Source organism: Apodemus sylvaticus, chromosome 1 (genome assembly GCF_947179515.1).
Source record: "Apodemus sylvaticus chromosome 1, mApoSyl1.1, whole genome shotgun sequence".
NCBI classification, from domain to species: Eukaryota; Metazoa; Chordata; class Mammalia; order Rodentia; family Muridae; genus Apodemus; species Apodemus sylvaticus.
In genome coordinates this window covers 74,736,838-74,807,964 of record NC_067472.1, presented here as the reverse complement: position 1 = coordinate 74,807,964, position 71,127 = coordinate 74,736,838, and the positions used below count along the sequence as shown (strand labels likewise).

At 47.9% G+C, this 71,127-nt stretch overlaps 1 protein-coding gene across 2 annotated transcripts; it reads left to right on the top strand.

Moving 5' to 3' along the window:
- Positions 1–19,503: 19,503 nt before the first annotated feature.
- Positions 19,504–68,284, top strand: Htra1 (HtrA serine peptidase 1). Of its 2 annotated transcripts, none has more exons than XM_052197057.1 (9): positions 19,504–20,123; positions 43,911–44,010; positions 44,367–44,571; positions 61,947–62,141; positions 62,601–62,633; positions 64,306–64,420; positions 64,817–64,874; positions 66,277–66,375; positions 67,588–68,284. In XM_052197057.1, exons 1-9 carry the CDS (start codon positions 19,538–19,540, stop codon positions 67,754–67,756), a joined length of 1,560 nt encoding a protein of 519 aa, XP_052053017.1. In that variant the 5' UTR covers positions 19,504–19,537; the 3' UTR covers positions 67,757–68,284. The 2 variants fall into 2 exon arrangements, with proteins under 2 accessions (XP_052053017.1, XP_052053024.1); XM_052197064.1 differs by having other exon boundaries at positions 19,507–20,123; positions 66,280–66,375.
- Positions 68,285–71,127: the final 2,843 nt, after the last annotated feature.

The following is a 71,127-nucleotide window of genomic DNA, read 5'->3' as shown; positions in this document are numbered from 1 at the left end:
GAAAGAATATGCTAGGCTATATTACAGGAACTGGCCTTGGAGGGTGGTAACAGAGCTTTTGTATTAGTTACTGTAAGAGATGTATTATCAGCTCAGGACCCCCAAGACCAAATTCTCAGTACAAAGGACATTTGTACCAGAGGGACAAAAGGTAGGGAATAAGAGACAAAGACCGAAGATAGAGGACGAGGGAGTAGGGGAAGAGGACAAGGGAGAGGGATATTTGTCCTGGGGGTTGGAGACAACACTGAAGGACTATTTCTAGATAAAGAGGAGACAGACACAGTTCATAGTTAAATGGCAGTTTATGAAAGGTTTGGGGTAGGGGTGGGGGAAAAGTGGGGAAGCCCCATGTTAGGATGAAACATTTAACTTTAATTTGATATGTTAATTAGGTGGGCCAAAGGGAGCTTTTGATTACTGGACCAGTAGTTTGATAGCTGGTTCTTGGTAGTCAGCTTTAGGAGGAAGAAGTGGCCAAATAAGGGAATAGGCCAATTTTAGGAATGTAATCTAACAGTTCTTAGCAAGGCAGAGGGAATGGGGGAGAAAGGGCACACAGCCTGCCAAAGCCATGCTCACACACTCCAGATGGCCAGAGTCTTCAGTTACTTTTCTATTGCTGTGCTAAAACACTATGGCCAAGGCAAATGATAAAAGGGGTTTATTTGAGTTAGTGGTTTGGGAGGGACAGATCTTCATGACAGGAAGACACGGCAGTGACAGACAGGCATGACAGCAGGAAGGAGCAAGTCACTAAAGACACATCTTGAACTACAATCAAGAAGCAGAAAGGAGGACTGAGAATGGGAGTGGCTTTGAAACCCAACCCCCCACGCCCATATTTCCTCTGGCAAGGCTAGCTCCAGATCCCTCTGCTGTGTGACAGTTTCCTCCAAGATTGAAACATTCCAACCTGAAAAACCAGTTCCTTACACAAGAAGGTAAGCAACTCAAAACAGCTTCAGGAAGTCCCTGAAACTGAATAGATTGCCCTTTCTGACAAAGTAAACAAAGTTACAGCAACTGTCGGACATGCTGAGATGCAAAGACTCTGAGACTAGATTAGCTGCCTTAAGCAGAAACTCTCTGCTCTGGGTGGAGGAGGTTTAACCAACTGAGGCTCCTGGGAAGGACACATTCAAACCTCTTGAGCCACCTGCCTGTGTAGTGTGCTCCAGATTCCCAGTTTTCTGAGCTCTCTGACTTATGCTGGGGTGGGCTTTGATGATACAGCTGTGTTTGAAATAATGTCTGCTCCTGCTGTGTAACCCCTTACCCATATTTGTATAAGTAACCTCAATAAAACTCACCAAGTTGGATTTTGGTGGTGCCCATACTTTGGTTTGTCTTGAGCCCCGTTGCTGGGATGAGTAGACATGTACTGAGTCTTCTAGGAAAAGTTTGGTCACACAACACCTCCCCAAATATGTCATCAACGGGACGCCAGTATTGAAACATCTGAACCTGTGGGAAACAGTGTCATTCAAACCCTGACAGTTTCATTGACTGTTAGATGTCCATTATGAGTTACTGATGCCTATGTGGTCAGGTTCATCCTGGGACCCAAGAAAATTCTAGAAATGTCTAGAAGTCATGGGAGAAGGAAAGGTGTTCCAGTCAACTTCAAAACTGCTCAGAAGAGACACATGTCACCAAGTTCATGCTTCATTGGCCCGAAAAATAAGTCAAGCTAGACATGACCCGGGAAGTTTTAGGTTGAGCCTTATGAGATTGGCATTTTATTATGTTAAAAATGATAAAATAATCTCAATTGTGTGTGGCTTAATATAATACAACCCTACAGTGAGTACAATGAAATCTTGAATTAGTCTATCTCATTTAGTAAGAATATAAATTTTCAATAGTAAGAATATTAATTTTTTATCATTGTCTGTGTATGATGTGTGTGTTGTGCACTTATGAGGTCAGTTGATAATAATAAGTTACCTTAAACTATTCTGAGTTCTTGTAATGGGCAAGGTGTTAGAACCAGTGACCCAGACTGACAGGCAAGGTGGCTATCCCTAAAGGCAGCCTACTCCACTATTGGGCATAGGTGATTGACAGACGAGGTCATAGGTGCTAAGCAGTGTGCCTAACAGGTGTACAGAAGTGTGGCTAAATTCATTTCCTTGGTCATGAGAAAAGATATATTGCTCAGAGTGATATATGCCTGCTTCTTCAGGGCCAGCAGGAAAATCTGTGTAAGCTCAAGGCATCGTGTGTGTCTGTGTCTCTCTGTGTATGTGTCTCTGTCAGTCTGTGTGTCTGTGTGTCTGTCTCTGTGTATGTGTCTCTGTCTGTCTATCCCTGTGTGTTATCTGTCTGTCTGTGTGCCTATGCCTGTGTCTTGTGTTTGCTGTTGATGGAATCCAGGGCTTAGCAAATGTTCTATCACTGAATTATATGCTCAGCTCAGCCCTTCTGTTTCAAAGGGCTCTCCTGATCAGAGCAGGGCAGACCAGAATACTCTCCTTTTTGATGGACTCGACAGGGACATGGCCACCAAGGGGGCAGAGGCTTCGGAGGCAGCCTCGGGGCTCTGCCCATCGTGGTACTTAGCCTTTACATTTGCACACTTGTGCGTGTGCCCATTATGTTCACTAGAGTTTCTGTGTGTGTGCCCATCATGTTCACTAGAGTTCCTGTGCGTGTGCCCATCATGTTCACTAGAGTTCCTGTGTGTTCATCATGTTCACTAGAGTTCCTGTTGGCACTGGATGCTTTGTGAACCCTTTATCCAAGATTTTCCCCCTTAGTTTTGCCTGTTTATGTGTATGAATGTTTGCCTGCTTGTTTGTATGTGTGCCACACACATGTCTAGTGCCCGTGGGAGCCAGAAGAGGGCATGTTATCCCCTGGAGCTAGAGTTATAGATGGTTGTGAGCCACTATGTGGATGCTAGAAATAGAAACTGGATGCTGTAGAAAAGCAGCCAGTGCTCTTAACTACTGTATCATCTCTCCAGTCCTGCGCTTTTATTTTAGAGTTGTATGTTCTGGTTACAGTTGCTCTAAAGCTGTTTGCAGTTCTTTTTCTGCGGTAGTTTGTCTTCATTTGTGATGAGCAGAAATAATTCCTTCTCCTCCTCCTCCTCCTCTTCTTCATTAGGTCACATAAGGGTCTTTCTTATTTATCCGAGGTTCTGGTTTTGTGCCCTGTTCACACAATCTCCTGTCCTCAGCTCCCACTGTTTCTTGTACAGACCCCATCCCACCCGAATCCTTCCCTTGTTTCGTCTTTTCATATTAAACCTCTGATCCACTTAGGATGAGTGTGTGCGTGGAACTAACTCCTCTTTTGCCCACCAAGCAGCAGTTGGTGCAGCAGCACCCTTTCTTCAGAAGACCGTGCTATGGAATAGCAGCAAGGCCTTTGGTAAACCAGATGGCTATAGGCTTATGTGAGCCTGGGCCCCCTTTTATACTGTTGGCTTATTTATCTGTGTGTCAGCTTATGTTGTGAGACCTAGGCACCACCTTCAAAGGAGCTGTCACAATAGTGGAGACAGTTTGCAAGGCTGTTTCCTTATGTTAGGAAACAAACACAGCTTGGAGGCACGGGGAAGGTGGGCCAGGGAAGAGAGGAAGCCACAACTCCATGCAGAAAGAGTTGTTCTGCAGACCTAAAGATTGTGTGCTGTGTGTCAGGTGCATGTCTCTGTGAGGTGTGTATGTGTTGTATGTGCAGGTACATGTGTGTGTGCATGTATGTGCAGGGTGCATATATGTGTGGGTCTGTGTATGTGTGTCTACATGTGCGGGTATATGTGTGTGTTGTATATGCAGGTACATGGGTGTGTAGATGGGTGTGTGTGGGGTACATATATGTGTGAGTCTGTGCATGTGTGTCTGTATGCAGGTGTGTGTGTGTACTTGGGCGTGCATGGGTGTGGTGGGTGCATGTATGTATGGGTCTGTCTGTGTGCATGTGTGCACATGAGAAAGCCTGAGGTAAAACTTTGGGTGTGGCTCCTCAGATATCAGCCAACTTTGATTTTTTTGGAGTTATTTTTGTTTTGAGATAGGGTCTCTCACTAGACCAGGGCTCCCCCACTTAAGCCAGACTGTCAGGCCAGTGAGCTCCAGGTATTCAGCTGTCACTGTCTCCCTAGCCCTGGGATTATATATGCATTCCATCATGCCTGGCCTTTTTTGAATGCATTCTTGGGGTTTGAACTCGGATCCTTGTTATCACTTCAAGCCACATTTTACCAACAAAGCTATCTACCCAGCCCCATACTATCTAAGGATGATTAGATGGGTGAGATTATCACAAGGACGGTGAAAACACATTCATTGGAAAATGCTGGAAAGCACCCTCCTCCCCCCCCCCCCTCGATCTGAGGATTAGTAGTGAGAATAACAGATTCAGAAGGAGCCTGGGTGTTTTGTTTTGTTTTTGTTTGTTTTTTGTTTTTTGGTTTTTTGAGACAGGGTTTCTCTGTGTAGCCCTGGGTGTCTTGGAACTCACTCTGTAGACCAGACTGGCCTGGAACTCAGAAATCCACCTGCCTCTGCCTTCCAAGTGTTGGGATTAAAGGTGCGCACCACCACTGCCTAGCAAGCCTGTTGTTATTTTCTGAGTTGAGCGACCAATTCAGAGAGCTGAGGAAGGTGGAGAGAACAGGAAGGTGGAGAGAACAGGAAGGTGGAGGAGGAAGTCCAGGGGCAGAGCTCAGAGCTGGACAGGCCAGGTCTGAAGTGCCTGGGAAGAAGCAGGAAGGCGGGTAAGAGCTGAGCCCTGTGCCAGGTGGGGCCTCCAAAGGGCGTGTGTGCTGCCCTGAGGAGGGGCTTTCTACGGCCAGCTTGTGTGGGCTTGGAGGGCAAAACTGGCTTTCTTTACCTTTCCTTCCTGGTGGTCTTATCCACAGTCTCCGCCAGCATTAATGGTTAGGGAAGAAAATTAAATGCAGAAAACAACATCCCTTGCTTGTCCCATGCAGAAAGGACAGTCCTGCCGGCATAAAGCCTTCCAGATTTGGGTCTGAGAGCAATTTTGTCAAACAGTCAGGACACAGGCTTCTCATCTCACATCTTTCTTAGCGGATCAATGAATCTCGCCCTAGGCGTGCGACGCGCTTTAGAACCTCAAACCAGGAAAGTCAAGCCATTAGGGAGGGGTTCCTGAGTGCCCCAAGTATCTGGGCTGGGCCTTCCTGAAGCTGAGGGTGTATGCCTTCTCCCTCTTTCTTTCTGAGCTGTGGGTCTTCCTGAAAGGAAGGGGCTGTGACTTCCAGGGTCCTGGTTTCGCAAGCTGATAACTATTCCTTTTCAAGGAACGGAGAGTGAATTTCCTTACTGGTGCCAGGTGCAGGGACATCCAGACATGGCGGCCAGGCAGGGAAGAACATGAGTACCACCAGACAAAGTGTCAGGCTTTCTGGGAGGATGGAGAGGCTGGGCGACAGCTGGCCGAATGGAAAAGTACCTCAGCCATGATTCACTGGGGACAATGCTGCGCTGGTGCCTTGCCGTCAGCCATCTGGCATGCAGACAGCTTACGACTGGGAGTCACGTCAGAAATGAAGGCCAAGGAGAGAAACTACAGGAAAGCCAAGATGAGAATGTGTTGAACCTGGTTGGGGCCACGGGCATCCTTTTGCCCAGTCACCTCAGACTGCTGTATGACCAGCTGTGTGGGCACAATGGACAAGTCTGAGTGCCCCGCTGGGGGAGGATGCTGCAGTCACCATTTGGACACAGATTGGCTGAGTAAAGACCAGTGGTAAGTTAAAACACCAAGCATCACTGAGTTTTAGAATTCTTTTGCCCAGTTTGTACTGGATAAGGCTCTGTGGGTAAGAGTGGTTGGTCTGTAAGCTTGAGGACCTGAGTTCAAATCAACAGCATGCATATTAAAAAAAAATAAAAGCTAGGTGTGGCTGAGCGCTTCCTATACCCCTAGCAATATGGAGCAGAGATGGGCCAGCCTGGTCCAAATGAGAGAGAGCATCTAGTTCATGAGAGAGACTGCTGTCACAAGGCCCTAAAGGAGGACACGTGCCTTCCTGCTCTGGCCTCCACATACACATGGGCCAGTATGGGCTTATGTGCTCATCCATACACGTGTGCATATCACACATGTACACACACACACACACACACACACACACACACACTAGGTGACTGGCTGCACTACAATGCATGTTACCTACATGGTAACAGTACATAGGATGGCCTGCCCGTGGCTCCCAGCACTGCTGCTTAGAGTCGGTGGGTCTTCAGATGAGAGAGAGGTGCAGGGTGCTCAGTCCCCACTGCAAGGGTTTCACAGAGCTTCCCTGACATGTGATTTAAACGGCTTGCCCGTAGCCCGTTGAAGTTGTACAGTTGCTGTGTTCAGTAGACTCAGGCATGTACGACCATCACCGGAACTTTTTTTATAGTTTATTCTTAAGTTTTTAAGACAGAGGCTCCTATACCCTTGACGGACTCTAAATTTGACATGGAACAGAGGATGACTTTTGAACTCTTTTTTTAAAAAAATGGTAATTTTATTTATTTACATTTCAAATGTTATCCTCTTTCCTGGTCCTCCCTATCCCATTTCCCCTCCCCCTGCTTCTCTAAGGTGTTCCCCCACCCACCTACCCACTCCCGCCTCCTTGCTCTTGCATTCCCCTACTGGGGCATTGAGCCTTCACAGGACCAAGGGCCTCTCCTCCCACTGTTGCTGGACGACAAGGCCATTCTCTGCTACATAAGCGGCTGGAGCCCTGGGTCCCTCTTTGGTTGGTGGTTTAGTCCCTGGAAGCTCTGGGGGTGTCTGGTTGGTTGATATTGTTGTTCTTCCTATGGGATGCAAACCCCCTCAGCTCCTTCACTCCTTTCTCTAGCTCCTCCATTGGGGTCCCCATGCTCAGTCCAATGGTTGGCTGAGAGTATCCACCTCTGTATTTGTCAGGTTCTGGCAGAGCCTCTCAGGAGACAGCTATATCAGGCTCCTGTCAGCACGCACTTGTTGGCATCCACAATAGTGTCTGCATTTTGGTGACTGTGTATAGGATGGATCCCCAGGTGGGGCGGTCTCTGGATGGCCTTTCCTTCAGTATCTGCTCTATATTTTGTCTCTGTATTTGCTCCATGAGTATTTTGTTCCCCCTTCTAAGAAGGACTGAAGCATCCACACTTCATGTGGTCTGTGAATTGTATCTTGGGTATTCTGAGCTCTGGGCTAATATCTACTTATCAGTGAGTGCATACCATCTGTGCTCTTTTGTGACTGGGTTATCTCACTCAGGATGATATTTTCTAGTTACAGTCATTTGCCTAAGAATTTCATGAAGTTATTGTTTTTAATAGCTGAGTAGTATTCCATTGTGTAAATGTACCACATTTTCTGTATCTATTCCTCTGCTGAGGGACAGCTGGGTTCTTTCTATCTTCTGGCTATTATAAATAAGGCTGCTATGAGCATAGTGGAGCATGTGTCCTTGTTATATGTTGGAGCATATTTTGGGTATATGCCCAGGAGTGGTATAGCTGGGTCCTCAGGTAGTACTATGTCCAATTTTCTGAGGAACCGCCAGACTGATTTCCAGAGTGGTTGTACCAGCTTGCAATTCCAACCAGCAATGAAGGAGTGTTCCTCTTTCTCTACATCCTCACCAGCATCTGCTGTCTCCTGAGTTTTTTTATCTTAGCCATTCTGATTAGTGTGAGGTAGAATCTCAGGGTAGTTTTGATTTGCTTTTCTCTGATGACTAAGGATGTTGAACATTTCTTTAGGTGCTTCCTGGCCATTCAATATTCTTCAATTGAAAATTCTCCTCTCCCCACCCAAGACAGGGTTTCTCTGTGTAGCTCTGGCTGTCCTGGAACTCACTTTGTAGATCAGGCTGGCCTCAAACTCAGAAATCTGCCTGCCTCTGCATCCAACATGCTGGGATTAAAGGTGTGCACCACCACTGCCCAGCTGAGAATTTTTGTTTAGCTTTTTAACCCCATTTTTTAATAGGGTTATTTGATTCTCTGGAGTCTAACTTCTTGAGTTCCTTGTATATATTGGATATTAGCCCTCTATTGGATGTAGGATTGGTAAAGATCTTTTCACAGTCTGTTGGTTGCTGTTTTGTCCTATTGACAGTGTCCTTTGCCTTACAGAAGCTTTGCAATTTTATAAGGTCCCATTTGTCTATTGTTGATCTTAGAGCATAACTCATTGGTGTTCTGTTCATAAAAATTTCCCCTGTGCCTATGTGTTCAAGGCTCTTTCCCACTTTCTCTTCTATTATTTTTAGTGTATCTGGTTTTATGTGGAGGTCCTTAATCCACTTGGACTTGAGCTTTGTACAAGGAGATAAGAATGGATTGATTTGCATTCTTCTACCTGAGGACTGCCAATTGAGCCATTTCTTGAACTCAGCACCATTTGTTGAAAATGTTGTTTTTTTCCACTCGATGGTTCTTTGCCAAAGATCAAGTGTTTGATCCATAGGTTTGTGGGTTCATTTCTGGGTCTTCAATTTTATTTCACTGATCTTCTTGCCTGTCTCTGTACCAATACCATACAGTTTTTTCACTATTGCTCTGTAATACAGCTTGAGGTCAGGGATGGTGATTCACCCAGTTCTTTTATTGTTGAGATGGGGAAACCAAGATATTCCATGACAAAAATAAATTTACACAATATCTTTCCACAAATCAGCCCTCCAAAGGATGGAAAACTCCAACATAAGGAGGGAAACTACATCCTAGAAAAAGCAAGAAAGTACTCTTCTTTTAACAAATCCAAAAGAAGATTACCACACAAACATAAAAATAACATCAAAAACAACAGGAAGAAACAATCACTATTCCTTAATATCTCTTAACATCAATGGACTCAATTCTCCAATAAAAAGACATAGACCAACAGACTGAATACGTAAACAGGACCCACAGCATTTTGCTGCATACAGGAAATGCATCTCAGTGACAAAGACAAACACTACCTCAGAGTAAAAGGCTGGAAAACAATTTTCCAAGCAAATAGTCCCAGGAAACAGTCTGGAGAAGCCATTCTAATATCCAACCAAATAGATTCTCAACAAAGGTTATAGAAAAAGACAAGGAAGGACACTTCATATTCATCAAAGGAAAAAAATCTACCAAGATAAACTCTCAGTTCTGAACATCTATGCTCCAAATGCAAGGGCACACAGATTCATAAAAGAAACCTTATTAAAGCTCAAAGCACACATTGTACCTCACACATTAATTGTGGGAGACTTCAACACCCCACTGTCAGCAATGGGCAGATGATGGAAACAGAAACTAAACAGAGACACAGTGAAACTTATGGAAGTTATAAACCAAATGGATTTAACAGATATCTATAGAATATTTTATCTTAAAACAAAAGAATATATCTTCTCAGCACCTCATGGTACCTTCTCCATAATTGACCATATAATTGTTCACAAAACAAGCCTCAATAGATATAAGAAGATTGAAATAATCCCATGCATACTATTAGATCACCACAACTAAGGCTGGTGGTCTTCAATAACAACGAAAACAACAGAAAGCCCACATACACATGGAAGCTGGACAATGCTCTACTCAAAGGAAGGAATAAGGTTGGTTAAGGAAGAAATAAAGAAATTAGAGTTTAATGAAAATGAAAACACATCATACCAAAATTTACGAGACACAATGAAAGCAGTGCTAAGATCTACTCATAACTCAAAGTCTCTCCAAAAAGAAAACTGGAGAGAGCTTGCACTAGCAGCTTGACAGCACACCTGAAAGCTCTAGAACAAAAATAAGCAAATATACCCAAGAGGAGTAGATGGCAGGAAATAATCAAACTCAGGGCTGAAAATCAACCAAGTAGAAACAAAAAGAACTATACGAAGAATCAACAAAACCAGGAGCTGGTTCTTTGAGAAAATCAACATGATAGACAAACCCTTAGCCAGACTAACCAGAGGACACAGAGACAGTATCCAAATAACAAATTCAGAAATGAAAATGGAGACATAACAGCAGAAACCCTGTACTCTTGATACTTCTGTGTATCTGCCAATACTGAGATTACAGCCTGCCTTGCCAGGCAACCATTATCATTTTAAAACCCTTCTTTCTTGCCTGCCTCTGTTTTCTCTTTCTTTCTCTTTCTCTCTTCCTTTTTCTTCCTTCCTTTCCCTCCCTCCCCCCTCGTTCCCTCCCTTTCTTTGTTTCTTTCTTTGTTTCTTTCTTTGTTTCTTTCTTTGTTTCTTTCTTTGTTTCTTTCTTTGTTTCTTTCTTTGTTTGTTTCTTTCTTTCTTTCTTTCTTTTTCTTCCTTCCTTCTTCCCTCCTCCTTCCCTTCCTTTCCTTCCTTCCTTCCTCCCTCCTTTCTCTCTCCCTCTCCCTCACTCCCTCCTCTTCCCTCCCTCCCTTTCCCTGTCTCCCCCCTCCCCCTCCCTCTCTCCCTTCCCCTCTCTTCCCCTCCTTTCCCTCTCCCTCCCTCCCTTCCTACCTCCCTCCAACTCTAGCTTAGCAAGTGAAGTCTCTGCTTTAAGCTCTTGTTCCCTGCCAACAGCATTCTTCCCTTCTAGGACCAAGTAGGCTGTGAGAAAGTGAGAGCCTGCTCAAGGACTCTGTTGGAGCCCTGGGGTGTTGGGGGAGTTGCAGTCCTTTCTATCCTGGGAGGGGCTGTGCCCACCAGTGAGCAGGAGGACAGTACGGGGACAGGCGGGGAGCCCCACCAGTGAGCAGGAGGACAGTACGGGGACAGGCGGGGAGCACATGAGCCTTCCTTGCAGTCTTACCCAGCTGCACCTGGTGCAGTCTGCACCTTCTCTGGCAGGAGTGACTTTGTGCACTGTTGGGATCTGGCTAAGCCACTTAAGGAAGGATTTATTTTGGCTCCTGGTTTGAGAAGATGTTCTCCACAATGGTGGAGGAGGCTGAGCTTGTGGCTCTGTGGTAGTGAGAATGTGTGGCTGGGCTCCTCACCTCCTGAAAAGGGGCTGTTTTGGAAAAGGTGTGTAAGCTTCATTGGAGGAAGTGGGCCACTAAGAGTCTCCTGCCTTTGCCAGCATGCTGTGTCCGCCTCGGTGAATTCTATCCCTCTGGAAGTAAAAGCCAAAATATATCCCTTATCCCTTAAGGTGCTCTGATCAGAGCATTTTCTCATAGCAACAAAAATGAAACCAAGACTGGACTAATTGACCACTGCCATCTGCATATGATCCGACAGCCATTGCACTGACAAACCCACAGCCACTGGGGGTTACCAGCTACCTGCCTGAGAGTCACCTACCAACCTCTGGGATAGATAGGGAGGTGTAAGGTACAGGGGAAGTCCTCATTCTTCGGGGTGTGGCCACTGATGCTTTGCCCATGCTCCTGTAGACAGCCCCACACTCATGCACGTGGGCAGTACTAACTGGGATTCAGTGGGTTATTTAAGAGAGCCCAGAGTGGTAGCACATGCCTTTCGTTCCAGCACTCAGGAGGCAGAAACAGGTGAGTCTCTGAGTTTGAGGCCAGCCTGGTCTACAGAGCATGTTCTGGGACAGCTAGGACTACACAGAGAAACCCTGCCTTAAAAAACCAAACTAATAAAAATATAAGAGAAGAGATAAAGATGGGAGGGGGATGTATTGTGGAGGACCCAGGGAGATGGCAGACTAAGGGTATGATCAAGATACATTGAATACTTTTATGAAATTGTCAATCAACAAAAATACTACTTAATATTTCATTTTAATGGGTTGGAGAGATGGTGCAGTGGTTAAGAACACTAACTGTTCTTGCACAGGTCCTGAGTTCAATTCCCAGCTACCATGTGGTAGCTCACAGCCATCTGTAATGGGATCTAGCACCCTCTTCTGGTGTATCTAAAGAGGGCAACAGTGTACTCATATACATATCCATCTTTAAAACAATTCTTTTAAAAAACGTAGGTTGGGGGTCTCCAAGCAGGGCCTGAATAATTTTCTCTGAAGGCACTGTGTTCCCTAAACATGACCTTGGCTCATGCTTTGCCTTCTGCCCACAATACTGACAATTGGCCATCCGTTATCCTTGGGCATCTGCCGGTGGTTCTGTGTCAATTCATGGTCTTCTGAGCTTCATCTCCTAGTGAGGAACTTGATCACGTGCCAGGCACATTAAACTTTTCTAAAGCTCGAGTGTTGGAAGCAGCCTATCAGTGCAATCATGTGGACTGCTAGTCTTATGGAGTTGATTTACTTTGAGAATCCATTTAAATTAGAGACCTTCAGATGAAATCAGATGCATCAGTTTGAAGGGCAGTGGGGCAGCAACCAGCATGGGGACTGGTGTTGAGGGGCCCACCTTCTGTCATGAATAGCCACTGGTGTTTATGATTTGCTAGTAAAAGTGGCAGTACATCTCAAGGGCATTAAAAGCCCCCCAAAATATCCTAAACAGTCTTGCCTTTGTACTGACTCTGTGGAAGCCGTTTTTGCACACAGTCACCCAGGAATGAAATGATCCAAATCACTCAACAGAATAATGTATAGAATAACATGTCTTAGTCAGGGCTTCTAGTCCTCCACAAACATCATGACCAAGAAGCAAATCGGGGAGGAAAGGGTTTATTCAGCTTACATTTTCACATTGCTGTTCATCACTAAAAGAAGTCAGGACTGGAACTCAAGCAGGCCAGGAAGCAGGAGCTGACGCAGAGGACATGGAGGGATGTTTCTTACTGGCTTGCTTCCCCTGGCTTGCTCAGCCTGCTCTCTTATAGAAGCCAAGAGCACCAGCCCAAAGGTGGTACCACCCACAAGGGGGCCTCCCCACTTGATCACTAATTGAGAAAATGCCCCACAGCTGGATCTCATGGAGGCACTTCCCCAACTGAAGCCAGCCTGTGTCAAGTTGACACACAAAACCAGTCAGTACACATATCTTTATTTTCAAATCATGTTATTAAATCAATTGGGTTTTTTTTTTCAATCTACTATATATTGTCCAGCAAAGTGATTCTATAAAAACACACCTTGACAGCTGACTGGAATGTGTCCTAGAATCTGTATGACGTCCCAGTTTTTTAGGAGGGCACTGAGAGTCCTAACCCAGGAGGTCCCTCCTTCTTAGCTGCCAATCCTGCCCACAATTGTACCTACCACTCAGTTTGGACTCTCCGCACCTAGGGGGATCCATCACAATGACCCCAGGAGCATCCTCCTACCTGGACAAACCCTCCCTGTCCTTGGAGATGTAGCCCAATCTCTCATTTTTTAAAGTTTTAAAGTATTTTAGTAGATATAATATTTGTACATATTATAGGGTCTAAGAGGATCATTCCATATGTGCACACGATGTGGCACTGTAAACAGTCTTTTTGCTACTTCAGATGCTTGTTATTTCTACATGTTGGGAACTTTTGGATTCTTCTAGCTGTCTTTTTTTTTTTCTTTAGATTCTCACTTTTAGCCCTGTGGTGGTGGCACATGCATTTAATCTCAGCACTCTGGATGCAGAAGAAGACTGATCTCAGAGTTTGAAGCCAGCCTGATCCACAGAGTGAGTTCCAGACTGTCCTGGGCTACAACATGAAACCCTGTCTCAAACAATAAATAAACAAAAAAAGGTTCCCACTCTTTAAAATTTTAAAAAAAACATATCATTTTATTTGTATGGGTCCCCCCTCCCCCGCCCCCGCATATGTGTATGTGTACCATGTGTCTGCAGTACGAGGCATTGGGTTCCTTAGAGCTGGAGTTACAAATGGTTTTGAGCCAATCCTGTGGTACTAGAACTGAACTCGAGTCCTCTGAGAAAGCAGCCAGTGCTCTAACCACTGAACCATCTCCTCAGCTCTCTTCTTATCTTCAACTGTATCACTCATTGTACTAGTCACTCTTCTTATTGTTGTGACATATTTGACAAAAGCAGTTTTAGGAAGGACAGGTTCATTTTTGGCTCCCTGTTTGAGGGCACGGTCAGTCTGTCATGGTGGGAAGTGGCTTGAAGCATGACAAGAAGATGGTGGGTGGTGGCTCTCCGTGTGCCACTCTCAGGAGGCAGAGAGACAAATGCTGGTTCTCAGCTCATTCCTTTTACTAGCCTCGAACCTCAGACCAAGGGTGGCATTCCACCCCCACCCCCACCCCCACCCCTCACTCCAGCTTCCTCCCTCGCCCCACCACTGTATCTTCTCATTTCTCTTGAGCCTCTTTGCAAATGTCCTCATAGACACTCCCAGAAGTTTGTCTTGTAACCCAGGCTGGCCTTGAACTCCTGATCCTCCTGCCTCCTCCTTGTTCAGCAAATCCTACCAACACGTACCAACACAACTGGCCAGAGGTTTGTCTTATAAATGATGGGTCAAGTTGAAAATCAAGATTAACCGTCAAAGTCACCGTCTTTGTTAGGTTTTTACTGCTGTGAAGAGACACCATGATCAAGGCAACGCTCATAAGGACAACATTTAATTGGGACTGGCTTACATGTTCAGAGATTCAGCCTATTGCCACCAAAGCTGGAACATGGCAGCACCCAGACAGGCATAGTGCCTCCAGTGACCACTACTGTATTGTCTTTTGTGAGATGTATTTGTGGTTTACACACATAAGTGACAACGGGTGCTGTCTGCCTGGCTCAGTGAACTTAGCCAATCTCTTAATGCCGCGATCTCCCTGGCTCCCATCAAACCCCCTCCGGTCACCCTGCATTGACTTTTTATGTTCCCCTCTTTGCAGTGCAACAGGCGCTGGCTTCGAGGGCCCAAACATGCGGCAGCTTTAAGTTAATTTAAACTTTGATAATAATAAAGATCCATTTTCTTGCTTGTCACACTTGGGCTGCAAACGCTGAGAATATTTCCATTGTTTCCGGGAATGTTACTGAGCTCCTGGGAGAGTGGGGCTGACCTCGGTCACTGAACATGCTGCAGAAGTGTCCCTCAGAGTGAACAAAACTGAACTGATACCGTATTGCCACAGGGAAGGTGGCCAGAGTGCATCTTGTAGCTTCTGACCTGGAGTGAGGGGAATGAGGGACACGGCCCTGGTACTCAGGAGAATAGACACTAAACTGTCTCAGAAGTGCTGTCATCTGGGGGCAGGCTTCTGATATCAAAGGGGAATGGCTGTGTCAGAAAGCCTGCTGCCCTGGGGTTAGTGGGCAGCCTGATTCAAGGGCAGTTTGGTGAGAGCCAGAGGACCTAGGAAAGCAATGGAGAAGTCTGGCCTTCACCTTGCTGGAGCTGACAGAGGAGTGGAGTGTACCCACTGCAGGGCGAGTCAACATCACCAACACAACGTCAACGTCAACCTGGGCCTTATGAAGCACAGGGCGCGCGCGCACGCACACACACACACACACACACACACACACACACACACACACACACGCACCCCTGCCCCAGATCCTGCTGTTCACCACCACTCTGAAGCCATTTTTGCTGAGGAAGGCTTAGGCAGCTATGGTGTCTCACCATTCATTCTTCATGCCTAGATCAACTGTTCGGAACTGAAGCTTAAATGTGAGAAACTGGGGTTGAGGAAGAATGGCAGGGAACGGGCCTGTTCGGAGCCCAAGCTTCCCTCTTCCCTCTGGAAAAAAAAAAAAAAAAACAACTTCTCTAGGTGCCGAGACCTGATGAATGAGAAGTGAGTTTTCATGATGTACTGAAAGTGCAGAGAGAGAGAGAGAGAGAGAGAGGGAAATGGTCTTTATAAGAGGCTACAGATGGGGAGGCTGTAGAAAGAAAGCAAAGAGGTTTCCTGATGAAGCACATAAAGTATTAGCCGTGGGTAAGAAGGGCTTAGGATGGGGACATCCACAAGGGGCCCTGCCACCAAACTTCTTCCTTGTTCCCTCCCATGGGTGCACTCACACGAAGGGATATGCATACACAGGTGTGCAGACAGGCATGCGTGCACTTGGATAGGTAGCATATTCTCTCTCACTGCCCCACCCTGTGAACAAACTCAGGCTCCCATGATCCTCTAGCGAGAGGGAGGCTTTTTGGAGGATCTGTTGGGACCTGCTCTGGTTTGGGTATGGCTGGAGTGCAGGGTAGAAATTTGGTTCATTGTGGTAAAGACGGAGGCCTAAGGCAGGAGGTCACAGGTCACAGGTCACAGGTCACAGGTTACAGGACTGCAGGTCTCAGGGAGACTTGTGTTCACTGCTGTTTTTCTGGTGAGATTCCCCGGGTCTTCAGTGTGCAGAGAGGTATGGAATTAAGAACCAGAAATGTCTGGCACTCCTCTGAATCTCTTGGAGGCGGAGACACCCCCAGCCACCCTGTTCACATGGCTCCATCCCACCAGCCTGTTGCAAACATGCACTCTCCTCAGGCCTACCAGACTATTGCGCCCCTTCCGGCCCTCCTCTCCCACCTCCACGTTGGAGCTGCCTGTAAATCCCATAGCTCCTCTAGGTCCTCGTGGCTTTTACAACTCTGTTCCTCAACCCTTTCCTGTGGCTGAAACTCTACTACTAGAGCTCCATTTTCTCCTGGCCTCTGGGCCTCTACAAAAGCCCTGGTAAGGTTGCTTCTGGCTTAGCCAGGTGAGGCCTCTGACCCCCACTGTGTGTGGTGATGACCCGCTGAATGGCTTGGTCCTCCATTCATCTCCAGGGATGCCCACAACTACAAGCTACAATGACATTTTCCTCCTGTGCTCTCATCCACGACAACGACAACCATGCTTCCCACATCCTCTCAGTGCCCCTTGGGATCTTAGCAAACCTCCAGCCTTTACACCTGAGACCTGACCTGAAAAGGCTTTACATTTATTTACCTTTCCCACCTGATTTGGCCTTAATAGCCCTTATATAATCAATCCAAATGGCCAGCCCACAGCACCCCTGATCCTAATTTTATTCAGGACCTTTACAAATACTTCGAGCTATGAGGGAAGCGGAAAGAGATTCCCTAGTTTTCTTTTCTCCAAGCCCTGTTTCTTTCTGCCTGGCATCCCTCCCCATACTGCTTAACTGTCTTGCCTGTAAGTTTGCAACAGGTTAGGGCCAGATGGGACCAGAGACTACAGCATATGAACATGCTTGTCTTGTATGCGCAAACACACACACACACACACACACACACACACACACACACACACACACACAGAGGCATGCACACTCCTGAGGTATGTACGGATCATTTGCCTGTAAATTTGATTCCAAAATCTAGACTCCAATACCTCCACATGACTCTGGCTTTTGCAGCCTGTCCACATAGAACCACATATCCCTCCCCTAAGATACATACATACACACACACACACACACACACACACACACACACACACACACACTCCTGAGGTATGTACGGATCATTTGCCTGTAAATTTGATTCCAAATTCTAGACTCCAATTCCTCCACATGGCTCTGGCTTTTGCAGTCTGTCCTCATAGAACCACGTGTCCCACCCCTAAGTTGAGTCCAAGATGACCCAAGGTGACCCAAGGTGACCCGAGATGAGTCCAAGAATCATCCAGGAAGAGCAACTGTGACCCTGGAGGCAGATCTCTGTGCCTGGTCCATACGCTGGCTAACACAGACACCTACATCTTCTATTGGAAGTTGAGAGAATTAAAGTTTGTGCTGTTTCCACCTGAGTTGCCCGTGCACCCTGCCCTGACACACCCCAGGGTGGTGGGCGGAGTGCTGCTGACCCTGGAGCAAGGAGGAGTCGCTGATAGGGTGATAGCCTACATCAGATTTGCTCCCTTGTGCAGAATTCCTTTTCCATTAAGCATACTTAAAACAACTCCCCTCAAAGCAGTCCCCTAGGCTCACCTCAACTTCATCCAAGTCCCTCCCATCAAGGGGCAAGACAAACACACACACACACACACACACACACACACACACACACACACACACAACCTCTGGCATGAGAAGTACTTCTGTGTCTGTGTCTGTAATCCTCAGACCCTATAGAAACATAGATGTCTACTGCTCCTCCTCTGACCCCTTCCCCAGGTGCTCTCTCCTCTCCCCTCTGCAGTAAACTCCCTTTTCCACCAGGTCTGTTGCACAGCATAACTTCTCAGGGGCGCCCCTTGGCATGGGCTCACCGTGGTACTCCCTTGCCACATTCTGCGTCATAGCATTAGTGCTGTGACTCAGGCTCTCTGGTGCTTCTGCTTCTGTTGGTTCTAAGCCACACACCAGGACCCTGTGTCCACCTGAAACAAATCTGCTGTTCTGGCTCACTGAGCGCTCAGCACCTCAGCTTCCCGGGTAAGCTCTGATCAGTCCGCCGTTGCAGATACAGCTTCTTTCCAGAATTCTCTTTGATGGAACCCAAATTCCCCAAGCAATTCCTCAGGTCTCATAATGTATACGGAGGAGAGGAAGGGCACTCCCTCCCTCAGAGAAGAGCAGAGCAAAGGCAGACAGACTTCAAGTAGAAAGGTTATGAAATACAAAGCAGCGAGGGTGTACCATGGCCAATATGTAATAAAACCTTAGTCCACGAAGAGAGAGGGGGGGGGAGGCAGGGGGTAGGGGGAGTGTGTGTGTGTGTGTGTGTTTGTGTGTGTGTGTGTGTGTGTGTGTGTGTGTTTGCCTTGCCCCTTGATGGGAGGGACTTGGATGAAGCTGAGGTGAGCCTAGGGGACTGCTTTGAGGGGAGTTGTTTTAAGTATGCTTAATGGAAAAGGAATTCTGCACAAGGGAGCAAATCTGATGTAGGCTATCACCCAATCAGCGACTCCTCCTTGCCCCAGGGTCAGCAGCACTCCGCCCGCCACCCTGGGGTGTGTCAGGGTGGGGTGCACGGGCAACTCAGGTGGAAACAGCACAAACTTTAATTCTCTCATCTTCCAATACAAGATTTAAGTGTCTGTGTTAGCCAGCTTATGGACCAGGCACAGAGATCTGCCTCCGGGGTCACAGTTGCTCTTCCTGGATGATTCTTGGACTCATCTCGGGCTCCCAAAGTCACTGGAATCCTTATGTGAGAATTCAAAGGAAAACATCTTGTTTTGGGACACCTTGATTTGCCCAAGCGCTGGGCGCTTCTGGGTGGTAACCACGCATTTGCTGACAACTCAGGGTGAAAAAGTACGACGCGTACAAAGCCCGGTGGCCACTACACACGCCGGTGGCCCTCCAGGTTCCAACCCCAGATACCCGCGGCGTTCTACGGCACTCACTCCACTGAAAACAACTTTAAAACAGAAGCGTTAGGAAGGTTTACGCTGTCACTGCCTCTGCTTTTTGCTTTTCCCACTTGAAACTAGGTCTGGGCACTGGGTTTCTGCCAGTCCTGCTGACGCTGCCTTCCCACGGCGGCGTCAAGTTCACAGCCACAGTCCCCCAAGCTGGGCGCCGGTCCATCGCAGCTGTGACCGGGGTCGATGTGACCGCCCTCCGCGCAGGACGACCTGGGAACTTTCCCAGGCGACCGCGCGCGGAGCTAGGTAGGTTTCCCTCTGCTAAGTGTTACTTTGGTTTTAAAGTCTTCAATCTCTGAGGAAAAAAAGAAGCCTAGAATGGGAAACTGAGCCAGCCGGAGGGTGGAGTCGCGCGCCGCCCCGCCTCGTCCCCGCAGGCAGTCCCCGATCGGCCCCCCTCCCGGGAGCGGTGCCCGTCCCCCTGGCGCTTCGTCACCGCCGCTAGGCCAATGGGCTTGACCGTACGGCCTCGCGCACTCGCACCCGCTGTCCCCAAGACCCCGACACACCGTCCCCAGCGCGGTTTTTCGGCTGTGGTCCAGCCCGTGGCCGTCGGAGTCGCCATGCAGTCCCTGCGTACCGCGCTCCTGTCTTTGCTACTGCTGCTGCTGGCGGCTCCCTCCTTGGCGTTGCCGTCGGGGACCAGCCGCTCGGCGTCGGCTGCCACCGTCTGTCCGGAGCACTGCGATCCCACCCGCTGCGCCCCGCCGCCCACGGACTGCGAGGGCGGCCGCGTCCGCGACGCGTGCGGCTGCTGCGAGGTGTGCGGCGCTCTCGAGGGTGCAGCGTGCGGCCTGCAGGAGGGTCCCTGCGGCGAGGGGCTGCAATGCGTAGTGCCCTTCGGGGTGCCGGCCTCCGCCACAGTACGACGGCGCGCACAGGCCGGCCTGTGCGTGTGTGCCAGCAGCGAGCCGGTGTGCGGCAGCGACGCCAAGACCTACACCAACCTGTGCCAGCTGCGCGCCGCCAGCCGCCGCTCGGAGAAGCTCCGCCAGCCGCCGGTCATCGTCCTGCAGCGCGGCGCCTGCGGCCAAGGTACCCGCCCCGCCCTGTGCTGCACTCCTGGGTGGCTCCCCACTCAGGCCAACTCTGCCCGACCAGTCAAGACGGTCGGGAGGGGACGTGGATGGGCAGAGAAGCACTACGGGGTGTTCTAGGCATCCAGTCAGTGGCGGAGGGAGACTGGGCTCGGGGTAGCTGTGTTTCAAAGGCTCCCTCCAGCCCTATTTCTGCGCCAAGCATCAGGTCGTTCTGAGGAACGCCAAGCAGGTGCTTTGCGCGCTTTGGTCCGGCACCCCCTGGCCAGGGTGAGTCGGCATCCCGCTGGGGAAAGCCTTGTAGCACACCAGGGATCTTGGCAATGTTAAGACACATGACCTTGGGACCACAAGAACTTTTGTCGCCTTCCCCTCTCAGCTGCTCCCTTTCTTTCTTGGTACTGTCTTGGCAGTGTTTTTCTTGTAGAACCTTTTCGCGAAAACTTTCACTTTGGGAAGAGAACATCTCTGCTCAACTCCGCAAGCACTTTTCTCATCCCGCCTCCTAAGCAGAAACCTATTTAGTAACTCTGGCCCTCTTCCTCCATTGATTTGAGTCAACTTTACAAAAAAGCCCACGCGTTGGTCCGTTTTTGGTCCTTTGGCCCTTTTGCCTGTGCTCAACCAGGTAGTGGCCCGCGAAATTTGAGGTAGAGGAAGGGCCCACTAGGGATGAGGAAAAACCGCACCCTCTACCCTCTCCACCATGTGTGACCTTTCTGTACCCACAAGAGCTGGAGGTGGTGATGGCGACAGGGTGAAGGAGAACTGCTCAGCTCCCTGCAGGACCTTCCAGAGAAATGCTTCAGTTAAATCCAGAGATACCCTGTGGAAAAACAGTAAATTCAGACTGGCCGCTCCAGCCAGCTGGGCTCCAATGCACTTGGCTCCAGCTACAGGGCTCCTGCCCAAACCTAGCACCTCCCAGGGGGCATGTGGTGGGGAGGGTAGGAAATCACAGGAGAGAGGGATTGATCTAGATTTTTCTTTATAGGAATATGGTCCTGTGTGACCACTTTGGATTTGGCAAAACTTTACTCGAATGGACAGGAAAGTACTCCGGGTAGCGTAGGAAGAGGTGGGCTGGTGTTTATATTCTTACCATCAGTGCACAGGGCTGGACCTCAGCCCAGGAAAATCTGCCTCATTAGAGAGAAGAAAGGTTTTTGTTTTGTTTTGTTTTGTTTTTTTTCCAGAGGACTAAACCCGGGGTACCTACTATGTCCCAGCCCATGTGACAGGCGAGTTATCCTGTGACTGACTCTGTTTGGTCTCACAGACTCTGGAGGAGGAAACTTCTGGCCTCCTCACTCACCTGGAACATGAAGTCAGGCAAACTTGTTCAGAACAGGCCAGAGCTACACCCCAAGGCTATGGGAGGTGGGCTTCCAGGGGGCTGGACCGGCCATCTCACCTTGGGGCGAAGTAGAGAACTCTGCAGCTGCTGAGTGGACACTCTGAGGTGGAGAATAGATTGGTGTTGCAGGAGATAGTTAGAGATGGGCAGAAGTGACCCACAGTGGTGGCCCCCAGTCCGCTGGGGGGGGGGGAAGTAGCGTGTCACATGCGCTCACATCCTGAGTAGTTCTTGAATAGGCGCTGCTAGGAGGGCTGGGGTAGGACTAGTCTAGAGGAGGAGGGCAAAGGGTAGGAGTCTGGGCTACTTTCGCAAGAATCTGAGTGTGTACAAGTGACATTTAAAAAATAAAACAACACATTTTGGTGGAAAACCAGGTAGTTGTGACTGTTTGTTGTCTCACTATACAAGGCCCTGATACCAGCAGAGGCCAAATACTTGGCTCGTTGAGTTGCTTTGGGGAGACAGGTCCCTCATTGGCCATCAGGGCCCCAGTGGCCCCTCAGTGTGGAGACATACAGGAGGGTAGAGCTGGTGGGCAGCTTTCTCCTCTCCTTTTGTAAATATTTGTTGCTCTGTGTTGTGTCTGACATAGTGTGTGTGTGTGTGTGTGTGTGTGTGTGTGCGCGCGCGCGCCTCGTACTTAGGGACTGCTAGTTATGTGGGTGGATGGCTAGAAAGACAGGAGATACTTGGAGTGCACAGCTGACCCTTAGCCTGGCTTGGCCCTGACTCGCCCTCTGAGACTGTCCTGAGATATCTTCAGGAGCAGACTCTGGGACTCAGTGAGCTGCTAGCATTCAGTCCCTTTCTGGTTCCCGCTTCCGGCACCTGGTGCCCAGGGCAGCTGGCTCGCTTGATGCCGCAGCTGAGTAAGGAGAACTGCCTGTCTGCTCCAGGGCAAAGGGGACGTGGGAATGGCATTGAAACTGGGGGACACAGAGAAGCACCCCGAGGGGAACATGGAGGGAATCCACTGTGAGAACACACTGAGGTCAGATGGTTCTGAGGCAGGATCTCGGCAGAAAGCTCAGGAGACAGACAGGTGAGAATGTGGTGGGAGGCGGGATGTCCAAGGGGACACATTGATTTGGGGGTCACGATGGCCCTTTGGATGGAGAAAATGCCATCACTCTGCATAAAACTTTTGTCCGTAATTGCTTAATGAAAAACCAGAGAACGTATCTTGTTTGGAAATGAGAGAAATTACCAGTGCTTCAGAATGTGGCTGAGACATGCACAAGTATACCCGAGGACAAGGATCCGTTATTTATTACTAACCAGGAGAGTACAAGAAGAAATGGAAAATAAATAGATGTGGTGGTTCAGGGTTCGAGGCTAGTTTGGGGAACAGATTAAGGCCCTGTGTCAAATTTCCAAACAAAAAGTTAGAATCCTATAGGGTAACAGCAACAAAGGTGCCATCTAGTTCACATTTCTGCTCCGGGCATCTCTTTACCAGGCCTTCGGTCCTGCTAACGGTGCCAGTGCTGTAATTCTCCTGGTACAGCTGACTCTCACACAGCAGCACCTTGAGCTCGTGCGTGGAGTGTGGACCCGTTCATAGCCACCGCTCTGTGCTGTTGACAGAGCAACGGAGATTATAAACCAGATCCGGCTAAGTAGCAGCTAAGAGCTGACGTAAACAGTGCTCCAGATGGCCATGACTTTGGGACGATGAGGGATGACTCTCTCCTTCAACAGGCACAGCAATCAGGACAAAGTTGCCTTTAGTTCCTGGCTCAGGAGAAGCCCAGAGTATAAAGTGTTGTAGAAAAGATGTCTCCAAGCGAGAGCCCCAGACTGTAAACTGTTCTTGGGTAAGAAGGGCCCTTCTGGATCCCGAGACATTTCAAAAGACTAACCAACATGTGAGGTGCTGCATCTAAAAGGGCAGGAAAAAGACTCCGTGGATAGGAGAAACCTAGTCTACTTATTCCTTACTCCAGGAAAGCCAGTCCTACCCAAGACATCCAAACCTAAGCCTAGAGGTGTCCGAGCCTCATGTGGAGGCAGGGATGAGCTACAGGGGGACAGCTGGAGGGTTTCAGGAGTTTTCCCTCCTGGCTTCACCCCACAGCCTCTGAAGGCAGAGGCCACAGAACAGAACTCTTGGAGGCATGGACTCTTTGTATTTAGGTGGCTCTTTTCTGTGAGCCATGAGCAGGTTGTCACTGTGAGCTTTAGTGCCTGGTCTTGCTGAACTCAAGAGATTCCAAAGGCAGCACAAAGTCCCTCCCCCGAGGAAGCTCATAGTTAACACAATCTGGGCAAAGACAGTCATTCATTCCTGGACACTGTTTTCTTTCATCTACAGTGCAAGTTTTGCTATTGGCAGTTGGATGCACTTTTTGTCTCTTAAAAAAAAAATGGATACGGGGTGGAGATGAGGTTTCATCTAAGGACAGGGTTGGTAGAAAGCACAAATTCGGTTTCTGCCATCCTAGACTGTCTCCCTGGCTTTTGTACAGTCCAGCTCACTGGCTGCTGTCTTTCTTCCCTTAATGCTCTGATGGGTTGCTAAAGCGTTAAATAGCAAGGCTTGATAAAATTAGTAAGTTAGCAGGATCGAACGCCAGGCATTTGGTTTACTTTATCCTATCCGGGGAGCAGTAAATACATTGCCTTGGAGCTAGAGCGAGATTGGTCAGGGACGGCGGTCCTGTGAGCTAGCTGGCCAGAGGCCTCAGCACGGCAGGATGAATCCTGAGTTGGTTTGGAGCCGGGTGATCCTGGGCAAATTCTGTGTCATAGATTCAGACATCAGATTTTCCATGAACTTACATTTCTCATAGACAAAGCTCTGGGCCCGGATGCTGTGGGGAGCAGCCATGCTTGGCAGTGCTTTGAGTTTCAACCGCTGGTTCTGGCCTGTGTGGGGCCAGATCGGACCGGTACCGGCTCCTCTGGCTTTCAGGGCCACAGCAGTGAGGGAGCTGGGTCAGTGGTTTCTGATATTCCTTTTAGTGAGAGCGGCCTGTGAGTCTTGTAAGGAAACCGCCAGCCTGTGAGGAGATTGTGTTCCTGTATCCCTTTCAAAGGCTTGGCTGCCCTAAGAGATGCTCCCCGCCTTAAATTATGACGGGTAAAGCCACGTGTGGCATTGAAGGGCATTGACCGTAGCCACCTTTACTTTAGCTTTCACTCAACTTGAGATTCTTTCTGGGAGTCCATGGGAGTAACATGCCCACTCCCAAGAACCAATGCCACAGGGTGATACTTTGCTTCTCTCTGTGATCTTGACCCTTCCTTCTTGGTCCTTCTGGTTAAGGTCCCTACTGAGCTGTTTCTTTTGCTTTGCCACTTTCTCTGACATTAGAAAAGAAAAATGCTTCCAACAGAGAAACGGAAGAGGGTGGTAGACCTCTTGAATGTTTCCCTAAAGACTCAGAAATCTCTGGAAAGTTGGTGTGACTCAGACCTGTTAAGTGCCAGGTATCTAGAACCATGGGGTTACATTAGACAGGACACCATGCTTCAGAGACAGACATAAGTGGTAATGGGGTGGGGGCGGGGGCAGTTAGAGGACTGGAAGGGAAGAATTCAGCTTTCAGCCAGCGAGGTACAGTGATGTACATCCCAAATCCATCCGAACCATTTCTTGAACAATGCCTGTGTACTCAGAAGTATGGCTAGTATAGGGAATGAGAGGTCAGACTGGCTGAGAAGCTTTCATGAAGCCTGACTGTGGACTAGGCTATCTTCTGAGCTTCCCTTTCTGAATGTGTGACTGGTTTCCTCACCCGTAAAACAATCATGGAAATAAGATTGTGTTTGCTCACACTTCTTGGGGTTATTAATCTGGAAGGACATCATCAATTCATGAGGTGGTTAGTACTGTCTGGTATATTTCCAGATAGAACTTTGTTCTGTCAGCTGTAATGATAACCACTGTCATGACCACCAAAGCTCCAGTGATGTAGTCAGCTCAGAAGAAAGTTCTAGAAGTGTGGAACACTTTAGATTGGTGAGTTGGGTGTAGGAAAGATGCACAGAGAAGGGGTGATAAAAATGCATCCCGAGGCGGACATGGAGTTTGCTAGTCTGGAAAGGCTCTCTGGACTCAAAGGCTGCTTTTCCATATCCTCTGATCTTCCGGTCCCAGCCATTACCCCAGTATTGATCCTATGAAAAGTAGGGCTTCCTTTGAAGTGACTGCGTGCATGGGGCACCTGGGAATGCGTGTCCATGTGTGTGTGTGTGTTCACAGAGACCATCAGCACATGTTAACATTTTTCTCAGTCATGTTTCCCCACCTTATATTTTGAGATAGGAGCTCTCATTGAACCTAGAGTTCATAGAGATTCAGCTAGATTGCCTAGCCAGTAAGTCCCACGGGTTTCCCTCAGTGCTGGGATGATAGTGGTAAGCCACTGTTACTGGCTTTTTCACATGGGTGCCGGAGATGGAAGTGGGACTTCATGCTTGTACCTCGGTTTACTGACCTGAGCATTTCCCCAGTCCTTAAGACTTTTATATGAACTATCTCATTTACTGAGTTGGGCGTACAGGAGACGGCAGTTGATAGACACTCCAGGTTTTTCTTGAACCTGGCCTGGTTTTGTTTTTATGTTCTGGAAATTGCTCATAGGGAAAAATGTGTCATGTCTTAAGGAAAGAGGGGGGGGGGAATAACCCAAACAATTTGGGAGTTTACAAATGCCCTATTATTTTGATTGCTAGGACGTTTGTTGAGTTAGCATATTTCATAAATGGTTCTGTTTGGCATTGCTTGACAGCAGCTTCTCCCTAGCCACAGGACAGGCACATTTGTGCATCGAATTTCCGGAGGACTGGTAGTCGTGGTTGGAATTTTTGATAATTTCCAAATTTGAAATACCCATGTCTTCATGAGTCAGAGTCTTGTGCAATATTTCAGACTTCAGGAACGTCTTCTTCCCTGGTTGTGCAATGAGCCCTCAAGAAGGAGATGCTGGGTTGCCTGTGCGGTGAGCATGTTTGTCTCAGTGTGGATGAGATGTAGAATTCCCATCCACACAGTCTTGGGCAAGATGCTACCCAATCATCCAACACTTGGGGCATCTCACACCCTGTGACTAAGACAAGTTCTCTATTTGGTGCCCATACTCAAAGTAGGAGTCATCACTCTGTAGACAGATGGATACAGACTACTGCCAGTTGGAATTGCCTCAGTACATGCCGGCCAGCTGGATATGGGAGAGGGAGGGCTCATCCAAAAGTTAACACCTGCCTTTCACACACACACACACACACAGTGAGCTACCTGGAACCTGGAAGTGGAACATTACACACATACACACACACACACACACACACACACAGTGAGCTACCTGGAACCTGGAAGTGGAACATTACATACACACACACACACACACACACACACACACACACACACAGTGAGCTACCTGGAACCTGGAAGTGGAACATTATATTCTTGGGTCAGGATGAGGGACATTGTCACCAAACTTTTAGTGATCTAAAGAGTGACCATTACTGTTATAATTGGGTGACAGACCTTGTCTTGTTCCTTTGTGGATCCCGGGAAGGCAGTGGTGTTAACCCTGCTGCCTAGCTATAGAAACTGTAGTGGTTCCAAGAGGTTTCATCCACCTAGGGCCACCTACTAAGAAGAGAGCTAGGAGTTGAACTTGGTTCCACCTCATAATCAGACTGGGGGACTTTCCTTGACTTGGGTTGTTTAAAAGCATGCTGATTAATCTTCAAATATTTGGAGTCTTTTCTAGCCTCTTCCCTTTTATGACTTTCTGGTTTAGTTCTACTGTGGTCTGAGAACATGCTTAGCGATTTCTGATCTTTTGAATTTATTGGAGTGCATTTCCTGGCCTTGAATGCGGTCAGTTGGTAACTGCTCCACATGGGCTTCAGAGGAGCATGTGTTCAGCTGTTGTTGGCTGGAACCTTCCAAATATCAGATGTAGAGTATTGGTGATGCTGTTCAGATCAACTAGACACTGATTTTGCACCTCTGTTGATAGGGTCTGAAAGAAGGACGCTAAAGCATCCTCAGCTACAGTTGGTCTTCTGGGACTCCATTTTAGGAAACTGGATCTCCTTAGCCCCCTCCCCCCCATCAGTTACTGACTCTGTGGTCTTGTTTCCTGATGTGTTGCTTAAGGATAATGATACTGCCTGGGGGACATCAGCAGGGGATTGTGAGGGCAGATAAACTAATGAGATGGTGAATGAGCTTTGTCAACTGGGAATAAGAATGATTGACGGATACCTGGACTGTTAGACAGTAGGTCCAGACTCTTCCAGATCTCTTGCTAGTAAAAATACCCACCAAGAGATCCAGAAAATATAGAAAAGTAAGGTGTATGCTTACTGGGTCACTTCTGTCCATGGTCACTGTCAAAAAATACCTGAGATTGGGCACTTTACAAAAAGGCGTATTCCACTCACCTTTTGGGAGGTGCAGGCGTATGCTTGACTCTGGTAGAGATGTCATGGTGTGTGGCACCATAGGAGTGCCAACTGGAGAGCTCATGAGACAACATGGAAGTCAGAGAGAGCAGCAGAGGCCAGCCAGGTTTGTTTTGTGGAAATGACCCTCTTGTAAGACCTAACCAGGGACCCAGGAGAGCTGCCTTATTTCCCTCTAAGGGCCAGACCACCACCACCCTGCCCCCCAGTTATCCAGTTGCTTCCTTATAAGGCCCTGTCTCCAAATGTTCCACATTACCTCCTAACAGTACCACAACTGGTGAGGGGGAGAGGGGGGACACATTTAAACCACAGAAGCTCAGTGCTATACTTTCCCCTACTCATCTCTAACCACACCAGCTCCTCATTTTCATGTTTCCTTGGCTTTTGTGGACCAAGACTCTGCCTTGTGGAGATACCAGAGGCTGGCCAAAGCCACCATCTATTGTAGGGAAGACAAAATCCCGGAGCAGGTGACCTGGAGCTGAGAGGTACTTCAGGCCTTACAGCAAAGTTCCTCACACTGTGTGTGGGAAAGCTGAGGCCCCTGAAGGGAACTTGATTCTCACAAGCTGTGTTATTAGCCTTGCTGGAGTTGGAGCCTGGGCCCTGGCAGTCCTAGTAAACTACATTCAGGTGCGTGCCCTCAGTAGGTCAGTTAAAGACACAATTAATAGTGAAAAGCAGAAATAAGATATTCAATGTGGCCACATGGGGAAGAAAGACACTACAGTCCAGTGACCCTTCCTGTGTATCCATGTGAATTCTGACATGAGGTTTAGATTTAAATAGTCAGTCCAGGTCATAGGGTGGTCCCACCATCACTGACCCGTTATTGACTTTGCTCCAGTGATGCTCTGATATGTCAGGGATGTGTGAAACTTCTTCCTGAAGACAAGTTCCTCCTCTGGGTGGCACCAGGCTTCACCCTTTTTTATCTCTCAGCATGAGATTCCTGGGGACATTCCAACTCCTTGGGGACTATTGTTTCAATAGTATGGATAGCCAAAGGTGGGTGGGGTGGGGTAGGGTGATGTGCTGCACAATAGTCTCTTTAGAATGTCTTCATATCTGGGGCTAGAGAGACTTCAGTCGTATGGACTGCTCTTGCAGAGGACCCTTGGGTTCCCAGTATGTTGGGTGACTTGGAACTGCCCATAACTCCAGTCTGGATAATCCAATACCCTCTTCTGGCCCTCCCAGGCACAAACCCCACACATGTGCTTGTAAATAAGGTCTTTTAAAAGCATGGCGTCATCCCTGTCAGAATGGTTCCAGCTGCATATATATGTGCAGCTTGGTGGGGGCCAACCCTTCTTGGCAGCCTCCATCTTCTGGAGTGGTGAGGTGTTTGGAGGAGGCTGGTATCCACATGGGAGATGTTCCCATAAGGCCTGAGAAACAGTAGGTGTTTTCACTCAGTCTTGCTTTTAAAAATGTCATTGAAGAGATTTTTTTTTTCCTACTTGAAACGATGACTACAGATGACTATTCGGCAATCCATGTGGTAACTGACTTCTTCCCTGAAGCGCTTTGAGGCCCTGGGATGTTAATTGCAATGCACTTGCCTCAGGGAAAAATCTGCGCAAATATAGTGAATGATTCAGTGCTGAGGAGCCTCAGTGTCTAAACCTATCTATGGTTTGAACTTTGTCAAGACGAGCCTGCTTTCTTCTCCTCAGACAGATTTGGTTTCTTTCTTCCATGTTATTTAGCCATTGTGGGACTCCCTCCATATATCTCATGATGATAAAAAGTTGTGCTCTACCAGCTTTTAGACATCAGAAGCATAATCACATCAAAATACACAAGGAAAGAGATTCATGTTCCTACGGTCTCAGGCTTCACACCTGCCTCACTTCAAGGGGGCCATTGTTGTTAGCATGTCAAGTATTGTGTTTTGGTGTGTTGAACTCTTTTAGGATAGACTGTACCAAGTACGATAGCAGGAGAGGAGTGGATAGGTTTGCTGTAACCCTTGGTATTTATTGTCAAACTCTTTCCCCAAAGGGTTGCTATAGTCCTTTGTCACCAGTGATGGAGTTTTTAAGTGTTTGTTGGGAGAGACTGTGAATGTATGGGTCTGCGGTGCGTGTATTTGTGGTAGTCCTGAATCCAGGGGTCAATCTTGGGTGTCTCTTTTATTTAAAGCTTTATTTATTTAGGTATTTTACTGTACGAGTGCTCTGTCTTCATGAACAGACAGCGCACCAGAAGAGGGCATCAGATCCCATGACAGATGGTCAGGAACCATCATGTGGTTGCTGGGAATTGAACTCTGGATCTCTGGAAGAGCAGCCAGTGCTCTTAACCACTGAGCCATCTCTCCAGCCCCTTGGGTATTTCTCCTGGGTGCTGTCTTAGTGGGTTTTTTTTTTTTTTTTTTTTTTTTTTTTTTTTTTTTTTGAGACCTGGGTCTCATTGGCCTGGAGCTTGCCGTGTAGGCTAGACTGGCTGGTCAGGCCTGAGGGGTCCACCTGTCTGAGCCTCCTGGGCGCTGGGATAACAGGCACCTGTCCCTGGCTTCTTGTGGGTTCTTGGGCTTGAACTCAGAACCTCTGTGTTTGTGTGGCGAGCACTTTACTGACCAAGCTACCTTCCCAGTACAGTTGTGGAAGGTCTCAGCCTCCCAAGTTGCTGAAAGTGTACAAGAAATTCCCTTGAAGGGATTCCTTCACAATAAATGGCAGATGTGGGTCCTGAGCCAGCAGAACCACTCAGTCTGCAGGTTTTCCTGTTTGTTGCCTGTTGGCACCTTTGTCTCCAGGTACATCACTGGTAAGGGGAAGCAGTGTTTAGGGTAGAATGAACACTTAAAGGGATTGGAATTAACTGGCTTAGTGAGTTGTGATCATAGCTCACCTAGGCTGAAAACGGGCTTGTGACTGTGACATCAGCCTTCTGGTTGGTCACTTGTATTTTTGATGATGCACTTTTGAGGAGCCTGGGTCCAGGGAGGGATATGAAGGTCCAGGGACATCCCCCCAGTATATGACAGAAAATGAAAGTTCCCGGGTGCCCAGTCAGGGCTTACTGAATGGAACCATCTAGATGCTAGTTCTTTCTAGGATGTGGATTAAGGCCAGACTATTTGTTTTGAAAAGTGAAGAATGTGTTTATTCAGATGTTTTGGACACACGTAGGGGTGGTAATGTGAGCCACATAAATTCACTTTTCTAGTTCGATAGTTCCATTCAAAAAGAAAGTAAAAACATGACATTATTATTAACTTTGATTTTAATGACAACATTTTCAAGACATAATTCACATATAGGGTTTTTATGTGTCCTTGGTGCTGTGGGCTTGTCACCCCTAGTTCCAGAATATTCCCACCACCTCTAAAATATGCACAGCACTCATTAGCAGACACACCATGGTTTCCTTTGCCTGGCTCAAGCCAGCCTCCAGCCTACTTTCTGTCCCTGGGAATCTGCCTTTTACACAAGTGGGGTCCTGTAATGGGGTCCTCGGTGACTGGCCTGGCAGATGGCATCATGTTATCATTTTTATGCCTGAAAAAAAAACTTATCATTGTGTGGTTATGGGAAGACATCTCTCCCTGCTGGGGACACATAATCCCAGTCCTGAAAGTCACTTTGAAAGTCTAAACTGCTCAGACAGTATTATTAATGTATTAGTGGATATGAAGCCAAATTAAATATTCCATAAAGGCTGAGAATCCCACATTGAAAAGATCAGGAAGTGTACTTTTCAGATTTATTAGAACATACAACTATTTTTGTAATTATAGAAAGAATGTTGGAAATGGTCTCGCCTCTTCCCTCATTTGACAGGCAAGAGGCCTAGAAAGAGGAAGCGCCTTGTTTCTGGACCCAGGCGCTGCGCCCCCTTTCTCCCCCCCCCCCCTTTACCGCTTGCCTCAGGCATCCTTTCCTTCTGGGGTATGTCTCAGGTTTGGAAGCCCTCACTGCTGTCCGGCTTGCCCACAGGAACAGCATTCACTGGCAAGCGGGCATTGGTGCTTCTCTGGGCTTTAGGCCCAGTTTTCCTGCCTCTGGAGGAACAGCCTGTGGGCTCCACCTCCCAGCCCCGCCCTGGAGGTTGGAGGAGTTTCAGGGCCTGAGCATCTAGGCGGGCCCCAGACAAAACAACCAGAGGAATCAAGAGCAGGAAGAGACCTCAGTTGAGAAGTCTGTGAAGGTCAGTCCTGGTGCCAGACTCTTATCAGGGAAAGAGGATGGAGGTTGTATGGACTGAGCTGTCAGCTGTTTCCCTGCAGTTAATAATCGACACTTGCTGGGTGTTCAGAGATGCTCAACCCTAAGCATTCACTATGGGCACATGAACAAGGTTACTATCATTTTCTTTTCTCTTGTCCTTGAGACAGAAGTAACTTTTTTTTTTTTAAATGAAAGCATCATTTAACGTAGACACATGCTTCTATAAAAGGTACCTATTCCCAGGAAAGCCAAAACTACAGAATTAGGTCGAGCTTGTGAGTCACAGCACAATTAGGGGCTACGGGCCAACTGGCCAGATGCCCCCAGTTCGGTCCCGAAGTGGCCAGTTGTGGGAGACAGCCTTAGACTTGTTTGGGTGACCCAACCCCCATCCCTCTACCTGCTGTGAGTGAGTGTCTGGGCACCTGGGCTGCAGCCTTAGCCTAGCCTGTGCAAGCTTGCACTACCTTCAGCCTTCACAGCCTGAGGTCTGGCATGGGGCAAGCTTTTCTCACGTGGAGCCGTCTGGGAGACTGTACCGGAAAGAGGGGCTGCCAGTGCTTGGAAGTGCCAGTGTGGGCTGGGAATCAAGGCCAAGCGCCCTGGCTCCACCTCCTCTTCCTTCTTTATTCATTAGGAGGAAAGAAAGAGGTCACAGGAAACTCTCAGGAATTTTATGCAAAAGACAGTGGTGCTTGCTCTCTCTCTCTCTCTCTCTTTCTCTCTCTCTCTCTGTCTCTCTGTCTCTCTGTCTCTCTCTCTCTCTCTCTCTCACACACACACACACTCTGACAGGGTCTCAAGTATCCAGGTTGTCCTTGAACTCACAGTCTACTCATGGTTGGTCTTGAATTTTTGATCCTCCTGCATCCACCTCCTGAGTGCTAGGATTACAGTGTGTGTATTAGAGATTAAACCCAGGACTTTGTGCATACTAGACTGTAGAGAAAATATCTTGTATCTTGTATGGATGCATCACCTGTCAATTAAAAAGCATATGGCCTAGGACTTATTCAGGAAATAAAGACAGGAGACTGGCTGGGAAGATGTGAGAGAGACTGGCTGACCATGGTACCTGAGCATAGGTAAGCAGCCACATGGCAGAATGCAGATTAGAATAAATGGTTATTTTCAGTTATGATTTAGTCATAGGAAAGCCTAGCTATATGATCAAGGTATTTGCAAATATATTTTGAGTCTGAGTCTTATTTCTGGGAGCATGGTGGGACATCTTCGCTGTGATTGCTGGGTTATACTCTTCCTTATTTTTCTTTCCTTCAGGCACAGGAGGCCTATCCCTCCTACTGATTTCCCTGTCTCTCAGAGAAAGCAGTCCAAGGTCCCTGGCAGAGCAGGGGCCCTGGGGGCTTCTTGGAGTCTTCTAACCCTCCTCCCGACTGTGCTCGGATCTGGACTTTGGCTCTTGATTTCCCAGGCCATTCTCAGATTCAGGGAGAACTCTCACAAAGGGAGCTTTTTCTTGGGGACAAATAGTCTGTCCCCCGCAGTGATGGTGCAGCATGCCCTCCCCATCTGTTCCTCTCCCTGGCTTTGCAGCACACACCCCTCCCCAGCCGCAGGTTCTAATCCTGTCTCGACATGCCACCCATACCTGCTTGAGTCTCAGGTGCCTGTAGTCTACCCTGACAAGGAAAGTCCCGGGGTTTGTGTGCCATGTATGCGTATCCCAGGTGTTTTCTTCTTCCTTCCAGGGACTGGCTGCTTGGCGTGTTTGATTTGCTACCACAGGTTGCTCCTTTTCCCTGCTCTGTAAGCTCTCACTTAGTGCACCTACACCCCCAGCAGCGTGGGGATGAGGAAAGCGCTTGCCAGGGAAGCCTGAAGACTGAGCTGACTCTCAGCACCTAGGTCAAAAGCCAGGCAGGGTGGCATATGCTTGTAATCCCTGCACTGGGGAGGGGAGGTGGGATAGGCCAGCCAACCTAGAATATTGGTAAGCACCAGGTCTGAGGGAGAGACCCTGCCTCAAAAATACAAGGTGACGGCTGTTCTGAAGGATACCATTCATGGTTTACCTGTAGTCTCCGTGCATGTGATGGCACACAGAGAGAGTTGGGGAGGGGGAGGGAGCAGGCAGTGCACCTATGGGACTTTGGCTTGAGTTGGGAGTCTAGGGTCTTGGCTGAAGTTGCACACTAACCCCAGCTGCCCTGTCCTACCTTGTACTCCAGTACAGATTGTGTGCTGTGAACGGAGCAGAAGGGAAAACTTGCAGATGGGCGTCTGGAGTGAGGTGCAGCTTTTCCTCCTGGTCCTGCATTGACTTATTTGCGCTTTGTAGCTCCTTGTCATTAGGTCATGCTTTGGACTGAGCATACTGTCAGATAAAATACATGGCTCTCGGACAGCCTAAAGATGGAGAAGAGGACACGCCCAACATGTACCCATTGGCTGTGGATTCTCAGCAGTGGGGGTGGTTTGTTTTCAAAACCCACTGGCATTTCTAGTGTGCCACTAGAAGATGGACATCACAGGTGACTGTTGACTCTGGGGAGGGTGCTGTTGACAGCTGGGGGCTGTGTCCTACCCCTTCACACCTTTCCCAAAGATCACTGCTAGTTTCTTCCATACCCGCAGGGTGCTTGCTATGTTTGCTGTGTTGTTTATAATCGCCTTGCCAGGGGGAGAGTGCTTCCTTGTGTCTGCCAGAGCCTGGGGAAGGTTTTTTTCCCCCAGACTCCTGGGAAGGACTTCAGGCTGACAACAGCCAGGGCTCCAGATGGTCATCTTCTAGATAGCAGCTTCTCTTTGACCTCAGGTGGTCAAGGTGCCTTCCCATGGGAATGCACACATTTACCACTGGCTTCCTCTCCAACTTCTGTACAAGGCTTTCTGGCTCCTTTGACAGGACTTGTATTTCTTGGCCAGGTCTGCATGGCAGAAGGAAGCCATTCTGAACTTGCAGTGTCTGGGAGGAAGATGTTTTCCCTTCATGGCGCTGTCTTGCCTCTTTCATCCCCCTTGGTCTCCTGCTGACCAGGCTCTGGTATGGTCCCTGTTGGTTTTTATCTTCCTTGCTATCTCTCTTTTCCTTGAGTCCTGGTTTCTGCCAAAACTGACCTGGGCTTGTATTGGTAGTCTTTCAGATACGAATCCTGGTGGGACTGCCTGTGCTAGGATTTGGAGTTGAAGAAATTAGGGGGGAAATTACAGTTGCTTTGAGAGCTGAGAGGGACCATGGAGGCCACCCAGCAGAACTCTTTCAGTGTGAAGTAGAGGAACCCCAGTCTGAGGGTCCTGCCCGTGGTTGTATAGCTTGCCTCTGCTTTTGTGCACTGTTCTGACACTGAAGATCACCAAGGACAGGGAAGGCTTCTCAGCTTCCAGCAGATGGATCCTGTATGAGCCATGCGTGAGATGGTCAGTGGGTTCCTGGGTTCCACAGAGCAGGAACATGCCCCTAGGGATTCTGGCATGGCTTTTCAATCAGTTGAACTTGGCATGTTGGCAGACTGGCTCCTTCCAGCATGGGCCTGTGGCTGTACTCAGAGGGGTCTACCTGTTCTATTGCTATGCAGCTCCTGCCTTGAGATTCGTAGTCTTTGGAACAAAAGCTTCATTTTCATTTTGTCCTGGTCCCTGCAGATGAGGAAGCCAGTGCTGAATATGGGTCACCACACTAAATGCCAAGCATTTGATCAATCTGTACTTGCAACTGATTTGAATTTGGGGAACAGGCCGTTCCCTGGGAATAAAGAAGGATTCATTTCTTTTCCCTCGAATACACTGTGTTCTGTTTTCCAAATTCGCTGTCCGTATCAACTCTGCAGATAAATTAGATGGTGGGATTGTTCTTGCTGGAAGCGAAGGCTGGACCGTTGGACTTGCATCCTGCCCCAGATCTTTCAGTCCAGAAGTGTGAATCAGGATCCTGCTGCGCGTGGTGTGGGATGCGGGGAGCTGAAAGCTGAGGCTGAGAAGGGAAGCTGCAGAGACTGGGAGTCTCTGTTCATGGCTGAGCTTTCTGCTGTGCCACACACCAGCTCTGAGGCTTTTTGGAGGGGAAGCAGGGAGTAGATCTGGAACCTCCTGTAGCCCAAGCTGGCCTCAGATTTGATAGCTAGTCAGGGATGACCTTGGACTTTGGATCCCCCTGCCTTTATCTCCTGAGCACTGGGATTTCAGGTGCAGTTCCCCTGTGCCTGGATTACTGTGTGGTACCAGGGATGGAACCCAGGGCTTCATCCATGCTAGGCAAACATACTTATCAGTTGAGCCACATCCATAGTCCAGTTCTGGGGCTTCGAGCCACACACTTTCCTGCTGCATAGATTCAGGCATAAGAGACACCCTGAAGGCTTTGAGGAAAACCTAGAGGAAGCATCCATGCCTAGCATTGTCCTTAAGCATAGGCCTTATTGGCTAGTATCGCCTAGTATTTTACTGCCAGTATTGAAGGCCAGGTGAGATATGACTAGCTGTTGGGAAGAATAAAGTATTCCAAGCAGGGAGCAATATGGTTGGGAGTATAGAGAGAGGGCTGGAGTGGGCCACCATGTTTTGGGGACTGAGAGGGAGGAGACTAAAGTTCTTAGAAGATTCAGAAACACAGGACAAACCCCATGGGGTTGTCGTAAGGCTCTAGCCACAAAGTTGGGCTAAACAAGAGCTTGGAAATGACAGCTGAGACTTTGGGCTGAGGCGCTCTCTGTGCAGTATGTCACTTAGGATAGCTGCCGTGTGACAGACAGACAGAGCCTGTGGCATCTGTTAGTGTTTTTGTCACTGTGACAAAACACATGTTATGAACAACATAAGGGAGGAAAGCCGGTTTTGTTCTGTTTTGGTTTTTAGACAAGGCTTTAGGAATCCCAAGCTAGCGTTGGACTCAATGTTGTAGCCAAGAATGACTTGAGTTTCTGGTCCTCCTGCCTCTGCAGAATGCTGAGATTACCAGCTACTGTACCCAGTAACTTGGGACTTCCTTCATGTTAGGCACGCAGTCTACCAACTGAGTTACATCCCTGTTGCCAAGGGAAGGAAGATTTATGGTTAACTGGCTCCATTTCAGTGGGCTTGTGAGGCACTTGCAGGAACTGGAAACAGAGGGGTCTGCTCATCTCATGCCTGCTGAGGAGGGGATGGGGGGGAAATGGAGGGAGGGGAAAAGGAAACATCTGGAGACCAGACACCCTTTTTAAAAGATGCACCCTAGTGATCTCTTAACCAGGTCCGATCTGCTACCTTCTAGTGATGTTGCCACGTAATTATGTCATCAGTAGATTAGTCCATTGAGGAAACCAGAGTCTTTCAGTGATTGGATCCATCAACAGTCAACCCTTCAACATACAAGCTTATGGGGTGGGGAGGGATACATCATGTCCAGCCCTATAGCTTGTCTTTGCTACTTTTTGGGTTCTTTTCCCTACCCTTTACCCCTTCCCCCCATGTTTCACCCCTTTCACTAGATAGGGGAAAAGGAAGAATAGAGGGGAGAGAGATAAAGATTCTTGAATCTAATTTCTTTTAATGTCCTCTTGGAACACGACTACTGATATACCTCAAACAACCCATCCCCCAATGACCACCATCAACCACCAACGCTATTGAGGCTCTAGCATTTATATACCATTTGAAAAGTTCCCAGAATTCCAAATGTCACACTATTGCAGAAACTATCTGCAGCTGGCAAAACCACACCTCTGCTAGAGCATGAGGCAAATCATAGTCAGCTGCCGTGGGCAATCAGAAGCAGTCCCATATCCACACCTGGAATTAAAGCAAAAACATATTCTTACAATATTTCTGTGTTTTAAGGAGAAACCAAAATTCTAGAGTTATTACTACACAGCCCATAATATTAAAGCAACAGTAGCTGATGAACTGTTTTATCTCTGTAAGTTTTCCACATGTTAATGCTTTGTTACAGCTCTTGCCTGAGACATGAGGCCTTGTTGGGCTGACTTTCACTATACATTGTCTCTGCCCTGTGTCTTTCACACTGGCATAGGGATTCAGTAGCATCCGAGGTCCCAGACTGTCTTAGCACATCCTCTCCTTCTTTCTAGAAGACAGTTGTATCACAGTAAATTTTTCATGACATATCCAGTCCAACAGAACACCAAAGAGTTGCATTTGTCAAGCAGTGTTATTCAAACAACTTATCTGTGTCTTTATAGCATAGTAGTCATTAGGGGAAAACAATTACCTTTCACTTCCCCTTACCACTGTTTGCTATAAATAGAATATGCACACACCCCTCTTTGGTGACTTTCCTGGTTAGCTTTAGGTATTCACATACACGACCCAGAGATACCTGAGGGAGTCTCATTTGGGTGATTACTGTTCAGATTGGTTTGTGGGGCATTTTCTTAATTGCTAATTGATACAGGATGACCCATCCACTATGGGCAATACCATTCCTAGGCAAGGGGTCCTGGACTGTGTGAGGAAGCTAGGAGAGTATGCCAGTAACCAGTGTCCATCCATGGTTTCTGCTTGAGTCCTGCCTCAATTTCCCTGAATGTTGTATTGGAACTCTAAGATAAACCATTTCCTCCTCAAGTTTCTTTCAGTTGTGGTATTTATCACAACAGGAAAACAAACAAAACTAGTGACTCTTGACCTGTTTAGTATTATAGACAAATTGAGTATGGTTTCCACCATTTCCAGTGTTGAGTATTTTTCTGTGATCTGTTTATCAAAGCAACTGCCAGCAGCCTCACCTTGTGGAGATAGGTCATTCAAGGACTGTGGTGACATAAAGTTTTGAAACAGTCATCTGTGTGTGTGTGTGTGTGTATATATATATATTCGTGTGTGTGTGTGTGTGTGTGTGTGTGTGTGTGTATGAAAAACACCTTGCCCTTCACTTGAGGAATGTGACCATCTACAGATGCTGAGGACCTGGAAAACCATTTGTACTGACTGGTTTTGTGTGTCAACTTGACACAAGCTGGAGCTATCACAGAGAAAGGAGTTTCATTTGGGGAAATGCCTCCATGAGATCCAGCTGTGGGCATTTTCTCAATTAGTGATCAAGGAGGGAGGGCCCCTTGTGGGTGGTACCATTTGGGGGCTGGTATTCTTGGGTTCTATAAGAGAGCAGGCTGAGCAAGCCAGGGGAAGCAAGCCAGTAAGAAACATCCCTCCATGGCCTCTGCATCAGCTCCTGCTTCCTGGCTTGCTTGAGTTGTAGTCCTGACTTCTTTTGGTGATGAACAGCAATGGGAAATGTAAGCTGAAGAAACCCTTTACTCCCCAGCTTGCTTCTTGGTCGTGATGTTTGTCCAGGATTAGAAGCCCTGACTGAGACACCATTCGCTCCCCCATCCTTGCTGAGGGCCAGGTTACTGAACTGAGGGCCCTGTTCTTTCCAGGAACCATTCTGTAATGGGAACTGTGTGTTTCTCTCTTTGTTCCTAAAAGGCAGCTGTTGAAAGTGGTTAATTAAAAAAAGGAAAAGAAAGAAACAAATGGTGGTTTAGATGATGCACACCTAATCGCAGCACTCAGGAGGCAGAAGCAACTGTGTCTCTAGGAGTTAGAGGTCAGCCTGGTCTACACAGTGAGTTTTAGGACAGCCATGGCTATGTAGAGAGAACTTGTCTAAAAAAAATTACAATAAAGAAATAAAAGAAAGTGGTTAATAATACTGTCTGTAAACCTCCCCAGAGATGAGGTGTTCTAAGGGTTCAACATTTATGAAGTGGTGTGCCTATTAGTTTATAACGGAGGAAGACAGGCCATTTGCTTTTTGAGGATTGAATTCTGGCAGCCGTGAGCTCATAAAGCTATAAGAAATTGTTGGCTGTACTTAATGGGCCATTTGTTGTGTTAAAATCAGTAATACTAAATATTTATTAGCCAAGTGGAAAGATTTATCTCTGTAAATTGTGACTCATCTTTCCGCTTGCTAATTCTGGTTATTTAGATTATTTTTGTTTAAAAATGAAGTCCTGTTGTAAGTTATTCAGTGCTTCCTGTCTGAGACGTGTTATGTATAATACCAGTCTTTGATGTTGACATACATTTTAGAAGTAGGTTATCGTTTTCTACTAACACTCTTGAGGTTTTCTATGGGAGTGTGTTTTAATCTACACATCCACTGGGAGGAATTGAAAATCTAGCAGCATTGACCCTCAAAACTGCAAGTCTGGTATTTTTCTGCCTTTATTTAGGTTTTATTTAATTTGTTTGGACATTTGTTTTGGAGCATTCAAGGGACAGCTTTTACACAACCTTGTTAATATTTTCCCCAAGTATTTTTTAATACTTTTAATGTAATTACGGTATTTTAAAGTTTATTGCTAAATATACAAAATCTAATGAATTCTGTGTATTCACCTGTTTTCCTACAGCACCTCTAAAGTCACTTATTTTATTTTTATATTCCTAAGAATTTTCTAGAAGGACCATCATATCATTTGCAAATAAAGGCAATGTTTATGCTTTCCTTTCTAACCTCCATTACTCTGATTTTCCTCTCTTGCCTCATTGTATGTGGGCTGTTACTACAGGCCGCCGGCTCCAGCTTGGTGTTCTGTATAGCCATGGAACAATCAGAAAGGGCCAGCCTCAGCCCCACAGACTTTCATCTTTGTAACTTCCAGGCTAGGGGAGCAAGGAGGGATGGGGAGTTGGGGGTTGGGCCATGCTCCTTAGGGTGAGCTGGACTTGCCTTCTGGTAGGGCTCTCTAGTGTGGTTGAGTGCCCATCTGGGTTGCAGTTTGGGCTAGATCACATACTGACCCAACCTCTGGCCTCTTCTGCAAAGCTGTGGGGGGTAACTTAGTGAGCCAAGAAACAGGTACAGGTTGTGACCGGAAAAATGAGCCTGTTTCTCCCAGCCAGTGCTGGCATGGCCATAGTGATGCTGTTGGAAACTCCAGAACTGACTTGAGTTTGTATAGGTTACACCCCTGCCTCCCTCCTCTCCCTGTCCGTTCATTGATGTCTGAAAGCTCACATTTGCCCGGAGTCTCCTTCTGACAAGCCATTCTCTTCTTAACTATACTCTGGCCTCATCAGGTGCTTCCTGGGATGGACACATCCTGTGAAGCAAGCACTGAACTCTCTGCTCTTACCCTCTCATTTCTTTTCTGACAAGGGATTAAGCTTAGAGGAGTAGAGTCTGGTGATGTGCCTGAGGCCACACAGCAGTAGGTAGCCATCAGTGACTGTCAGAGGTCAGAGCTAGTGTTTGGTGTTCTTCCCTTGATGAGGGCTCTGGATGCAGTAGCCTTCATCTCTCTGCATTTCCTGGAAGAGCAGGATTTGGTAGAGCCAGCCTGGCTTCACCTAGAGTGGGTGTTTCTGTGTGGGTTGACCATTCTATAAGGAAGTCAGAAGCAGGGCCACAAGGGTGTCTGTAGACGCAAGAAGGTTCTAACAGTCATCCCCTCTGGTTAAATGAAACAGGGACAGGTCCCCAACCATACTGCCTTTACATCTAAAGATGCTCTAAAATTACAGGTGCAGAAATCATGCATCTCTTCTCTTTGGGTTGACATTTTGTCTTTGAGAAGTTAGTGGGCATTCTTGTGCTTAGTTGTTTGTGCTTAGTTTCTCTGTGGATGTCTATTAGGTGATAGCAATGATGTCAACAGCTAGCTTGTCACTATCCTCTTCCTTGCCCCAGCTAGCCAAGCTCTGTACCCATCTCCAGAGCCACATACTCTTTGTTTTGATGCCTCCTATCATTGCTGATAGTTCCAGTTGGGACTCAAACTGTAAGGTGCAGACCACACACACAACTAATCCTAGAGACAAAGGCCCCACTTGGCTGGTGTGGAAATGGAGACTAACCTGTGGACTGAGGATGGGCCTCAGGCCTTCATGTGCCTAGGCCAGATCCTTCTTGTAGCTTTCCTGGTGGGCAGATGTTGGAGCTACTTTCCCTACTACATCTGAGAAAGGTACCTGCTTCTCATTTGAGCCCGAAAATCCCATATTTATGTTCACCCCGGTGTGGGCAGATCATCTTAAGCTCAATTCAGCACACCAGGAAGAAGAAGTGAGTTAATTATTCTTCAAGGCAGGAGTCTCACAGCTGGTGGTTTCGAGCCCTCTGGTTGCTGGCCAGCTGGAGTTAAACTTCCACTTGGTCCTTGTCCCAGGAAGCCCAGATACACTTGTTTACAGCTGTCTCTCAGTGATGTTTGCCAGACTCTGCTCAGGAGGAACGTTTCCACTCCCACAGTTTGTTCTTCTTTCATTTGGTGTTCATGGGACACGCCTATTAATCACAACTACCTTGGAACCTGGGAGACCAGTGGTGGTTTAAATGAACCCCTCCACCCCACCCCATCCCTTAGGCTCTGCTATTGAGCACTTGTTACCTAGCACTTGGGAAGGCTTAAGTGATATAGGCTTTCTGGAGGAAGTACACCACTGGGGTAGGCTTTGAGATGAAAAACTTCTCACCACTCCCAGTTTGCTCTCTCTGGTTTGTACTTGTGGTTGAGGATGTGAGCTCTTGGTTTCCTGTTTCTGCTCCCACCACCATAACGGACTCTTTATCTCCCTGGAATATAAACCCAAATAAACGTTTCCTTCTATAAGTTGCCTTGGTCATGGTGCCTTTTCATAGCAACAGAAGGTAACTGATGCAGGAGCAGCTCTGTGTGATGCTGCCGCAGAGGTAGAAAAGCTGTGCACTGGGGGCAGACCCCAGATTTTCTTGTTTGTTATTGAGACCATTTAGTATCCATGGAGAAATCCTGGCCTCAGTTTCCCGAAATATAATATGGTAACAATGCTCATTTTTAAAGTCTGCAACAAAATAGAAAATTAAAAGCCTTTGAAAGCAGACTTTAAAAAAAAAAGATTTATTTATTTATTTATTTAATGTATATGAGTATGCTGTAGCTGTACAGATGGTTGTGAGCCACCATATATTTGCTGGGATTTGAACTCAGGACCCGTCTCTCCAGCCCAAAGATTTATTTATTATTATATGTAAGTACACTGTAGCTGTCTTCAGACACACCAAAAGAGGGTGTCAGATCTCATTATGGATGGTTGTGAGCCATCATGTGGTTGCTGGGATTTGAACTCAGGACCTCTGGAAGAGCACTCAGTGCTCTTAACCACTGAGCCATCTCACCAGCGCCCAGTGCCCTTAAAAACAGACTTAATAAGGTGTTTCTGCCATAAATTTGTCGAGTTAGTCAGTTTCCCTAAAAGTTGCAACCCTTTTCCTGAACCCGAGAACATCTTCACACCATGGGAAGAGCGATCAGACTTTGTGCCTCTCTCAGGCAGCTTATGGTGGGGAGCTGTGCAGATGGAGGCCTCTTTCCTTCCAGCACAGGAAGCTGGTCCCTGCATGTCCCAGTGCTCAGTTACGCCCAGTTGGAGAACTGCAGACCCTGATGGAACAGGAATAATCCATAAATGCCCTGGAACTTTTGGGGGAGCCTGGGGACACGCAGCTGTGATGGGTCACAGGAGGAACGGAAAGGTCTCAGTGCTTATGCATAGCCCGGAGCTAGGGAGTGATTGTTTCCCTTTCACAGAGAGGCGCCGTGTGTGTGTGTGTGTGTGTGTGTGTGTGTGTGTGTGTGTGTGTGTGTGAGTGTCTGTGTATGCATGTGCAGATGTATGTATATGTGCATGTTTGTAATATATGATTACATAAATGTGTATATGTGTTTATATGCTCATGTATGTTCTACACATGTGAGTACATGCATATATATGGAAATGCACGCATGTGTATGGATTTGTGTGCTTGAGTGAGTATGCATGTGTGTGTTGATGCTTTAATGCGTTTTTTATTCCCTCTGTCCCATATCTTGTTCCGGGCCTCAGCGCAGGTCAGGAGCACTAAACATCTCATCTCTGCCTTTGTCCTCAGGGCAGGAAGATCCCAACAGTTTGCGTCATAAGTACAACTTCATTGCTGATGTGGTGGAGAAGATCGCCCCCGCCGTGGTTCACATTGAACTATATCGCAAGTAAAGAGGCCTTCCTTCTCTCTCTCTCATCAACCGCACCACAGCTACTTTTGAAGCAGATTAAAGTGTCAGGAATGTCACTGGGAAGACTCCTGTGTTATGGTCGAGTTCTCTGCCTTAGGAAAGTTCCCTATTTAGACCTATAATCTTGGCCCTTTCAGCGTTTTAATAACTTCTAGCTCTGAAGTGATTCCCAGGGAATATTTCCTAAGTGGAATATTTTTGATGCATTCCAAAAAGTAGCTTAGTGTTATTTTTAAAACATTACATGCTTGCTAGATGTGTGAGAGTTGCTCTTGCAGAGTCATGTACTCTGCACATCGGGCTTGTTCAAGCTCAACTAATGTCTGTTTCAGGCTTCCTTTCTCCAAGAGGGAGGTGCCAGTGGCGAGCGGGTCAGGATTCATCGTGTCAGAGGATGGACTGATTGTGACAAACGCTCACGTTGTGACCAACAAAAACCGGGTCAAGGTTGAGCTGAAGAATGGAGCTACCTATGAAGCCAAAATCAAGGATGTGGACGAAAAGGCAGACATTGCGCTTATCAAGATTGACCACCAGGTAAGACGCGTCTGAGGTCCGAGTGTCTCCTGGGCCTGTAGCCCAGCTCTCGGAAGGTCGAGGTGGAGATGGTGAGGACATCAGAGCTCCCTGGTACCTAGGCAACAGGGAACATTCAGCAACAACACAGAAGCTGCAGGGCTCAACAGGTCTCATCAAAGAGGGACCTGAGTAGGGGAGGAGGGAGGAGGGAGGAGGGAGGAGGGAGGAGGGAGGAGGAAAGCCCTTGGAAGAAGCTGGCTCTCAGATCAGAGGTTTTTAAAGTAGCATTGTCTCTTTATAAAGCAACAGGCTACAAAGAACTTAATGGGTAGCTGGTGAGAACGGAAACTCCTATCCTTGATGATAAAGCATCTATTATGAAGTTATGTTTGTCTCCACTGAGGTGACCTGGATTCTCCATGGCTACAGAATGGGCTTTAAAAAGATTTTTAAAAATTATTTTTTAATTGTGTGTTGTGTTTGTAAGTGGGTATGCACACAGAGATGTTGGATCTCCTTGGCTGGGGTTACAGGGTTGTGAGCCACTGGATACTGGCTCTCTGAAAAAGTAGTATGTATGCCCTCTGACCCACTGAGTCGTCTCTCCAGCTCCTTGTTAAGCTTTTGTTTGTTTGTTTGTTTATTGCATGTATATGTATACACTGTTGCTGTCTCCAGACACACCAAAAGTGGGCATCAGGTCCCATTACAGGTGGTTGTGAGCCACCATGTAGTTGCTGGGAATTGAACTCAGGACCTCTAGAAGAGCAGTCAGTAGTGCTCTTAACTGCTGAGACATCTCTCTAGCTCAAGGTTTTGGGAGCCTTAAGACAAAATTCACACCTCTCTCAAGCCTCTTAAAATCCTTAATATGATGACATGACCATAGTCCCTTTAAAAGGGCTGCAAAACACTATCTACCCAAATTATAGCCTTCCATGAGCACGTAACTTAGAAGCAGGGCTAGTACAAAACTAAGACACAGTAAGAGTGAGCTCAATTAAAAAAAAAATGCTTGTATGGAGTTACATTGTGAGTTATTAGAGTAGTTACTTCTAGTCCTACCTGAATTTTATTTTATTTTTGGATGTTTTGAGACAAGGCCTCAAGTTGTAGCTTCCTTAGAACTTTGTAGACCAGACAGGCCTTGACCTCACAGAGATCCTCCTGGCTTTGCCTCCCAAGTGCTACCACATCCAACAAAAAATTTTTATTAAAGGAAAAGAAAGATCATGTTCTTAATTTAATATTCTGTTTACAGTCACTTTTGCTTAGCAAAGTCTTCATTTTTATTTTTAGGCCTCCTGTAGTACAGGTTGCCTTCAAACACATTTATAATCTGTGGGTGGCTTTGAACCTTTGGCTCCCCTGCCTCTAATTTCTGTATGTGAGGATTATAGACACTCAGGACCAAGCCAGGTTTTCACAGTATTGTGGATCAAACCAGGGCTTTGTGAGAGCTAGCCAAGTTCTTTGCCATATCTCTCATACTTGTTTAGCAAGGCCTTCATGCCTAAAACTAAATACAGTTCTTACCAGATGACCAGCAAAAATTCCCTGTCCACCTCATGTAGATCACATGGTGATGTGGTGTCTGTTTGTGCTCATGCTGAGATTGAAGTTTCTGCTTTCTTCCTGTCCTTGGAAATTCCTTCAGACAGAAGGTAGAAGGATCAGGATTTTGTGGTGGGGCGGGTAATGAAGTGCAGCATTTTCTTGTGACGTGCCTGCTGGCTTCTCATCTGACTCTGAGCTATGAAGTCAGCTAGGTGTGAAGTCCTACTGTGTGTTCCAGCTATTGGATGAAGAAAGCTCAGGGTACTGTTGGGGCAGTAGGATTCTGGGTCTTTATTCCTTTTAAAATAGCATCAGGCAACTGTTCAGAGCCTTCCCCATCCCCAGCTTGTTCCCTTACCTTCTCAGAGGCTGGGGTGGTGAGGGCTAGGGCTGAAGGATGTAGTTACAGGCTCTGTGCCCATGTAGGTGACTGACTTCAGTGAGGTCACAGTTGTGTGTTATTTCTGCTAAGTTACTGTGAAATTTCTATCAACAGCTCATCTTTCCAAATGTGTTTATTGGTACCAAGGCAGCTGGTTCAGGCTCTGACTTCACATCCAACCATTCTCTAGTATGCTGTGTTCTCAGAGTAGCTGTGTTCTTCCCATTTTATATAAGAAGAAAGAATGCCCAGAGACCACTCCTCCATCTGATCACTCTTAGTCTCCTTGGAGCCAGGCTGCAGATTCCAGGTACCCAACTCCACAGCCATCAGCACAGGGACAGAGCCTGGCCTTCATATGGGATGGAATAGCTTAACCTTAAATAACCTGTGGAAAGGTTGGCATGTCCCCATTTAGGAATGCTGCGAGCAAGGTGTCTAGAATTCGGTGGTGGCACCGGAAGGAGGTTGGCCAGAATAGCACAGCCAGTGACCACATGTAGGACCTGCAGACTCGGTTCCTGGAAGGCAGCCAGCACTGGGGGCCTCCTGGCCATCTGCAGCTCGGGCTGTGGCCTGTGTGGTTCGTGAGCTGTCTCTTCAAGTCATTTCATGTCTGGAATGCGTGGGTGCATACCACGTGATTGCTTCCAGTCCAGGGATATTCTTTTCAGATATTAAGCCAATGTGGAGACAGGAAGAGCCTCATGTCACCTCTGGCATATCCAGGCAAAATGTGAAGGCTCTCAATAGTTGAGCTGTGTGAAGGGCTTCGGGCATTCCCTAAGAGTCTAACTCTTTAACCAGAAGCTTGCTGTTTGGCATGTGCTGCACGAAACCTCCCCTCCTCCCCCCATGTTTGGAAATGTAAAATTGAACTGATGTAGCTCTTGAAAATGGAATTGGAAATAGAAGGCTATTACATTGCAGACACCCACATCAAAGCCTGCCAACTAGACTGCCCTCCACCCCCTCTTTTCTATTTGTCCCTGTTCTGATGAGAGTTATTATAGGGAGAGTCTGGCTTGTAAACAAAGTATGATTTGGAAGGAACGGGCCGGCCACCCAGGTGAATTGTGTTCGAGCAGAATTTACCCCACAGCATGTGGTGTGATTGAGGTGTGAGGTGGGCAGTGATGGGCTAGGTGCTTGCTTGGCATTGTGGCATCTTAGGGGCAGCAACAAAGAACAGGACAGAGAAGGTCTGAGAAGACAGACCAGGGATGTGGTGTGTGTGTGGTGGCGCATACCTACAGTCCGAGCATTTGAGGGAGGGGGGGGATGTGAAGGCAGGAAGATCAGGAGCTTAAGCCCAGTGACTAATTCAAGGGTTGGCCATCTGGGCCCAGTTTCCTATCAGCATGAGTTTGCTTGAGTTGTCTGTGGCTCACACTGAAACTGTCCTTTTTCGTGAAATAGAAGGTGCAATGGACATCTGATGTCATTGTTCACTTGATTTTTATCCCCCCTCACACACACCTTTTTTTTTTTTTTTTTTCTGAGAGCACCATCTTTTCTTTGGGCAGATCCACCACTGGAGAGCTTGCAGAGGGCTGGAGGGGATGGAGGGGAGGTATGGGGTGGGGTGTGGGGGATGGGAGGGGAGGTGGGGTTTGTCCTATGCTGCAGCGCCTCAACCCACATCCCAAGTCTGGTACATGCACGCTGCCCCTTAAAACTGCAAACTGCTGATGGATGCTGCTCACGGTGGGTAAGGCCTCTGTAGTCTCTGCCACAGAGCAGGCCCTTCCCAAGTTCCTTCACTTCCTCCCCTTCACAGAGATGCCTCTGAGGGCTTGAAGCCGCTTGGCTTGCAGTTGCCAGAGAGCTTTCTGGGCTTGTGACCAAAAGCCTCTCTTTTGTTTCTCTGCTGAGCTGACACATGTGCGTTCGTTGCATTTTGAGACCCTGAAGAACTCAGTGGGAAAGGCTAACACAGGGTGGCCTCCTGTGGTCTGGACTCTCCCGTTCCACCCCGGGAGGGGAGAGGATGACCCTTTTGGCCTTCCCTTTAGCCTCGTGGGATGCTCCTGTCCTAGCTGAAACTTAGGGTCCTCAATGGGATCAATGTTGGTCTGGAGGTGGGGGGTGGGGCTCACACATGTAAACATTTTAATGGAAAGCAGCTTTGAGGGCAAACTAGTTCAGCGTGGGATACAAACTACTTCCAAATGTGTTTAACACGAGCCACTGGCCATGTGTACAGAATATTTTTAACTGTAATCCAAAGGCAGTTTTTGTCTCCTCCACCCCTGAGTAGTTTAAGAGAAGGATAGAACCTCAAGCAATGGAGGAAATGTAAAATGTCAACCTGTCAGGTGTCTTTAGTCTGGAACAGGGGCATGGGCAGAACTACGGGGAAGTGTTTAGAAAGTACAAGGGAAATTTTGTCACACAGCTGTTTTTCCAGCTGTTCTGATTCCTCCAGATGCTGTCCCACCTATGCTATGGAAACCCTCTCTCTCTCTCAGAGCAGCCATTCCCAACCTATGGGTTATAACCCCCTTGGGGGTCACACGGCAGATATTTATACTAGGACTCATAACAGTAGCAAAATTACAGTTCTAAAGTAGCAATGGAATGATTTTATGGTTGGGGGGGTCATAGCAACACGGGGAACTGTATTAAAGGGTTGTAGCCTTAGGAAGGTTGAGAACCAGTGTTTCAGAGTGTCCTGACTCCTTCCTGAGACCACCCGACTCGATCCGGAGCCCCTTCCCTCATCCTCCTACTCCCTCGCTGTCTCTGCACAGCTCCCTGAGGCTTAGAGCACTCTTTCTTCCTGACCTTCCCTTGTCCTTCAGGGATGCAGTCACATCCTGCTTTAGACCCCAGGGACATCCCTTGCCTGACTCACTGCATAAAGTAGTTTCCCACATCTGAGTCCTCCTCAACCTCCCCCACCCCCTCCCCATCACCAGAGGGACAAGACTCGAGACTCCATACATTCTATATTTTTCTTCCTTCCCCATTTAAATAGAAATTTGTTGCTATTTGTTGCTGTTTAATTTTTCATTAGTTTTGGATGTGTGTGTGCATGTGCGTGCGCGTACTTTAATATGCTGCTCAGAGTAGCCTCAAACTGCTGGGCCCAAGTAATCTACCTGTTTCAGCTTCCCAAGCACCTAGGATTTCAGGCATGTGACCCTGTGCCTAGCTTCACTTGGTTTTGATTTCTCTATCTCTGTTTCTCCCTGTCTCTCTGTCTCTGTGTCTGTCTGTTATCTGTCTCTGTTTAGGTGATAGCTGCTTTCCACCTTATTCACTGAGACACGGTCACTTGCCAAACCTGGATCTTATTGTTGTGGTTAGGGAGGCTGGCCGGCAAGCCCCAAGGATGCCTTTAGCTCTCCCTCCCCAGTGCTGGGATCACAGGTGCGCCTGGCTTTCTGTGGGTTCAGAGAATCAAACTTAGGTCCCCAAGCTTGTTCAGCAACCATCGGACTGACCAAGCCATCTCATCTGTGTTCAGACTCCGCACCATCTGCTAGTGTATAAAGGACACATTTCTTTTGGCCTTCAGGTCAGGTCATAGGTACTGGACAGCTGTGTTGGCCAGACTTAGGTTAAGTTGACATACAAGCTAGAATTATCTGGAAGGAGGGAATCCTAATGGAGAAAAATATCTCCATAAGATCCAGCTATAAGGCATTTTCTTAATTAGTTATTGATGGAAGAGGGCCCAGCCCGTCATGGGTGGGGCCGTCCCCAAGCTGCTGGACCTGGGTTCTATAAGCAGGCTGAACAAGCCACGAAGAATAAGCCTGTCAGCAGCATCCCTCATGGGCCTCTGCGTCAGCTCCTCCCGAGTGAGTTTCTGTCCTGATTGCCTTTGATGATGAACAGTATGGAAGTGTAAGGCACATAAACCTTTTCCTTTCCAACTTGCTTTTTGGTCATGGTGTAGACCACGACCAGTGATGTAGACAACAGCGTCTGCTCAGAGATTAGCCAGGCTCACAGCTCCCCAGTGAGATGGATTGAGAGAGAGGTCATGGCCAGTACCTCGCTCCTCTGAACCAGCTCCGGATGAAGAGCACTGTGCTGCAGGCTGACTGCGCACTCTCATCTCCCACTGTTGGCATTGGCCAGATATTGCCCCAGCCAGGCCTACACTGAGCATGTGGTCTTGGTACCTCAGAGTGCTGAGAAAGCAAGGAGACTTCCTGTGGGTTCTTTTCCCTGACGCCAACCACCAGGTAAATATTTGGACACAACCTTTCTCCAGGCTTGAGGTGGCTTGCTTTCTCCCCTCAGGCCTACCATTGTAGATAGGTGCCTGGCCACCTTTGGCCTACCAGTCCCACAGACCTGTTTGAAGTGGCTGAGGCATAGCTTCTGGGTACCGTTGTTTTTGCTTGCTGAGGGGCCTCTTACTGCTGAGCCTGCTGAGAGGGCCTGAAGTCTGATGCTTCATCATGGAGTTCAGAGCAGGGTCACTTGGTGGGGGTGGGAAGGTGGGGGGGGGGACTGGGGCTTTCATATCTAAACCTCCCATAGTTTGGCCCTGTATGTGGAGAGTCAGCCTCTGGTGGCCGGCCACTGGGGATGACTCACTCGGGTTCTCCTCAGGCCACTTGACTGTCAGAGGATGCTGACTAAGCCGTGGGCTCTTCCAAAAGCAAATCAGATAACCAAAGCCTGTGCATCCTCTGGATGCTGTCCTCTTCCCGTAAAGCAGGCTGGAGCCGGGAGTAGGTACCCACTGCCCCAGACCTTCCTATCTGGCCTTTGTGAATGTCCGTTTAGGATGCTTGGCTGTACTTTCTCTTGCTCTACCCTTTGTGGCCCCCTCTCTCAGAACTAGAAGGGCTTCTGCTGCAATTGTCAGAACTGCTGCAGATCCTGTTGATGGGCAAAGCTACTATTACCACATTGATTTTTGCCTTTTTTCTTTTTTTTTAATAGGGAGGTGAGCATCAATATTTCAGGAAGGAAGAAGTGCGGACAGGGACGTGGGAGGTGGCTTCTATTCTGCAGTGCAGGTCCTCAGTCCAGAAGTGAATGGGTGCATGGCTCCTTATTGTTCTGATTGTAGTCATTTTGGCATTGGCATGTGAAAATATTTCACTTCCCCAAACTCAGAACTGGAGCCCTGTGTGTTCTCTGGCCCCATTTCAAGAACTTCGCGGATGGTTGAGGAAATTCTTTGGCTCCATTTTTCTCTTAATATGGCAATGTCTTTTTTCTCTTCAGCACCCTTTGCAGGGGATCAGGAGGAGGATATGGTGGTTCAGGCAAAGCAGCTCTCAGGTCACCGGGAGTCTCTCCTGTCCTTCGCATCTAGGGGGGACAGAATGGGATTTATTTGACTGTTGTGAGCATGCCTGCGTGTTAGTCTAGAGTGGCTGTCAGTAGCCTCTCGTCCATATCTGACCCCCATCTTTTTTGTAAACAGTTTTATCAGAACACACCCATGCCTGTTCATTTATATAGTCTGTGGCTGCTTTTATTCTGTCCCAAACACGTTGCATTCTTGGCCTGGAGACCATCTGGCAAGGGAAGCCAGACATTTGGTTTCCAGTGCTTCATAGTGAGACTTAACCAGCACTAGTGACAGATAGAATCCTTATTCTGAGGGAACAGCAAGTGTCTGGGAAGAACGTGCGAAATAGCACAAAGCTCAGTGAAACACCAAGGGACCAGAAGAAGTGTAGACAGTGCAACTGATTCATTTGTCTTTCTTCTGGGGGGAGTTTGCCTCTGTGAGAGCGAGGCTTTGGTTTTGCCGGACTGAGCAGAAAGAGGCGTTAAGTCTGTCAATTCTCTGTGGTGTTGGTAAACAGGACTTTACTAGAATTACAAGATGCTTTCCAGGTTACTATCCAACTTTAAGCCTCCTTTCACTTGCTTGCGTTGTATGTGCTATTGAACACCTGTCTTGGTCATTGTTAACAATGTCATTGGTCATTGTTAACAATGTCATTGGTCATTGTTAACAATGTCATTGGACATTGTTAGGTCTCCTTAGACATCCAGGGTAAACTGAGGTGGGGTGTAGAGTTGGTGCTTGATCACTCAGCACTTTTCTCTGAGGAAACAAAGCTTGATTCTATGGGGCTGGCAAGAAATTCCCTGGGGCTGCCAAAAAGGGTGAGGGAAATCAGGTCTGCGCGTGCATACACAGCGGGTGAAGCAAGTTTCAACACGCGCCAGCCACTTTCCATATCTATGTACACACACACATTTAGTGCATGGAGCAAAGCTCCAACCAACTTTACATATACACATGTACACATATACAGGTACACACACATGTCTGCACATGTAGCAATAGTGGGAGCTGAAGATTAGTGTGCAAGACAGGAGTGAAATAGAGCTAAGGAGACAAAGGCAAAAGGATGAGAACCTGCCTGAGGCTGGAAGGCGTCTGCAAATGGAGCTTACCTGCAGAAGGGGTGGCTGGGGCGAGCTGAGAGGCCTTGAGGCGGCTTGGAGACAGGTGGAAAATGATTGATGAAGCTTCCTGTTCTCCTTTTCTGGCCAGCCTGGATGACCTGAATCTCAGACTGTGTGCAGACAGGCATTTCTAGCAAGTTTATGATAACTTCTAAATCACAAGGCCAGCGTTTCTAGTTAGCTGCTATCTCTTTGTGTTGTCTAAGCATCTTGCTGGCCTGCTCCTCCTCTGGGAACTTCCAAGGCCTTTCTAGGCACTTAATTTTCTGAGAGGTTCAAACTGAAAAGGGTTCCTAATTATCTGGACATAGAACAGTTTCCCCTAACTGATTGCTAAATCCTCCAGACTTCTATGGTAATGGAAAGGTAAGACCTCGTGGTGGATTGAGGACTGATCGTTCTACTAAACTTACTAACTGACAAGACACTGGTTAAAGCACGGCACTGAAATCTCTTTGCAAGAACACTTTAAAGATAATTGCAAACCAAGGCATGTCAGGTTGGTTACCGTGGCCAAAATGCTAGGCCTTAGCTAATATGAGGATTGCCCCACCCCCATTTCCTTGCTTAGAGCCTAATGGATCTTTTAAGCTTGTCTATTGATTTTTCTAAATATTTATCAAGCATCCGCCATGACAGGACACTGCCACAGCAGCCATGCTGAGGTCGGTGGTCAGACGGGTTGATGCATCCAGAAGATTTGACCAACATCCTGTTTCTTCTCCTGTGGGTGCCACAGAATATGTATGGCTGTTGGCTCCCATATAAAGCTGTTGACATTTTGTGGTTTAAAACAGAACAAGAGGATATTTGAAATAGCAAACATTTCTTGATATATCTCACAGGAGACTAAATATTATGCTGGTGTTCATAAACAGTGAGGAGGAAGGAGGTTGCACTTCAGCGTTTACATTCCTTCTCTTATTTTGCCTCCTACACTCTCCCTCTCCTGTTTCCCTCCATTACACTCACTTCTTCCACCTCCCTTCCATCCAGCTTCTCATGTCCTACAGCCCTCGACACCAGTAGCATGTCCAATGGGGAAAGGGATGCTGGTGACACCAATCTCATGAGCAGATACATTGGTGGTGTCAGTGCCCCTGGAGCAGGTCCCGCCTGCCCTTCCCCCTTAACTCCTAGGTTGCATCTTTCCGTTCACCACAGCCATCCTTGATTCTGTCAAGGGCCTACACTCAACGGTGCCATCATTCATAGCCTCTTCCTTAATCTAAATCCTGAGCATCTCATTCTTTGTCTACTTTGCAGATGATTTTGCTGGCATGTGATTTATGCTTTTATAACCCATGGGCTCAGAGAAGTCCTATGATCTGAGGCCGCTGTCCCAATTTGATCTTTGAATTGGTGTTTTATCCTAGATTCTCAGTGGGACAATGGTGTGTGCTCAGTGGGCTTGGAACTTTGGTTCAGGTGATTCTACCTCCTCATTCTCCTCAGGATAGCTCCTGGCCTTCCTACTACTGTGCTACAGGGACCTCTGACCCTGCCTGTCTCCTTTATTAATCTTTGTGGTGATTGTAACTATATCCCATGCCTGGAAGACATCCCATGCCCAAAAGAGGCATAGGCATTGGGGTTACTGTCCCACGTCACAGATCTTAGGGCAGGGAGTTATGCAGGGCTGGGAGAGACTAATAGCGTGTTCCAAGGATCACCAGGAAAGGGAAAGCTTCTACCTGGTCTAGGTACCCAATACAGTCCCACAGATATACATAGAGGTGGTAGTGCCACAGCCCTGGAGGTCAACCATCATCTCTGGGTTGGGCCTTAAGAAGGAGAGATGCCAGGCTTTCCTTCCCTACCCCAGTTGGTACAATGTGGAGATTACATACCTGGGTAGCAGAGCATTGGATTATGAGGCCAACTAGATGTCTGCATTTGCCAATCTGGGAATGTCTTTGTTTTTCAAAGACCAAAGTAAATACAAACAATTAAGCTGTGGGTGGAGTATCTAGAAAAAAAGAAAAGATTCAATGAACCTGGGGCCATATTTTATTTCACATTGCTCTGCAAATGCTATACCTGGTCCTCAGCAAAGCTTTGCTTCATCTGGTCCACAATCCGTGGTCATGTGCCAGAACACTCTCCCCTCTCCTTTAGGCAAGTTCTTGGATGGTAACCTCCCCCTTCCCCAAACCCTGCTTTCTTCTTTCTGGGTATGGGGGGATACACAGTTCCCCCATTGCATAGTTTTAAAGAAAACGAACGGCTGACATAACTGTTTCCAGAAGGCATGTTGAATCACTCAGTTGAGTTGCAGCCAGTGGCTGCAACATTAGCCTTTGATGAAAACTTCAGCCAACATGAGGCCCAGCCTGAAAGCCCCAGCCCTAAACAGGAGTGTGCTGGGCGGGCTGCTGGCAGACACAGAAAACTGCAGGCTCAGCAACAAAAATATTTTTGCAACTGAGGAACCTGTTGTACTTCTCCAAGGAGAGAAAGAGATGATTGACATGGCTCATTAGGTTTAAAAAAAAAAAAAGATGGTCAACTTTCCCTTCATTTTGGCTTTGTTGGTTCATTGTTCTTCTCTTACGCTTCGGGGGGGGGGGTGAGTGCATGGGCTCAGAGTGACAGCTGAGCTGGTGAAGGGACCTGGCTTTCTGCTGTCCTTGCTGGAGGATGACTGGTCAAATGACTACCTTACGAATTCCAGACATCTGTTCACATGATGCTTGAGATGCTGCAGCGGTCTTGAGACCTTATTGAGAGTTGTGTGCAATTTGAGGCCCCTGTTACCTTTCTGATTTTACCCATTTAACTACTACTAATGGAATTTTCAGCAACAGCCATGACTGGGAAGAGCCTTAATCATCGTCATAGCTGACTCTAGGCTCAACTCCTTTATTCTTGGAGGAAGTAAAGGTAAAACCCAGGGAAATCAATCAAGTAACAGACTGAGTTAATATAAGATCCAGGACCAGAGAGATAGCTCAGTGGGGAGAGGCACTTGGCTGCCACACAAGCCTAATCATGATCTGAATATGATTCCAGAGGCCAAGTAAAGGTAGAAGGAGAGAACTGACTCCATAAAGATGTTCTCTGACCAACATATATGTACTGTCACACACACACACACACACACACACACACACACACACACACACGCTAATAATAATAATCATAAATTTTTAAAAATACAAGCTCCTCCCAAATCAAGATGTCGGCTCTCCTGTAAACGTGTAACACACTAGAAGTGTGTGTGCATGTGAGCATGTTTTGCTTCATCTTCCTTTGCCACCATCTTGTTTGATGTCGGACCTCAAGCCCAAATGAGCCATCCTTTAGCAGGGCTCAGTTTTCCTGCTCTGCGGAGTTCTGGCAGTGAGAGTTCATCCTTGTTCACTACTGAAACCTGCGGCACATGACACCCTGAAGCCGAGGCCAAGCTTACCAGATTGAGACAGACTCTGCAAAAGATACCATGGGATAAACAGCAAGGCCAGCCCTTTACCTGTGAACCACTAGCCCGGCTCCTGGTGGCTGGTCCATCTGATGGTTTTGTTGTTTTAATTTCCTTGTGCCGGGGATTGAATACCGCAGGTAAGACTACCACTGAGTTCCACCCAGTCTCTCTGTCATGGTTCTTAAACTCCTCTGTCACTGTTTTGTTCATTTGCTGTCCCCTCCCTTCGTGCAGAGATTATTTTTTTTCCTCATTGGTCAGTTTTGGGCCCTGAGTATCTTCATTGTCCCATAGACACAATTCCTGTGCAGCAGAGTAGGAGGAAGCACTTGTGTGAGGTGAGCCAGGAGTGAGCTTCTACTGTGGCCAGGCTTCTCTTAGTCACCTTCCTCTTCACTCAGCTCAGACACAAGTTGTAGCCCAGATCTTGTGGAACCTTTCATGAGGATGGCACTCAGGTTGCTTTTACCTGATGCCTATCTTACTGGCTCTCTCCGTTCTTCAGAGGACTCATGTTGCTAGTGAGCACCTTGCCTTTGTGTGGTATCTGGAGTGGTGGTGGCTGTCTTCTGACTGAGAGAACACACTGAAGTTGACAGGGAAGAGAGGAGGATGTGCTTGGTTCTTCACGTTGTCCTTCAGCTTTTGAAACCTGGCCACAGTGGACGAGCCCATTCCTAGTTCACCTCAGAAAGTGCTTCTCCTTTTTCTCAGTCCTGGTACTAACCTGGCCTCAGACACATGGCTGTGTCCGCTTTGGATTTGGCTCAGTGTTCCTTGCACGTAAGATAGACACAGAGCCTGACGGCATTAGTCTGTGCTTAGTATTATAGGCAGTTCTGTGCCCAGTTGTCCACAGTAAGGGCATGGACTCCTTCCTTTAATCTGGAGCCTTTGTGATTTATCCATGCTCTGTCCACCAGACTGGATGCCCGGGGAGCGGGACTGGCTATGTGACTCCTTGAAGTCCTATGCCAGGCCCTAGGAAGACAATTTGTTGAGACCGTCCCCTCTCAGGTCACGTTCTGTCCTGAGAGTAAGGCTCTTGGGCCTGCTTGTGGTGATAATTTAACCAACTAGGAAGACCTTTTTAGAGCCATTCTAGGGCCAAGTCCTCAACCTACTTCACAATAGCATCCAGCCTATGGCTGGTGTTTAGTAATTTATGTGGATACTGGAAGCCTGGAGTCTATGTCCAGAGCCACTGACACTGTCCCTTGGGCTTATTGTCAACCTACTCAAGTGACATTTGCCCATAACTTGGGAATGATGGGTTCTTTTTTTTCTTCTTAAATGGTGCATGTATGGTCACATGCATGCAGGTGCTTTTGCATATGTATGCAAGTGTGTATATGGACAACTTTTTGGTGCCCTTTCTTATCTTTCACCTTGTGGTGGTTTGAGTGAAAATGCCCCCCCCCCCAACGAGAGCATCACTATTGGAGATGTGGAGTAGGTGTGGCCTTGTTGGAAGGAGTGTGTCACTGCAGGTGGGCTTTGAGGTTTCAGGTGCTCAGGCCAGGCTCAGTGTCACTCTCTCTTCCTGCTGCCTCCTGATCCGGATGTAGAACTTTCAGTCACCTCTCCAGCACCACGTCTGCCTACATCTGCCATGTTCCCACCATGATGATAGTGGACCAAACCTCTAAAGTGTAAGCCAGCCCCAATGAAATATTTTGCTTTTATATAAGAGTTGCCGGGTCATGGTATCTCTTTACAGCAATAGAGACTTAAGACACACCTTGTTGAAGATCTCTCTTATTTCTGCCACTGCCTTGCATATAATTATCCAGGCCAACTGGTCCTTGAGCTGCTGCTGTATCTCCTGTCTCTGTCTCCCATCTTAAAGTAGGAGTTATGTGGCACCACATGTGACTTTTTATGGTTTTATTTTATTTTTTTTTAAATTAGGTTTCTAGGAGTGAAACTCAGGTCATCTGGCTGCTTGGCTGAGCCATCTTCCTGCCCCCTAAGACTTCTTCTCTTTCTCTAGTCTCTCTCATGACTCTGATGATAGATACCCTTTAGTATCAGGCAGTGCCCTGAAGATATGGTGGTTATACATCTTCCTCCTTCATAGCTCTCTCTTCTGCTGGCTTCTCAGGCTGCTGTTTCTCTTCAGCCTGGTGAGAAAACTCACTGTGAGAAACTAACCGTGCATATCCTGCATCCTAAGAAGCTGCTGGCCCTCCTGGTAGAGGCTGAGGACTCCTTCTTGCCTTTATGATAGGGAGCCTCAGAGCCATTTTGTCTGACTTCATCTCATGACTTTATTGTGCCTACAAATTGCCTCTTTGTGTCTCCCCAGCTCTGAGACCAACAGGAGCCGTGGGTCCCTTCCTTCCCGTCAGCCTTTGCAACTATCAGGACCCATGTTTGTTCTGTTTACTTCTTAAGGGAGCTTCGAGTTGATGGATGGGGGGATGTGGGATGGACTGTTGGGAAAAGAGTTGGGCTCTTGGATGGTCTGTGGCTGGCATAGCTTCAAAGGGAGCCCCAGACAGAGCGTCTGCAGCCAGGAGCCTGGAGATGGCTTTGATGTGGGCACAAGGGAAGCAGCCTGCGGACACAGAGCAGGGACCCTGAAGTGTGGCAGGGTGCCTGCAGGTCAAGGCTGCAGCATGGCCGTGCCTTCCAGCCGTGTACATATATTTCATCTCCTCTGTTCCCCCAAGAGTGTGGCTGTCTAGACAGGGATAGAATTAAAAGCTCAATTACTGAGCAGGAATTTAGCCAGGGAAAGCTTAGCTACTGAGCAGACAGGCCTGGGTGAGGATTGTGGCTGAGAATGAACCCCCTTTGGACCCAGGCAAGGCTCGCGAGCCTGAGGCTCACAGCCAGCCAGCACCTGCAGGGAGCAAGGCCTAGAAGGGCCCCTTAAGGCAGCTTGACCTCATGGAGCTGTAAATCTGGCTTGGCCGCCACTTCGGCACCACCTCACTCTCCCATACAGGGATTTTTCCCTATAATTGGAGTCTGGCAATTAGAATTCCTGCCTTATGGGGATAGAGGCCTGGGGCTGGGAACTGGTTCTCCAGCTTAACCAGGCTTCTTATAGCTGAGAGAAACCCCTTCATCTTAAGCCTCAGTTTCCATATCTGTAAAATGGGGGGTGGGGGTGGGGTTGGGGTAGGGGTATTATGCTTCCAAGTTATCAGACTGCCCTGAAAGCACTTTGTCATCTGGCAGGGAAGGTTTTGTTCCTTTCATATAAATGGACAATTTAGACTGTGATATGCCTCTGTTTACCCACCTATTTGTGTCTGCCGGTTTAGTTTTTGTATTCAGTCACCCTTTATGATTTATAACATGTATTTAAGGAAACATGATCATTGGCACTGCCCACCTGGGTGGGTGTGACAGGGTGGTTACATGGCATCCCTATGGGTTCTCATCATTGGTGTCCCCTTGTCTAAACCCAATATGGGCACCTTGGTGGCAGTGGATGAGACCATTGTCCTTGAGTCTGGCCTGTCCTCTCAGGGTTCTATAGCATAGAGGCCTCTATCTCCTGCCATTGTAGAGGCAGCTGTCCATACAGCTTTCTCCCAAACATCCTTTCTAGCATCCTCTGGGCCTGAGCTCAGATTTGGGACGGAAGCACTGGACAGGGTGTTGTTAGGTTCTTGTTGTCTATGGGCTGTGTGGGTTCAAGCCTGCGTCTCTGGCTCTCCTCCTAGCAGGCAGAGGCCATGGCTGGAGGGCGTTACAGCCAGATGCTGATAAAGATTCTCAGGTCAGATCGCCTCAGACCTGATATGGCCCCACTGTTCCATGTCTAAGCTTGACTCTTATCTAAATAGTTCTGCTTCCTTGGATGTCCAGTCTGACCTACTGCAGGTCGCAACCTGCCCTTCACAGTTATCCCTGAAGCGTCAAAGACAGGTCTTCCGGCCAGCCCAAGGCCCCAAAGGAATGGTACTGTCCTGGTGGGCCTCCCCACACCTCGTGCGGCCAGCGCTCATCAGCAGCCAGACTCTGCCCCGCCCTGCCGTGATTGCTGAGGTCATTCTTGGCAGAGCTCTCTGGCAGGGACTGTTGGCGCCCACCCAGGATAAACATGTCGCGCTGAGCTTGCTGCGTGCCAGTGGATGCTGAGTGGGTCTGTGCAGGGAATGCTGTAGACTCCGGCCTTGGGTGACCTTAAAGTGGAACTGTGTCTAGAAAGGTGACATACCCTGGCTTGTCACAGCTAGAATTCTTCAGTGGGTTTTCAGGGATTTGAATACTAGTGAACAGCTGATCCACTGGCCAAGCAGGCTGTTTCCCGAGAGCTGTTCAGACTCCGAATTCATTGTTATCCTAAATCATAAGAGACCAGTGAGACTGGTGAGCTGTCTTATTCCCACTTCTCAGAGGAGGAGCCCATGCTTGTCATGCAGAATTTCAGTTTGGCAGCTTGGCCCCAATCTGTGCCACAGATGGGTGGTGCTCTGTGGGATATGTGGTATCTGGGAGTCAAAGAGGTGCCACTTCTCAGGCTCCTAGCTGGTGAGAACTCGTGCTCTGTCTTCCTACAGGAGTTTTCTTAGGCAGTATTGGTCTTACTAGCTGTGCATGTGAGTGTGTTTGTGTGTGTGTGTGTGCGCGCACACATGTATATGTGCGTGTGTGAGTGTGCATTTCGAATCTGTGTCATGGTGCTGTGGGGCTGATGAATACAATTAAATCTCCGTTCTATCTCAAGTCATGCAGGGCCTGGAGCCTCCCTTGTCTGGTAGACAATTGTCCCAGCTCATCAGCAGTTCAGTTCTCATTGCAGAGGGGTCTGGGTTACCCATCCCACTTCTACTCACATTGGAATTTTTTTTTTTTTTGGTAGCTTATTCTTTTTCAAGGTGAATGAATATAAAATGTTTCCCTTAGCAGGCAGCAAGCACTAGCTTTTCTTGGACTCCATGAGCAATGCATAGAGAATTTAGGACTTCTGGGCTGTGTGGGAGGAGGAGAGCAGGCCCTGGGGCCATCCTAGTGGAAGAAGGCAGCCTCCAGCAGTTTCCTCCACCCCTCCAACCTCCCTGGTCCCATCTTGTAATGAGGAGTTATTTAGGGCTCCTGACTCTTCCCAGTATCTAGAGGGCATGGGAGATGAGACGTCTTTAGCTGAATCCTCAAACTGCATAGGCCGGGAGCAGATGTAGTAATAGGGATGTTTCCCTGTGTGCACAGGAGAGTCAGTCCATCATGTGGGTCCTGGGTGCTGCCAGCCCCTCTGCTTGTCCTTGCATATCACCACCACCAGGGGGCACAAGAGAGTCAGTGTGAGTTTCTGCCTCAGGGCTCCCTACATCCCAGGCCTGTGGGAAAGTAGACCCAAGGTTCCTTGCTTTCCCTAAGGCACATGGGCTCAGGATTTCTGTCTGGGACTTTGATCTTTAAGTCATAAACCAAGGTTGTCTGCCCATGTTCTCTGTCCAGCTGCACAAATAGTCTATCACCTTTTCCCATTTTCCTTGGGACAAGTGTCTTCTGTTTCATTGACTTGCTAATGGCCTGTGTGTGGATTATGGAGAGGAGTGTTCACCTCAAGCCCAGCCCTCTAGGGACCAGGACTGTTCTTCGTCCTCTGTATGTGTATCATACAGAGCTTGCTAAGCCACAGTTCAGCAGCGGCTCCCTTTGTGTTCACAGGGAAAGCTGCCCGTCCTGCTGCTTGGCCGCTCCTCAGAGCTGCGACCAGGAGAATTCGTGGTCGCCATCGGAAGCCCCTTTTCTTTGCAAAACACAGTCACCACTGGGATCGTCAGCACCACCCAGCGAGGCGGCAAAGAGCTGGGCCTCCGGAACTCCGACATGGACTACATTCAGACAGACGCCATCATCAATGTGAGCCCTCCACTCCCTCGACCTGCAGGGCTGGGGACAGGTTTTCACCAGAGGAAGCCGGGCTTCTCATTCCCAGCCCTCCTTGTAGCCTGTATGAATTCCTAGAACATCTGTGATGTTCTGGTGTTTGTTAGGGGGAGCGTCCCACTTGGTGCTGTACAGAGTTGAACTATGGGGTCCTGAAGCAGGTGCTAGCCAGTCTCATCCCAGGAGGAGATAAAAGTGGGGTTAGCTGCTCACGGTGGTCTCAGAACTAAACCATTTCACTGCGGCACATCCCAAACACTGTGAAAACGGTCAAGATCCATTTTCTCAGTTAAATATTGGGTGATCAGAGACAAAGTCTGGGGAAGGCCCCTGCCGGCTGCTTCTACAGTGCTTTGATATTCTCTGGGCAGAGACATCGGTTAGGCAGTGGTATGGCACAAAGCTAACCTTTCCCTTTCTGTCCTGTTTCAGTATGGAAACTCCGGAGGCCCATTAGTCAACCTGGTAAGGCTTCACAGTACCTAAGCTGTGTTTGTCTTGTCTGTGGGCATGTCTTTGCTTTCTCTTTGGATATTAGCTTGTCCGAACAAGCAGTTAGCTTCATAGTCAGCTCTGTGAATGTACTGTTTCTTTGCACCTCTCCCCACCGGCCCTTTCTGGAAACAGTATGGTCAGAGGACACTCCTGTGTTTCAAGCCACAGGTGGGTGCAATGGAGTTCAGGCCCAGCCTAGGCAGAAAGGAGATTGAAAGTCCCCACAGTACTGCCAGCTGAAGAGAGGTACTTTTCTTGAGGGCGCCTGAGAGGAGATGATATGACCTGGCTCAGATTCATGCTAAAACTCTCCCACTCCGAATGCCTGTGGGGATGACGGGAGCCACCTGTTTCCTCACAGATGTCTCACGTAACCTAGACGTCAGTACTTCAGTATAAAGTTGAAGGCTTCGGCTCACAGAATGCCAGAGCTTGGGGCTTGTTTGAGAAAGTATCAAATTGAGGCCACCCAATGATCACCCCTTGCTGGGTCCCCTTGGTGTCAGGGACTGACATGTACAAAGTACACCAGGAACAATTCATACTGAAAGTTCTTAGAGTCCGCTTGTCAGCACAGTGTCAACGCACCAGAAACTTCTTCGGCCACATCTTTACTTGCTCATGCTATACCTGGGAGCAGCCGTTGGGAGTAAGGCCTGCGGCTCAACCCAGCATCTGGAGCCATTGGAAATAGGGGAGGAAGGAAGAGCAGATAGTCACCTTAGCAATTCTGAGATTCTGGAACCATCCTTCCCATGAAAGGAGAAAATACTGTGGATTTTGTAATCATCTGTATATGTAATAAGGCCACCATTAGCTTCCACCTGGAGTTTCTTTGCTCCTTCCAAAGCTGAATGTGGGTGACACTACCCAGGTGGCCCCTAATGTCTCTCCTTGTTATCCCTAACCCTTCTCCTTCTAGCCCTCTGGATTCTCAGACACAGCCCAGATACTTCCCCCACTCATGTGTCTGTGTTTATGAGCGTGTGCATGTATGTGGGCGTGTGTGTGTGTGTGCATGTGTGCACTGGAGAGGGAGGGTGTTGCTGTGCACATGTGTGTATTTGTGCCTGTGGAGACCCAGGGTTGATGAGGGACCATCTTCATTGGCTTTTCCAATGTCTTATTCAGTGAGGCAGGTCTCTAGTTGAACTCAGAGTGCTACAGTTGGTTGCTCTCACTAGCTTTCTCTGGGGATCCTGACTCAGAGGCGGGAATTACAGACAGTTCACCACGCATCCCCAGCACACACTTGCCTCAGGGGATCCCAACCCCCAGTGCTTTCATTTGCACAGCAGACACTTTAAAACCGTGCTACCATCTTCTCGGCCCACGCTTCTTTTTTATTACCATTTTAATTATACACATTTGTGGGGTAGAGCGTGGGATGGCCAGTCAAGATAGATTGCATCTTCCTCTCGATGTGTGATTTTTGAAACTAGGCCTCAAACCATAGCTCAGGCTGGCCAGGATCTCACAGAGATCCTATCTCCGCCACTCTAGAATGCTGAACTTGCATGTGTGAGGTGCCACCTGGCAGCATATTCCAAAGCCTCCTGTCCTATAGATTGTCTGCTCCCTTCCAGCTTGTGCCTGCCTCTGACCTACCCGGGGTTAGCGAACTGTTCCCCTTGCTTTTCAGGATGGCGAGGTGATTGGGATCAACACCTTGAAGGTGACAGCGGGCATCTCCTTCGCCATTCCATCCGATAAGATAAAAAAGTTCTTGACGGAGTCCCATGATCGACAGGCCAAAGGTAACGAGAACCTCACATTTTGGGGACACCAGAGGCCTAGCTGCCCCTTGAGGATTTGGGAGGAGGGAAGATGACAGTCTCTAAGATCAAGCTGAGAGTGAATGTCACCAGGGTGGTGGTGGTGGTAGAGACTAAACAGGGAGTCTCACTCCAGACGCCCACAGAGGTTAGCAATGAAGAGTTATGCCACAAGTTGTGACTATTTTTTGAAGTGAGAGACATTCCTCACTGTAGGTCTGGAATCCCGGCCAGGACTGAACTACGTTTTTTGGGGTGACCCCCTCTGGCTCATGCTCGAAGCTGGAGCTTTAGAACTCTGGCCCCTGTCTCCCCACACTCCCAAAGATTGGGCTGACTAAATTTTTTTTTTTTTTGGTCCCTTTGTCATCACACCAGGGAAAGCTGTCACCAAGAAGAAGTACATTGGGATCCGAATGATGTCGCTCACATCTAGGTGGGTAAACAGGACACAGAACTATGTAAATGCAAACATTTGACCTGTATTTATAAACCTGGGCTTTACAAGGCTTCTTGGGCTTTCGCTGTTACTGCTTAAAAGTATGTCACCCTGGGGAAGGGGAGGGGTGTGGGCTTGGACCTCTTTGTTTTTGCATTTTTGACCATCTGGAAGACTCCACCCTCCTTCCTGAAGGCAGGCCTGAGCATCGGAAGGCTCGCTAACCTGCACACTTTTGTGCCAGTCAATCTCCATTTGTTCTGTTGAAACTCACATTCCAGGAATGCCAGTGCCCGCCCCAGTGCACACCCCAGCCTGGAGCACCCGCCTCCCCTGCCTGCTGGTGTGAGGGGTGTGGTTGCAGGAAAGCAGGGGCAGGCCCTGCCTCCTGATGACTGATGGACTTGTTTTCCTGAGTGTAGAAGTTGTTGCTTGGGGCTGCCAGGCTCAGGAAGTACCAGGAGAGGTTGGGGGGAGGGGCACCTTCATGAAGTACAGGAAACCGAATTGACTGGCATGTCTGAGTCATTCTATACATCCTGAGCGCAGGATGCATTGATAGTGCTGTTTTATTCAATTGTCAAAAGATTAAGACATTCCACACAGGTTATGAACAATGGTGCTTTTCTTAGTGTTGCCAAGGATGGAACGGCGTGCTGTGAACTCACACCGCTTGTCTTTGGAAGCAGAAGAGCTAGATACACAAGTGTGGGGACGGAAGCTAGGCTGTGGAATCACCTTCCTGGGTTGTTCCCCTACACTGCTATGCTTCTCAGCGTACTGAGGGCTCAGTACCCTCCCCTTCAGGCTGAGGTTAGCAGTGTAGGTGTGCCTACTGTATAGCCAGGCACAGCTCAGCTTTGGCAATGACAACCAGCCTAGCAGCAGTCCTATGCTGATTATGCTGATGCTTAAAGTAGTGCCTTACTATTTTACAGAGTACTGTGGATGCTGGTAGGCAGGACATTTTAAAGCAGAATCGCCGGGGGTGGGGGTGGGTAGGGAGCTGGCTCAGCGAGTAGAGTGCTTACTATGCGAGTATGAGGATCTAAGTTCAAATCCCCAGGACCTGTATAAAGCCAGGCAAAGAAGTATGTGTCTATATAGTCCCAGTGCTTTCTCTGTGGAGATGGGAGGTAAACAGGAGAATCCTCGTTGCAGGCTAGCTAACCTAGTATACGCAGCAGCAAACAAGAGACCCCGTCTCAAGTAAGGTGCAAGGCAGGGACTGAGGTAGTCAGTCCTCAGACCTCCATATAAATGTTCTGTGCCAAAGCCTCTCTAGGTGTCATGGTCAAGTAGGATCAGGAGGCTTCAAGATGAGAATAAGAAGGGAATTTGGTGGGAGCTGAGAAGGCCATGGGACGTTAATATTAACACAAGCGCTTTTTCTTCTAAGCAGCAAAGCCAAAGAGCTAAAGGACCGTCACCGAGACTTCCCGGATGTGCTCTCCGGGGCATATATCATTGAAGTAATTCCTGATACTCCGGCAGAAGCGTGAGTGTGGAGTTAACCTCTTTTTCTGATATCTACGTGGTTTGTGGATCAGGGGACGGTGTCCTTTTATGTGCTGGCTCAGATGACCCTGTGGGCCTATCACTTCCTGTCAGCGAGGGCTCCTGACTGCCCTGGGCTCAGGGCTTGTCCACAGAAGGATGTTTCTTCCCTTGGGTCACCTCTGGGGTCATCCACATAGGAAGAGCACTCACTAATGGGCTTGCTGGGGATCCCTAAGAATCCTGGTTGTAGAGAGAGCTTGATAGAGCAGGAGTGATCTTCGCAGAGCCTTCTGCAGTTGTATTTGTGACTAGTGAAGTTGTAGCCGCCAACAACTATAGGGAAACAACCCCAATGACATCAAAATAGTAGAAGCAGTTCAGCCAGAACTTAGGCTTGTTTCCTGGACCCCCGTGACATCTAGAGAATAATATGCGCTAAAGAGCTGCGCATGACCCCCTAGGGCCAGACCTGGCCCTATGCCTCTTTGTGAGCTGAGGAAAATCACTTCTTGCATTATTTTTATGGTTGGAAAAAAAATCCAAATGACACAATTTTGCGATACTGTAAATTCCCTGTAATGAGAATATGCACACATGTTTTATTAGACCACAGCCATGTCCCCTGACGAGATGACATCTTGTCTGGAGCAATTTTTATGCTGTTGCAGCAGAATTGAATAGTTAAGACTCAGAGAGCAAATACTCTGTGACGCTTAAGCTGTTTCCCATCTGGCCCTTTGTGGAAAATGTCTGTAGATTTGTATGAGAACAAGGAAGACTCTGGCGGCATACTGACCCTCTCACGTATGAACTAAAGTCCCAGCCACAGCACAGAGGAGTTGTCTCTGAACAGAGACATCCAACATTCCTGGAGGAATCACTTTCTAAATTACAGTTTCATTTATAAGGAAATTATCATAGGACCTGGTCATCATAGGACCCGGTGTCTTCTTGTTCCTTCTGAGGACAGTTGATCGTAGTTCCCATAGATTTCATAGGCATTTCTACAAGGGACATTATTGATCTGGCCGACAAAAAAAAAAATCTCAACAGGAAATGCCATCTTCTCTGCTTGAAGTCATTTTCATGCAAGTTCACCTCCATTTTCTATAGCCCCCATTTGTTCTGGGCTTTTGGGTTCTAAGTGGTGCCTTTCTTGATGACTGCAAGGAGTGGAAAGGTTAATGGCGTGTTTCCCTTTGTGTTTCAGTGGAGGGCTCAAGGAGAATGACGTCATCATCAGCATCAATGGACAGTCTGTGGTCACTGCCAATGATGTCAGTGATGTCATCAAAAAGGAGAACACCCTGAACATGGTTGTCCGCAGGGGCAACGAAGACATTGTGATTACCGTGATTCCTGAAGAAATTGACCCATAGGCAGAGGCAGGAGCCGGACTTCGTGTTTCCCCTCAAAGACTCCGGGGGATGGGGCATGAGAACTGAGCTGGTGATGCAGGACACCCAGGACTTTTGTCCAACATTTTGCTTGTTCAGGGAACACCCCTGCCGACAGAATCCTTCTTGATAGTTTGCGGGCAAAACAAATGTAATGTTGCAGGTGCACAGTCAGAAGCCCTGCCTTCTGTATGCTATGTATGCAGCGTGCTTTTCCTTACAAGCTTGGGCTGTTCCTGCTTAAACAGTCACCATTTGTCCCTTCCCTTAGCCCAAGTTGTCTGACTAATGCAGTTGGCAGATGCATAGGTGAGAGGATGGTCCTTGCAGCCTTGGTCTTGGGGGTGTTTACACTTTTCCTCTGGGTCAGCCCTCAGAGGAAACTGATGCCCCGAGACCACAGGTGGGTGACCCTGGCTTCTGAGATGGCCAGAAATGCCTCTTAGGAATCCTGGAACCAGGAGTACAATGACTTTGAGTTTCAGCTATTAAAATACTTCTTCATACTTAGATTTTGGCGTGCTTCTTTTGTCAGCTGGCTGCAGTCCTTTTGAAATGGCTTTGAAGTCAGTGGGCTCCTCATTCAGCTACATGTGCTCAGCCCTACGAGTTATTTTAAAATCCCCCTCTGGGATTTGCCTGTGTTGTACAGTCCTGTTTGGCCACCCTGGCTCACTGAATGGACACTTCTACTTTTCTCTGGAGCTCATCGGAGTGAGGAAAGTGTGTGTAGATCTCATATGTCATGCAATCCGTCAACAACGATTTCTTGGAACTCTGTTCTGTGCCAAAAGGCCTTGCATCTGTCCTGCTGTGGGCCAAGCAAGGAGGACAGCCAGAGTAGGAGAGATGCAAGCCATGTGCTCTCTGGGCTCCTAGTAGTCAATCAGGTCTCCTCAAAGACAGCCAGTTTAGACTAGGACACAGGAACGGCCTGATCTAAGTTCACATACTGCACAAGGTTTTTGCAAACTCACTCATCCTGGGTCCAAAATAAGAGCAAGGCTTCCATCCTCCAGACTTTGGGCATGGCTTCTTCAGCCTGCCTTCCCACAGGTATATTCTCCACACCTGCGGGTTTCTCTCTCCCTGGGAAAACTTTACAAGACCCCAGAGAGCTGCACTCAAGCAAATCATTGTGTGACTTTAACTTGAGGTGTACCTATCTAGACCTAGGACCCTAGGTGCCAAAGATCAAATAATCAACATCAACAACATGGTCCTGGCACTGGAAAGGAGAGTTTTATTTTTACATCTGGAGAAGCTGTGGAAGGCCAGATAGCAGGGTCTTTGATGATGATAGCCAAAGTATTTGTCAGTACTGGTGCGGAGTATATCTAGTCCTTGTAGCCCAGTCCAGCCTTCCGCTCTCTGTTCCGATGATGCAGGCAAGTTAGGAAGGATCCAAACAGTCCCATGTCCTTAGCATGTGTCCCGTGATCTGTCTCTTCATGGGGGAAGGCAGCTTTGAGGTTCATCCTTAGGTGTATTGGGGAAGGTGTTGTCTTGGGGTAGAGGAAGTGTTGGTGGCGGGTGGAAGTCCTCATTGCCTTCACCTAAGTGTTAAATTCATGCCACTCACACTGAAAAACTGGGAGATGGTTAATTATAAAAGGAAGCTGACATGTCTGGAGACACAGCAGATGATAACTAGAACAATGGGTAAGAAATCCCCATGCCATGGGCAAGGGTGACTGAACCAGACAGTGCAGGCATGGCATGCGCACCTCCTTCAGCCCCTCGGTGACCAGAAATAGGAGGCGCTGCACCCCAGTTTTATAGGTGTTGAAGTGACAATGAGCAAGAAGCAGCTTGCCCAAGGCCATCCTGCTGGTCACTGGTGAACATGGGGTGTGGTTGGGTGGGCATGTGTAGAAGCAGGGAGCAGTCAGGACAGAGACAGCTCAGGTCTCTGGCGCAGGGTTTAGGGAGCACAGATGAACACTCTTGGGCATTTAGGTCCCCAGGAACAGGCTTTAATACTGTTCCAGGCCCCAGAGGTTCTCTCTGACTTGGGCCCTGCTGCCTTTCCAGGTCACCGCTTTGTTCCTTCAGGGATGAGTCCATGCCACAGTCATTGTTGTTACTGTTCTTCTAACAGGCTGTTATTTCTCTACTATTCTGACACGAAGTCTGCAGTTTCCGGCCCTCTACACAGCAGACCCTCCCTTCTTTCCACCATCTCTGCCTCTGAGAGTGGACCAGTGCTCAGGTGGCTCCGCCCCTTACTTAGAGCCCACTGCCCTGGCTTTGTGCATCCTGACCTCTGGCTGTCAGGATGCCCCATGAAGTCACAGTTCCATGGCTGTAGCAGTGTGAGATTTCCTTTAAGCACCCTAAAGCCTGTCTGCAATGAACTGATGGCAGATGGATGGAGTGCCAGGAAAGGACACGGCATAAAGGCCTTAATGTTCTTGGTAGGCATAAGAAAGCTTGCAGATGCTTGAAGCGTGAATGCTCGGAGCCAAATATGGGTGACCATAGCCTCAGAGCTTAGATTTGGGTTGCCCCAGAAGGCATGTTCCATTATGGATGTGTTTATCCAAGCTCTTAATGGTCACAGAACAAAATAGGTCATACATTAATGCTGTTACAATTACATGGGTGAGGATATTGGGTAGATTGGTTACAGCAAAGTGGCTCTCTGCTGTTGGCCTCAGATACTATTGATGATACTCTTTTGTTTGTTTTGTTTAGTCTTTTGAGACAGGTTTTTCTGTGTATTCCTGGATGTCCTGGAACTCGCTCTGTAGACCAGGCTGGCCTTGAACTCACACATATCCATCTGCAACTGCCTCCCGAGTGCTGGGATTAAAGGCTGTGCCACCTCCACTCAACTTGATGACATTTAAAAAGTTTGTACTTGGTAGGCTAAAGAATTTTATGTCAGATACAGAAGTGGGTGATTACTGGTTATTAATGAGACAGCCCAAGGTAATTTTAGCAGTCAGTCACATCCACAGTCAAGGGGCGGAGGGATGCACACTGCTAGTGCCCAGTTCACTTTCTCCACTCATACAATCCAGGAGCCAAACCCAAGGAATGGTGCCACCCACTGTGGGCTGGGTCTTTCTCTGTCAACTAACACAGTCAAGGTCATCCCACATAGACATGCCCACAGGCTAGCTGACAATTTCTTATTTAGACATTTTCCCCTGCTGATTCCAGACTGTGTTAAGTTGATGATTTAAATTTCACCATGGCAGTGACGTGGATGACTGCTGGAGTCTGATTAGGGAGTGGATGGTGTAGGAGGCACAGCACATGTGTGCTAATCTGCACATTTCTTCCGCAGTGTGTGCAGAGTGAATACTGACATATGCCAAGTAGGCATTTATTGTGAGGGAAATGGA

What these genes read in the sequence shown, in the direction of transcription:
- Htra1 (XM_052197057.1), top strand. Translation starts at nt 19,538, where the DNA reads ATGGGCTTGACCGTACGGCCTCGCGCACTCGCACCCGCTGTCCCCAAG. An exon ending in CCATGATCGACAGGCCAAAG is followed by an intron (nt 64,421 to 64,816) that starts GTAACGAGAACC and finishes TCATCACACCAG; the next exon opens with GGAAAGCTGTCACCAAGAAG. An exon ending in CCTGATACTCCGGCAGAAGC is followed by an intron (nt 66,376 to 67,587) that starts GTGAGTGTGGAG and finishes TTTGTGTTTCAG; the next exon opens with TGGAGGGCTCAAGGAGAATG.